The 70,504-nt window shown below is 49.6% G+C and overlaps 1 protein-coding gene across 1 annotated transcript; it reads right to left on the bottom strand.

Moving 5' to 3' along the window:
* Positions 1-52,386: 52,386 nt before the first annotated feature.
* LOC136370935 (uncharacterized) lies at positions 52,387-68,818 on the bottom strand. The gene is made up of 5 exons (XM_066334635.1): positions 68,719-68,818; positions 66,917-67,064; positions 65,015-65,102; positions 64,451-64,561; positions 52,387-53,107 (listed from the first exon to the last, which is right to left on the bottom strand). Exons 1-5 carry the CDS (start codon positions 68,816-68,818, stop codon positions 52,889-52,891), a joined length of 666 nt encoding a protein of 221 aa, XP_066190732.1. The 3' UTR covers positions 52,387-52,888.
* Between the last annotated feature and the right edge of the window lie 1,686 nt (positions 68,819-70,504).

The raw sequence follows: 70,504 nt of genomic DNA, 5'->3' as shown, positions 1-70,504 counted from the left end.
GAGGGGGATGATACAGGACCCTCGTTGGAGTCGGATTTGGGGCTGTACCCCGACTCTCAGAGCCCTCAATAAAGCACCTCATAATCGTCCCTGATTCTGTGTTTTCCTCGCTGACAGTGTGAGCTCTCACTCTGCCCATCCTCACCAGACATTCCCAGCCGGTTTTCCCTCTGCTGGGATTTGTGTGAAGTTGTGAGTCCCTTTCCCTGGGAGCAGGCACATCCCTGCCATGCTCCGCTGCTGCAGCAGAGTTGGCAGACATCAGGAGCAATCAGCTTCTCTCCTGCTGCCTGACACTGTCGGATTTTCTTACATCTCCCGATAAGAACTAACCTAGCATTTTACAACTGTATATCTGAAATTAGTAGCGGCTTAATCTCCCTCTGCTGGATCACTCAGAGGTGTAATTGTGCAGAAAAAAGGGTATTAAAATGCAAAACACTCTCTTATACTTCTTCCTGTTAAATCTCTTCTTCCTTCTATTCTTTTTTCATTTTTTTTTCATTTTACAAGAGGGGTTTTTCTACTTTTTGCCTTCCCCCTCATGTGTGTGTCTGTGTGTCTTCATAAAGAGAATGAGCTGGGCACGCAGAGAGAATAATTTCTATTTCTACATAAATCTCAGGAATGAATACTCAAATTCAAGCAAAAAATACATTCTTACACCTTTAATTTCCTCTCTATGAAGTATAATGAAAAAGCCTGATTATTTTTAATTCTTCCCTTTAATAATTCAGCAGCGGAGTGATTTAAAGCTGGGGACGATAATTACCTTTTCACTTTCCTGGTAAATGGAGTTTTAATAGAAATGGAAGCTCAAATGCTGGAATTAATTCCAACAGGTCAGCATCAGGTCATCCATAGCATCTTCAGTATAAATCATTTATCTGAAAAATGGCCTGCTTCTCGTTTTCCCAGGAATCCCTACCCAGAGGCTACGTTTAAACAGAAGACTCAATGTTTATATCTTGTAAAGCATGAAGGGGGGGAAAAAAAAAAAAAGTGCAATCCACATCATCTTGGAAGGATTTTTTATTTTTTATTTTTTTTTAATGTAAATGAAACTGCTGTTTGAAGGACAGGGAAGCAGGAGCTTGTCTAGATTAGGGAAATTCAGCTGTAGCTACAATGATGGTTGGCTGTGGAAGCTTTCACAGATCCCATTATCTGAGCAGTTTGTGCTGCTCAGTCTATTTATCTTCATGCTACACCTGCTACATCTGTTTTAGAGGTGAGGGATGGAGGTGAGCAGTGTCATCTCCAGCTGAGAGCAGACCCCTGAAGTAAGGAATGGGCTCGGTGAGCCAAGGAGGTCTGTCAGGGAGAGAGGAAAATAAAGAAAATTATCTCATCAGCCCCATCCGTGGAGATGTGTTTTATAAAAACGAGGGGAAAGGAAAAAAAAAAAGAAACCCACCAAGGCAGGTTTAGCCAAAGCTGCTCCTGCCCTGGGGTGGATGGTGACACACCAGAGCTGATGGAGCGAGGATTTTCCCGGCACAGGGAGAAGGGGAAAGGCTTCGCTGAGATTCCCACACACTGCACCTTGCTCCTGCTCTGATGGATTCAACCCCAAACCATCCCCGTGGGGACTGAAAGTGCTGAAACGCCTCCCCTGAGCTGTTTCCAGCTGGGGTTGGTGTCCCCGGGCTGGGGTGAGCCCTGCACCTCGCTGAAGTGGAAGGGGCTGGGCCAGCAGCAGGATTTGGCTGGAAGCAGCCAAAGCATCCGGGGGGTTAAATTTTTCATGAGAGCTAAACATAAACTGCCTCTGTCTCTAATTAAGCACCGGGACATGGAACTTTAGAGCACTCCAGCTCTGATTCGCCACAAGTGTGTGGTAATGATTTCTTTTTCAAATGTCAAGCAGTTTTGTTTCTATTTCCTTTCATAAATAATTGGTGCTGAGCCGGTGGCAACACCAGCATCCAGCTGGCAGCAGGAGCCTCGTGATCCACTCCTTGCATCCAGCCAGGCGCAGGGGACAATTCCAGCAGATCCCAGGTGGGCAGAGAGGTTTTTCCTGCTCCCAGGGCAGGGAAGCCACCACAATTTCCTTGGGGTTTCTGAATTTATTAGCTGTTTGTGAATTTTTTTGTATCCTCTGTTTGGTCGCCGTTGAGATTACCCCAGCGTTCAGAGCGTGCTGGTGGCAGCGAAAGGTGGCTGAGAAGGTGGAGGGTGGCAAAAGAAACGCTGTGATTTTCTGCAGGAATAAAGGGGAAATTTAATGCTTGAAGGCCCAGAAAATCCCATCTGGGGAGTCCACAGCTAAAAAAGTGCATGGCCAGCTGTGCTGTTCTGCCTGAGGGATCCAGGTGAGCCCTCCCCTTCCTGCTCAGGTACAGCAGCACATCCTGGAGCCACCCCTGCCTCTTTTCTCTGCCAGTTATTCTCCACACCGATATTTCTCTCTCCATTCCTGTTTACAGGCAGGTTTTATCCGCCCCTGCCTGGGGAACTCAAGCAAATGATTGCATTGCTGGGATCCCCAGCCCTGTCAGTAAATACAAACACAGCTTCCAGCAATGACCCAGCTGTCAGCAATTCCAGGGGATCAAAACGATGGTTTTTTTGGGGGGGGTGCTGCTTAAAATGCTGCAGGAGTGCTGTATGTCATGAAAATGTTCATGGCAGGTCCATATTTACTGTCAGATGCCCTAATGAGAAGTTAAATAATATCCTTTTTGCTTCCCCTCCTCTCTGCTGTGTTGGCAGTGCTATAGGTGGGCGCAGTAAAAGAAAAAAGAAAAAAAAAGGTGTTTCAGAAATGTCTAAATGATCTCCTTGGAGAAAAGTGACCTGCTGAGGGACATCACTGCAGTGATGGAATTGATCTCCTGTCTGTCTTTCAAAGGAGCCTTTCCGATTTCCCAGACCCATCCGTCCAAGGAAGGCAGATGTTTAAACCCTGATTTTGCTCGCCTCTTGCTGCATTCCATATTTAGCCCCAGAAACATCTGAAGTGGTCATGCTGCCTATCTCAAGAGGGAAGGAAGAAAATAAATCAGACAAAATAGAAGCTGGGTTGTTTGCTCCAGGCATGTTAAAGAAGTGTGTGTGTGGCCTTCTGCCTCAGCTGCAGGGCAGTGCCAGGGCTGATCTCTGTTCCTGGCTCCCATGTGTCACAGGGCCTTGGGGACAGCCAGCGTGAACTGTCTGAGGTCACTGAGACAGAGACCTGTGTCACAGATGTGCTGTGTATAGATTTAAATAAAAAAAAATATATACTAGATATTATATATACACGATATAATTACTTATATATATATAATTACTTATATAGAGAGTATATATTATAATATATGCTATATATAATTGCTTATATATAGAATTACTTATATATATCATTTATATACTGTATATATATAATATATACATTATGTTTTATATACTAATTATCTATATATACACTAAATATCCATATACACTTATTTGTGAAGTCTCTGCATGCTCCTTTTTGCAGCTCTGTCTCTCCCCATCCCTTGTGCCTGTCCCATCCCCTCCACCCCTTCCTGATGGGAGCAATGTTCCCTTTTCCCAGAGCTTTTCCCTGTGCTCCGGGCTCCATCCTCCCTGGCTCCCTGCTGGTGGCTTTGCCCTGGCCCCTGGCACAAGCCGCCTCTCTCCCTCTCTCCCTCTCAGGGATGATGTTTATGGAGTCTCAATTCTCCTGCATTTTTCATGGAGCTGCTCTCTGGGGGCACTGCAGGCTGATAATCAAACGGCACCGAGCAGAGATTGCTGCAGCTCCCAGCTGGGGATCACCCTCTGTCCCTGCAGCCACCTCTGCCAGCTGCCACCCGCTTGGTCCCCAGGCTGAACTGTCCCCTGCTCTGGCTGTGGGGTCACAAAGGCTCTGAATGTCCCCCTGTGCCTGAGCAAAGGTGACACCGGGCTGTGTGCAGCACCCAGGGGTGTGCCTTGGCTGTGATCAACCAGAGCTGCTCCTCGTGCTCCATCCTCCTCTTCCTCTGGGCACCCCAGAGCCTGGATCTCCTACTGCTGGTCTCAGCTGGAGGTGGAGCGATCAGAAATACAAAACGAGCAATGGTGCCTCAGGGCTGATGGTGCAGAGCTGCTGTTCATTTCTTGGTGTGTTTTCCTGGGCCCAGGAACTTCTCACTTTCCCTCCAGAACCACCTGTCCCAGTCCTTGCTATATTCCAAGCACAAACTGACAAGGAGCATTCTCTGTGCCAGCAGAACTGCTCCTGGTTATAGGGCAGGAAAAGCTGCTTGAGCTCCTTCATTCCATGGGATCAGGAGCCTCTGGAATGCTGTGGGAGATCCCCAGGGCTGTGGGACTTGGTGGTGTGAGGAAGAGAGGAGCAGGCTGGGAGCCCTGGGAGAAACAAGAGCATCTGTTTTTCCCACCCCTTGCTAGAGAGCTCCCCTTCACTTTTTTACTTTATTTTTCACGATGAATTGAATTCTCTGGATGAGAAGAAATGAGTTCCATCTGATGGAAAAGTGTTGAAATCTGAAAAATTCATACTCTTGGTTCTCCTCCTGCCTGAAGAAGGGATGGACCTGCTCACCACAGGGCTCCTGGTCATATCCCATCTCCTCACCTGAAAAAAACCAGGCAGTGACAAAGAGAAGTAATTTATGAGCATTGAATAATTCAAGGGACTTCCATACCCTGCTCCTTTTTTTTTTGTTGTTATCCCTTGGGACAATCCATCCCTGCTACACACACAAGGCCTGGGAGAGAGAGAACCTCTCCTGGGACACACAAACACTGCACATTTTCCTTTCATCCATCCTTCCTTCCCCCTGGCCATCTCTCCCTCTGTACAAACATTTGCCTTCCCAGCCAGCCCTTTCCAGACTTTGTTTTCCCTGCCTTGCACACACACACCTCAGCCTCCCTGTGCCATCCTCCAGCCTCCCTCAAGAGCCCTCCATTTCAATAGGAGATGGGACCTGGGAATTTGGCTTTAATATTTCATCAGCTTCCTTCTAAAATGTAAAGCATATTTGTGTTATTTGCATCAACCGCCGAGAAAAATACTGCCTTGGATTTTGCAGGCAGATCCTAACCTGCTGCCCACTTTTCCAGGGCAGAGCATAAAAACCACAATTTATTCAAAAGAACCCTTTCTCCTATTTACATTTATATTGAATAATTTAAAACAACTTCCATAAATTCTTCCTTGTAGGATGGGGAGAACCTGTCCACGTCTAAGGAACGTGTTCCTAAAGAAACCTAACAGCACACAGAGATGTCTGCAAAGCTGATGGCATCTAAAGGATCGTGCTGGGCCAAAAATCTCTTTCCAAATTCTGTCCCTGCCTCTTCTGTCTGTCTGAAGACGGGGTAGAAAGAGATCAGCACAAGCTGATGGGGGAAACAAACCCAGTTTTAACAATTTTAAGGCTGGAAAAAGCTGGCAGGACTCTGCCTGAGGAGTGTTGGAGCTGAGCTCCTCCCAGCAGCATCCAGGGACACAACTCCTCAGTGGTGCCAATCTGTGATAATCAGGGAGTTCATTTAAACCCACTGAATGCCACTTCCCAGCTTTCATTTCCTCTCTCCTTGGGCATGTTTAGGGCTCTTTGTCTCTTATCTCTTTCTAATCTGGATATTTTCATCACTTTCCTTTCCACGGGGTTTATTTGGCAGCATTTCCTGAAGTTTGGTGGTTTTTGTGCTGGATCCAGAGTTGGTGTTGTTATTCTACACTAGTGTCCAGGTGCATTGGCCATCACTAAGGCATGACAGCAGGGAACTGAGCCAAAAAATGAATCAAACTCTCACACCCCAATGGATGAGTGAACATCCCTTGGAAGCCCAGACAGAAACAACCAGAGAGGAACATCTCCAGTGATCTCAGCATAGCAGTGAATCCAGATTAATTACCAACAGGGAGAGTGGAAGCTTAAATAATGTCTAATTTCCTAATTTCAAAACTGCTTCTATCACTCCCAGCGCTCAAAGTCCTTTCCCAGAACACAGAAAATGACTCAAATCTCACCGTGTGCTTGGGACAGCTGATTTTTTTTTTTCCCCCACCACATTTTCACAGATTTTTATTCTTATTTCTTTAATCTATACCAATCTATACCTCTCTGTGAGCAGACACAGAGCAGTGGCTGGACCTTCTGTGGCTGGAAAAAACCTCCTGGTGCTGAGTGGTGATTGTTGATTTGGGCAGAGGAAGCCAAAGGAGTGGAGGAGAGTGCCTGAATCAGACAAAAAAAAAGGGGTGGTAACTCAGCCATGCACAATCCACAGCTCCTCCGTGGCAGGAACCTGCAAGTTTGAGGCATATATTATACATATATTTCATATATATTCCATCATCCAAACAAACTGCAGGGAGTGCCGTCCTCAAATCGCTGGGAATTAGGAGCCGTTCAAACGCAGCCCAAAAGCACTCGTGAACTCTTTGGGTAAATACTCTTTTAATCTGGTGCTGACTCCATTAGAAACACAAGGACCTAATTTCTGCTTGCACTAAAACCAGAGCAAGTTGTTGGCAAATCAAAGCTGACGGAGTAACAGAAGTCTTCGTGTTTTAATTGAATGTGGAATAAATCCACCTGCATATAATACCTCCCCAGAACTTTCCCTCTCAAAAATAGCTTCCTGTTCTTTTTTTTTTTTCAGTCATTACTAGAATTTCAAGGTTAGAGATTAATTATAATGGTAATATTGCCGTTTATTTTAGTGCCAGCTGTAGTGGGAGAATAAATCTAGCCTGAAAATAAATTGTGAGCCCTGTGTCCACATTAAAAAGCTTGTGATTCTGCCTCAGTGTTAATGAAATATTATTGACTGATTCTATTGAATTTGGCAAAACCCCCCTTCCCTTGCTGCTTCTACTGCACCAAGGCACAAATCTTGGAAAAACAAGATCTTGTTTAAACAAGAGTTTTCAGCTCCTGGCATCTATCAAAGTGGAGCATCAGGAAAGAAAATGAACACCCCTTCCTTCCTTTATCTTAATCCAAAATAGTTCTGTTCTTCCTTTATTTTGGGGGGGTTTTTTGGGGGTGTTTTTTTGGGTTTTTTTGCTTTCTTTATTTCTCCGAAATCCACTGAATGCTGCAGGTTCCTCCTGGCTGTGTTTTATGTTTAAGGGCACAGATACCCATTTAATTAACTCCATAACTGTGTGGTTACTGCTGGCCTTGGGATTGCACAGTGAGCAGCAGAGATGGATTAAGGCAGTAATTTCATGGCTATTTCTGGCTTTCTCCACTTCTGGTCTCTTAGGGACAGATTTAGATGTCCTCTAGGAAGCTTAAAATTAGGGAAAACCTTTTTTTTTTAGGATCAAGGAGAGATCCATCACCAGTTCTCCTGATGGAGGCTGGTGCTCCCACAGGGATGGAGGGACATGACCACAGAAAGCTGGGAGAAAAATCCCCCAGCAAACCCAGGCCTAAGGGAAGGAAAAATAACCTCTTTATTCCCTGTCTTAGCACCTCTTTTGCTTCCTGCAGGATCCCTGCGTGCATAATTGCCTGCTCACTACAGCCTGGTGGAATTATCTTCATCTGAAGCCGTTCTCAGAACTAGAAAGGAACGTTTCCCATGAGCTGCTGGCGTTTGGAGCTGGGGTCTGCAGGCAAGCTCAGCCTTTCTGCAGTGAACAAATCCCACACAGAAGGGCTGCAGAGCGTGAAACTCTGGGCTTTATTCACTCCGACTGCTGACATGTGATGACCACAGAACAAATTGCCTATTAATCGGGTAAATTGTGCTGGGAAATGACCAGTTCTCCTCTCCCAGCTCTCCTGATCCACCTCAACTGCTGCACCAGGACCTGGCTTGAAGTTTGGGTGATGTCAGGACTCGAAATACAAGACAACACGTAGGAGCAGAATGAAAAACTGGGATCACTTTGGCCAACACTGCTCTTTGGATGAAGCTGGAGCAAACCCAGGATGAGATTCAAAGCTGAGACCCACTGGTGCTTTCCACTGGCTCTTCACTTGTGACAACATCTGGGATCCACGTGGCACCGGTGGCACTTGCCACAGCTCTGGATGTGCTGGAAATTCTGATTCAGGAACCAACATAAAAATCTTCTTTCTGGATACTCTTCTCAAAGACCCAAACTGTGATATCCTTCAAGCACCAAAGAGGGGCCCATTAGAGCGCTTGTGTTTGAGCGTTTGAAACAATTATTCATGTTCACCCAGCTCCAAACAGCTACCAAACACCATGTGTTTTTCCTCAGTGTTAATAAAATCCTAAATGATTCTTCATTAAGAAGCCCATTAAGACGACTGCAGTTTCCTCGAAGCTCATTAGAGGATATTCTCACCACTAAATTATCACGCTGGAGTTTTATGGGAGGCTGAGGAAAGATGCCCTATTGTGATTAATTCATGATAGATTTTCCTCTCCTCTGCTTGCAGTCCTCTCCCCAGGCTCAGCTTTGCTGGTTGCCCAACTTGGGGAGGATAAAACTGATCCTTCAGCTTGGCTTTGTGGGAGAGACAACCCAGAGCTGAGCCTGCCATCCCTATTTGTGGAATTTTCCTTCAGCTCCTGGCCTGTCCTCTGCACAGAGGGTTCCTGCCAGTCTGAGCTAGGATTGGGATCAAGGGCAGCCCTTGCAAGGCAAAAATCTGAGGGCAAAGTGGTCAAAACAACAGCAGAAAACAGAATCATTAATCCCACGCTGGCTGAGTGTTCTCCTGACTCCAGGTCCTCCTGAACCCAGTGGGAAGCTCCAAGAGCTGGGGATCACTCAAGTGTGGGAACAGAGGCCTCTGTGACAAAACAGAGCTGCTGGGATCTCCCACTGAGTATTAAAATCTCATTTTATGGTGCATTATACACTTGGCCTTTCGAACAATCCGTGGCCATAAATGGTGCTTGCATCCCGGAGCCAAATCTGGAGAAAGAACAAGAGATAATCCTTCTGGCTGGGGAGGATGGAGTGGGAAGGGCCAGCGCTGCACAATTATTTATGTCCACTCAGAGACACAGGGAAATGAAATGCATCGAGAGGGCTGCCAGGCCCTCCTCAGAATGGGGCTTTAAATGATATTGATGTGGTGCTAATGGGTGCACAGTTTGTCTTCTCTGTGTTACATCCCAGAGCTTGGAGCTGGCACTTGGAGAGGCAGCTCAGGCATGGCTGGTCTCTTTAGGAGGATTTATTTCTGGGGATTTGGAGTCTCAAAGAGGCTGCAGAACCCGTTTGACCCAACAAGAGGATCAAGGAGGTGTCAGGGGTACCCAGCCACAGTGCCACTGCTTTCACTCGTGCCTCATTCATCAGCCGAGGGTCAGGAAGCCTGAAATAGGGATTTTCCTCCCTGAATAGGAAATGAAGAATGAATCTGAATAATATCCCTGTCTGAGGATGACCCTTGGCAAGGGGCTTTGAGGCTGGCAGGGTGTCACACGCTGCCCCAGAATGTCACACGCTGCCCCAGAATGTCACACGCTGCCCCAGCAAAGCTTAAAATCCACAGGGTTTGGAGGCAGATTTCCTTTAAGAAGCCACATTTTTCAGGTGACAGAGGAAACTTTGTCCACTCCTCCAGCTTGTGTGGCTGCCTTGGAAATCTCTCCCACCTACAGATAAAAACTCCTCATATGTGGCCTATTCCTTTCAGCTTTAATCTCCTCCGGAATCAGCTATTAAATCGAGAGTGTGTGTGATTATCTTCGGAGGAAAAGGTGCAGGGGACGGGGTCTGAAGGCAGCAGCTGTTTATTCATTCCTCCTGCAGCTCCAGCAGGAACACTGATCCTGGCATGGAATTCAGGGAGGGCAGAGCTGCCATTTGTTGGCTTGATCTGACAGCCAATTTTCAGATCTGGATCGGAAAGTTATAAAGGAAGTTTTAAAAGTGCCTGCCTTTGGGTCTAGCTCTGTGGAGGAAGAGTGTTATTTTTCACTCTGCTTTTCAGAGAAGAGTTTTTAATGTGTCAAGGCGGTTTTTAAGGATTCAGTTCATCGTGGCACCAAGCAAAGCCAGCTGAGAGCACGGACAAGTGCTGTGCAAACACAGCCCTTCCCCAGAGGGCTCAGAGGTTCTGATTAATTATTAAGAATAACTGGGGAAAGCACAGAATCCCAGGATGAAAACCTGGCCTTGGACTCTCCCAGGGATGGGGCAGAGACAGTTTCTCAGGGTGACCTGTGCCAGGACCTCCCCACCCTCCCAGGGAGGAATTTCTTCCCCACATCTGATATAAATCTCTCCTCTTTTGGTTTAAAACTGCTCCCCCTTGTCCTATCACCGTCTGCCTGAGCGAGAAGTTGCTCTCCATCTCTTTTATATTAACCAGTGAGTAATGAATCACAGCAATGGATGTGCGGAATGCTGTTATTTTATTTCCTAATTAATTTCCCTCTGGTGCAAAGCCACCCCTGAGATCAGCTGAGGTGTCAGAGGAGTTGTTGAGCCCTGTCAGCCCAGTGGGTAAAGGAATTCACCCCACTTGTGCCTGGGGGAGTTTCCAACCTCTTTTTTTCTTCAGGGAAAACTTTCTCCAGGTGTCCTGGGCAAAACACAGCCGAGAATATTCGATGGCAGCTCAGAAGTGCAGGCAGGAGGTAGCCAGCCCATCTGGGCAATGCTGATGTGAGGGGTTTTTCCCCAATCCCTCTCTCCCCACGGGCAGACAGAATAATTCCTGTGGCTCCAAAATGAACATCCCTGGTAGGAGCTTTGCCTCTGATCACGAGGCAGCTGCAAAATCGCTTTCCAATGGTTCCACGGTTGGGTTTTGCTCGTGAACTCCTTGGTTGAGTAAGACATGGGAAAACCTTTGGGAAGGAGGGAGAGGAGAGGAGGCCAAAGGCTTGGGATTGGGGAGGATGAAGAGGTGAAGAGTGGGGTGAAATATCCTATTTTCAGCAGAAACTGGAGATGTTCAGGGGTCACAGCAAAGGGTATGGGTCCTTTGGCCCTGCAGAGTGAGAAGCAGAGTGTGGCACGTGGATGTGAAGCTCGACAGGGAGGCCAGAACCTTTTACATTTATGGTTAAAATAAGACATTTTTGGGGGTTTCACACGCAGCCTGGAGTCTTTCCTCCAGCAGTGAGAGCAAAAGAAGAATCACAGCCACCGTGCAAGTGTGGAACGGAGTAAGAAATGAAACCCCTCAGGTGAAATTGTGTCCTCTGAGAAGTGAAAAGTAATTTTTCTACTGACTGCGTCTGACCACAGCTCTACTCTCCCCCATCAGCTGCCAGGCCTTGGTTAACTCTGCCGCCAAGGTGCCTCCTTGCAGTGCAATAAAAATAAAATACTCTCTGCTCCAGCTTTCCTGATGGCAGTGACTTTGTTTAGGCAACTTTATAATGAACCTTCTCTCTCCTCCCAATAGGTGTCTTTGCTGTAATATCCTGGAGTAACAATGGGCTAAAATAAATCAGCTTTTACAAACTCATGAACACAAAGAAGGGAATGTAAACCAATTTCTGATCCAGTTGAGGTGCGCTGAGATTTCACAGAGTGGCATGAAGCTTGAGTGGATTCTGAAATTGCTCTTGAGCCTGAGAATTCATCTCTCCTCTGCCAGCAGAGATGTTGCTCTTAACCCCTTGAAGGCTGGCCTTGAAGTCACTTTTTTTTTAATTTTTTTTTGGTGTCTCTACCTGTCTACAATTCATTTGTATATTTTGTCTTGAGTCGTGGAGAATTCAAGGTGCTCAGAGCCCTTCACTGACCAAAAATTTCGCAGTTCTTGGGAGAAAGGGACAGAGACATTGTCACTGGTGTGAAACACCTCACCCATTAGGGACACCCAGGGCTGGGGACACTGCTGGTGGCACTAGAGCTTGGGGGAAAACCACTGGAAAATCGGAATTATTGAAAAAAAAAATCATAATTCTGGTGAAAACTGGTGGCACTGCCTGGAAAATTCTGCAGGTTCCTGAGCCCTGCTGGGAAAAAAAAAAAAAAAAAAAAAAAAAGAGACCCATCCTCACCATCCTCCCTTCAACAAATGCCCATCCAGTGTGTAATTAACCCAGTTAGCAGAGACACTGATGCATGCTAACTCCATGAAACCAGCTTATTATCTGCACTGCTAATTAGCCATGGGAAAACAGGCACAGGGTTTATGAATATCCCTTTGAGAAAGGGGAGGAGGAAAGGAAAACCTGTTGAAATGGATTTTTTTTTTAACCCTGTTATTCCTTTGCTTTTTAGAGAGGGTTGAAAGCAGGAACAAATTTAAATGCCTGAGTGGAGGAGGGATTGGTTTGGCAGCCAGGGCAGCGGTTTGGGGAGATCAGGGGGGAAAAGCTGTGGGGAAATGGGTTTTTACCAGCAATTCCTGTACACATTCGGGTCAGGGTGACCTCTCTGCCTGCCTGGCCACATGGAGCAGTTGTGATTGAGATTGTGGCCTCACCTGGCTGCAGCAGGGCTGGGAACAGCCCTGAGCAAGGACTGGGGCTTCAGAAAATATGCACCCAGTGCTGGCTCACCCAGCAGAGCTGTCCCTCTCCCAGGAAGCTCGTTGTGGCGTTTGCTGCTGCATTTGGTATTCGGGGAAGAGCCCAATTGGCTGATTGTGCTGATGGGATGTGAAAGGCAGGATGGAGTTTTATTGCAGAGCAGTTGACCTTGCTCCAGAGATATTACTGATACACAGCTGCTCTTCAACGTGGCGAAACACTGGAGTCATTACTTGAATCTGGCTGCTAAGAGAAGCAATTAGACTGCAGAGCTTTAGGATTTGCTTTGAAATAAAATAGAATAGAATAAAATAAAATAAAATAAAATAAAATAAAACAAAATAAAATTCAGGCTTGTTCAGGTGGGAGGGTGGGGCAGCTCCCTCTCTCTGTCTGTGGTGGGGTTGCTCTGGAGGAACCCTGTGCTGTCACTGAGGGTCCAAGCAAGGACCCTTCCCCATTTTAAAGTGAAGGCAGGTGGGAGTGTTTTTGTGTAGCTGCTGTGGGATTAGTGAGGCTTTTCTCGAAGGCTGTGAGGTACCACAGAATCACTGAGGTTGGAAAAACCCCTCCAGCATCACTGAGTCCCACTGCAAGCCACATCCCTAAACCTCCAGGCACTGGGACTCCAAACCCCTTTGGGCAGCTTTCCCACGAAGAAATTCCTCCTGATATCCAACCTGAGCCTCCTCCTGGTGCAGATTGAGGCTGTTTCCCCTCACTGAGGGCACAGGAGATATAAAACACAGGGCAGCCCAAGCGAGGGAGGGAGGCAGGGCAGGTTTCTGTGCTTGCTGCTGAGCCATAATTATGCTCAGAGCCTGTGTCAGCGATTACACTTGTTCCACTTGTACAGCACAGGGCTGGTGCCTTGTTTAACAATGCACAGCTCATTGTTCTCGCTGCAGCCCTCAACGCCACCAAATTGATATTGCTTTTCCACGGGCAGGCAGATAAGGCACGTGCCCAGCACACCGTGAGAGCCACGACAGCATCATCACCACGGGGGAGAGAGACCTCCACGTGCCAGCACAGCCCCTCTTCCTGCCTCAAAAAAACCCTTTTCCTGCCTCAAAAATCCCTTTTCCTTAAATCCCTTTTCCTGCCTCAAAAAATCCCTTTTCCTGCCTCAACACAGCCCCTCTTCCTTCCTCATCACAGCCTCTTTTCCTGCCTCAAAAAAAACCCTTTTCCTTTGTCAAAAAAACCCTTTTCCTGCCTCAGCACAGCCCCTTTTCCTTCCTCAACACAACCCTTTTTCCTTCCTCAGCACAACGCCTCTTCCTTACTCAACACAACCCCTTTTCCTTCCTCAACAAAGCCACTTTTCCTGCCCCAAAAATCCCTTTTCTTGCCTCAACACAGTCCCTCTTCCTGCCTCAAAAAACTCCTTTTCCTTCCTCCACACAGCCCCTTTTCCTGCCTCAGCAGCACAGGAATTCCCAGCTGGAATTCCCGAGAGGAGGGCAAGAGAGAGGGATGTGCCACTCTGGGGTGGAGAAGGGAGGAAATCCCTCTTGTTGGGATGGGAGATGAGGAAGAGCGATGGAAACACAACTGTGTGGCTCCTTGGGGAGGCTGAAATCACGCCTGGGGTGACCCTCAGTGTGTGTCAAAATACATCTCAGTGAGGTGAAAATTTAGGCTGGGCTTTTAAAACAACTGATGGTTTTAATGGCCCTTCCCATGCCCAAATACCCTGCCTTCAGCTGGGACACAGGGAAAGTTGTTTCTATGGCAGAGGGTGGGAATCTGTCCTAAATCTGTCCCAAATCTGTCCCAAATCTCTCCCGTGCTGGGAATGAGGGGAGATTAAGAAGCAGGAGAGAACTGGAAGGAGAATGGTGAGCATGAGATTGCCTCTGACAGGCAGACACAGTGGCAATTTTTTTTTTTTTCGCCCTGAGATGCATTTTTGTCCTTCGCTGAAAAGTGCTCATTTGTTGTAGCAGAACTATTGAAGATTTGGAAGCATTCACAAGGAATTTTCTGGGTTGGAAAAACATGGTTTGAAATTATCGAGGCATCCCAATCTCATGCAATCAGGACACAAGTCTGGGAAAGTCTGAGCTGAAATTTACCCTTTCGCTTGAAGTTTAAACTTGAATGCTTTAAAATACCCTAAAGCTTAAAATCAAAATGGAACAATCTGAAGTTACTGGAGGAAAAGAATGAGCCAATCTAAACTGTATTTCTACTGGTCATCTGGGGAAAATTGGCAACACATCGACTTTGTGCTTCAATTTCAGATAGATTTCTGTCAGTCAGGAAAAAAAATGTTTCCTGCCCCACTCTTTTTCCTCTCTTTTTGGGGCAATGTGAGCACGCTGAGGGATGTCTGCAGGACCTGGGACTGTGATCTCTGCACCCAAAACCTCTCAGGGGATTCTCCCCTTGAGCCAGGCTGGGCAGCAGCTCTGGCACTGTTCACCACAAAGAGAAGAAATGATCATTTTCTCTTGTCTCATCCCCAGAGGATATAAGTTTTCTCCTCTTTTGAATTAAATTAACTCATTTTTTTTGCACCTCAAGCTTTCCCCCCTAACCTGGAGAAGCTCTAGGTTGGGAAGGGGAATCTCCAGCATGGCAATGTTTAATACAAGGACAATTCCAGGGCTTTCCTCTCCTCAACCCAAGCCACATGGAGAAGACAAGCAGTTTTCCAGAGCTTCTGCTTCGTGCCAGTAACGACCCTCTGGAGTATTCCCATTTCCATAGATTTACTGGCTTAATGCTTTGTTAGAATGATAAAAGCCAGTTAATTATCCCTTATGAGATTCTGCCTCCCCACCTGCCTTCCTCGGCCCCCCCAGCCCGGCCTCCCCACGGCTGTGGATTTCTCTTTTGTTCCTCCGTTTGATTTGGAGGCGAATAAATTGGGAAAGCTGGAGTGATTCATGTAACTGTGGATTGCATATTGATCTGGCACACTCTCCTCCTTAAAGCCCCCATTAGTCACGCCGATCAATGGCTCCTTCTGGATGGGAATCCATGCTCGGGGAGCCAGCCCTGGAGGTTCTCTGCACTTCACAGCCCCTGCCCAGCCCCTTTTATTATTCTTTTTTTGCTGTTGTTCTTGCCAGAAATTCGGATGCTTCAAACTTCGCAGAGGCTCTGCTGCACTCCCAACCCTTAAGCGCCTTCCTGGAGCAGTTTGTGAACGCTTCCAGGAGCTGCTGGTGATTGTTTCTCCGCCACTGAGCTTTTTTTTCTGATGGGTATCAAAAGCCAGGAGGTGAAGGAACATGTTGTTTTGCAGGCTGCTGGAGAAATATTTCCTCCTACGTGGAGCAAGCGCAGGGTTTTCCATCAAGAACAGGGCGCTCTCAAAACTGTGTCGGCTCCACACGAGGCTGGCATTAGCTGATCTTCCAGCAGAGCTCATAAAACACTTTACTGAGGCACAGCAGCATCATCTTCCTCGGAATCAGACACAGCCAACAGCTCCACAGCTAAATGGGGCTGTTTAAACAGCCGCCAGAGAGCCATCAGCACCACCAAATCCACATCTCAGCCTCCTGACTCCCTGCTCCTTTCCTTTCCTTATTCGCTTTCATACGGGACTGGGAAATTCCACGCAGGAATGTGGATTCATGGGGCGTTTTCCCACCCCCTAATGAGATGGGAGCGGTTTTAGGGCCGCTGCTGAGGTGACAGACACCCCAAAATGTCACAGGTCAGTGGTTTTCAACCTGAACTTGGAAGAATTTTGGGGGTCAGCAGATTAAGGAGCTGCGAGAAGGGCCTCGGAAAAGCCAAGTTGTTGTCAGCGAAATTCTTCAGGGCTCAGGGAAACTATTCCTCCACGACAAACTTAAAGGCACCAGAAATAATAATAAAAAAAGGGGACAGAAAGCTGGGTGTATGTCTGGGGCTGAGCACTGAAAGATGAGGATAAGGCAGGAGGGTTTTTGGGGCTGTTTGATTTTTGATGGCTGTGCCATCCATCCCCGCCCAGGAGGAGGAATGCAGATGTTCTACCCAATTTCTGATCACTGCTGTTAGAACCCAGAGGCACGGTGCAAATCCAGCACCATTTTCCTCTGCTCCCCTGGTTTTGGATGCCTCCCCCAGTCCCCATCTGCACCCTCACCTGGTGAATCTCTGTGGACTTTTGGCTCTCTGCTCTCCCCAGCAGTGGCTGCTTTTCAGGGCAGCTGATCAATGGCAATGTTGTATAAAGTCTCAGCTGCCTTTTTTTTTTTTTTTTTTTTCCTCTCCTGTTCCTTTCTTTGTATATTTTTCACAATTTTGTCTTTCAGGAAAGCTCGTGTCAGTGAAATGCATCTCCTCTGTGAAATTTCATCAAGCTGAGGGTTTTCCCCGCCGAAAATATCCGAAACGGCGAGTGTTAGAGGTTTTGGTGCAAATCTGCCTTCATGAGACTCACCACTTGGAACGGATTCAAGATTTCCTTCATGGCCACATGATCTTTCACATAGGCTAGATTTGAAAACAAACTCGTTTGCGCTGCCAAAAGGGGAGGAATCCTTTCATGAAAAACAGGATGAGTTCCAATTCAGCAATGATCCACGTAAACACAAAAATATAGGGTGCCATCTCTCCTGAATCCTCGGCATTAAAAGATCAGCTAACAGAAAATGGCGTGATTGCTTTGAAACCCACATCGTTTGCGCTGCTGGATGGAAAAACACGGACATGGGAAATAAAACCAGCAGGACACAAATGTTAATTACTGGAGAAACAGTCCTTTCCTAAACTCTGTGTGTGCCTCGTGTGTCTCTCTCTGCCTCTCACTCTCCTCTGGCTGGAGGACTCCAGGTCAAGGTTTGGCCCCACAGGGATTGGGAAGAGGAGACACCACCCAAACTGCAGCTTCAGATGTTTTTTGTAGCCCCATCCTGCCTGTGAGCACCCCTGGGCTGTCTCTGGGGTTATTTGGGATCCCTCTCCCTGCCCACTGAGGAGAACATCCCCCATGACTGAGGAGAACATCCACCATGACCAGGAGATGGGTGTGAAATGAAACCCTGCGTGTTTCTCCAGCCTCAGCAGCGTTTTTGGCAGAAGAAGCTGGAGCAGGGCGTGTGGAGGGGCAGGGGAGGCAGCCTGTGATGTGGTTCTGTGCACCAGAGCTCAGCCCCAAACCCCTGCAGCCTGGAGAGCCTTTTGTCAGCAAGGAGAACATCCCTGCTGTCCCCTCCCTTCCTGCTCAGGGGACAGCACTGACCTTTCCCTGTCCCCATCTCCCCTAACCCCACCTGCAGCACCCAAAATCCCTCCAGAACCCGGCCCATGAACATTTTTATAGCTGCAGCCAGGCTCTGAGAGGTTCCGTGGCCTGATGCTTCCATCCATTTGCTTTTCTAAGAGTCATATCGGCAATATTGTGAGCGCCCAGAGCCACAGAGAAATTAAAACCCCGCTTTTGTGCGTTCCTTTTCACTCAGGTCCTTCCTGTGGCACAAAGCTCCCACCTGGCTCAGGGACTCACCATCCCCCAGGAAAATCCCTTAGGGACAAAGCCTGTTGCTTTAATCTCTGCATGAAGCTTTTCCTCCACTGTTTTTCCCGCTCCATACACATTTTATTACAGTGCAAATGAAAATGTCTGTTCACTCCCCACTCGGCTGTCAGGTGCTGGAATTGGTGGAAGGGGAGAGGACAGAAAAATCGTGTTTGAAAAGGAAAAAAGGGAGAAAGAAAGGGAGAGAAGGAGGAAGGAAGGAAGGAAGGAAGGAAGGAAGGAAGGAAGGAAGGAAGGAAGGAAGGAAGGAAGGAAGGAAGGAAGGAAGGAAGGAAGGAAGGAAGGAAGGAAGGAAGGAAGGAAGGAAGGAAGGAAGGAAGGAAAGCTTTAAAAGCTTTAATCCCACCTCTGCGTGTACTGGCTCTGCATGAACACCTTCCCTTTCTCCATGGTCTCATTTACCAACTTACTTAACCTCCTCTGGTGAAAATAGCTCGGGAGAGATGAGAGCAGAGGGACAAAGAAATAAGGTTACACATTTACCAGCCTGTTAATATTTATAAGGGCTGTGCACCAGATTAATCTCCATGCACCGTTTCACCTGCAATGCTTCCCTTCCATATTTATGTGAGGGGGAAAGAAAGAAATAAACAAAAAGAAATCCAAATATCTACCTGCTTTTAAGCAGTGCGTGAGCCACCTGTCTTTCAAACAGGATAAAAGAGTTTTCCTCTGCGTCTTTTTTTGGGCAGTGGGATAATTTTCCAAGTTTCAGGCTGAGGGATGGGGTCACTGCTCTGCAGGAGTTCAGGATTTGCCTGGGGTTTGGGGTCTGGGGAGTGGGGCTGTGCAGGTGTGTGGGGTGTTCAGGAATGGGAGGGAATTCACAAAAATACCCAAAGCAGGGCTGGAGCCAGTGCAGAGACAGAGCCTGTGCTCATTCACTGCCTCAGCCTAAAGCCAGGTGCCTCCAGGTGTGTTATTCCCAACCCCAAGTGCTGCTGTTTGGGTTCTCCCCATGCCCCAGGGAAACATCTCTGCCTTGTCTGCAGGAGAAACACAGTCAATCTGTTTATGAAACTAGTTATGGCGATGAATTAACATTTAAAGCCCTGCACAGTTCGCATTTCCATTTATAAATTCTCCAGTTAGGATTATTTGATAATGCAAATTCTCATCTACTGTCTTAATAGACCCTTCAGTGCTGGGGTGGGTTTGGATTTCAATTGCCTTTCTTTTTTTTTTTATTTTTTCTCCTCCTAGTAATAGGATCTGCCTCACATGTGACAGATTTGTCAGCGAAATTTTAACAAATAATATTAAATGAACTTTAAATGCCATTTGTATCATCAGTTTTTAATTTCAAAAGTGTCATCCCATTGCAGTTGGGGAATATGTAAATGAACAGTTCACCTACTAAATTTTATGGCAGCCCAACGTGTCTGGAATACTTTCTGCTGATATTTCTGTTTATTTAATCCTTGCAATATAAGGGAAAGATTAGCTCTGTGTATTTTCTGTGTTTGTTTTATAATGACTTGTGGTTTTGTTTTTTTTTCTTTTTCATTAATGAAATGATTTAGAGTGATGCCAAACACGGTACAAATTATATTGGAAGTTGGCTATGAAATAAACAATTCTAGGGGGGGAAAACCCACGGATTAAGGAAAAAGAAGGATAGTCCTGTGCCTCTGCATGTGATGAAAATATTTAAATCCCCTGTGTTCACCTGGATTTACAAAGAGATATGATAGAAAAAAGAAATGTTACACCTGAAGTGGAGGCAGGAGCTAATTTGGGCACTCAGACTCTGCTCCACTGCAGAGCTTTAAATCCTGGCCAGCCACTGCTCCTCCTTGAGAAGGGGAAATTCTCACATGGCCAATGCTCAGCTGACTTTTTATAAGTGTTTGAGGACATCAAAACGATGTCATAGAGATTAAACCCTCTTTTGGGTGGAAAATGACTTTTTTTTTTTGGGTTTAGAATTAGGAAAAGGGGATGGGAAGGAAGGTCCTTTCAGGTGACAGGAATGACACGGGACCTCAACAGGGCTCTGAAGGTGGAGGTGAGGAGAGGATGGAAGATTTTCTGTGGTCTGAGAAGCAGAGTTTGATGCTGGTCTCATACAGCAGGACAAATAAGTCCCTCTGGATCTTCTCCCTGCACCATTTCACACTGAGGGGACCCAGGTGCTAATTGCAATCCCTTCATTATGAAAAGCAGATCAGCAGCCTGGTGTCCTGTGCTGTCACCTCGTGCCCAGGGATGTGGCAGGGGCAGCTCTGAGCTCCTGTTATCCCTGGGGTTGGTGGCTCTGGCTGGGTCAGTGTTTGTGGTGGAGAACAAAACACTCTCCTGCAAAACCCCCCTTTGCTGCTCTGCTGCTCCTTCACCAAATCCCGTTTTCCTCCTCTCCTGCCTCCTGAGCCATAAATTCCTCCTCACTGCCCTGAGGTGCTGCCCACTGCCGCCCTTAGGAGTTCTCAGCACCAAACTGGACCAAGTCTTAAAATCCCAGGATGGTTTGGGTGGGGAGGGACCTGAAATTCCTCCCCTCCATCCCCTGCCATGGGCAGGGACACGTCCCACTGTCCCGGGGTGTTCCAGCCTGGCCTTGGACATTTCCAGGGATCCAGGGGCAGCCACAGCTGCCCTGTGCCAGGGCCTCCCCATCCTCACAGGGAAGAATTAATTCTGGATATCCAAATATCCTAAATTCCTCCTTCTGGGTGACCTCCTCTGACCTCACAAAGCAGAATTTTGGGTGGAGAAGCCCCAGGGTCCATTCTCACTTGAATTCTTCTCCACACAGGTACTCCTCATGGCTGAAGATTGTCGAGAAGAGCCACACCAAGGCTGCTGCTGCTGCACAAACACCCATTTTTTGGCTCGGTGTTTATTTTCTGTTGTTGTTGTTTATCTCCAAAGAACCGCAGGGTTTATTCGAGTAGAAACACACGGGTGGGATGAATTACACTTGTCTGTGGTGTTTTCCCACCCCAGCCCTGCTTTCTGGTGGGGGTGGCATTCCCAGGAGGATGATTTGACTCCTGTAGGCAGCTTTTGATGTGTTGTGCTGGAAGGAGGAGGAGGAGGAGGAGGAGGATGGAGCCCAAGCAGCCGCCTGTGACTGAGGGGAGCTCGGGCTGCGCTCTGCACTGCTGAGCTCATTCATTCTCAGCGAACACGGGGCCCTGGGAGTGACACCGATATTAAGTAAGCAAAGTGCTCTGCTTAATCACAGCCTGTGTGTGCTCCTGAGAGAGATGGAGCCAGCAGAATTCCCCCTCACACTCCGTGCAGAGCATCCAGGGCAAGGAAACTCCGTCAGGACCCTGGTCACGGCTCGTCTGAAGAGGACAAGGAGAGGACTTGCTCTGAGAACTGCCCTAAAACGTGGGTAAATTTTGAAGAGAACATCTCTTGTTAACACAAAACAACCTCTTCCAGCCCCTTGTCCCTGGGTGACTCAGCTGAGCCCTCTGTGGTCCCTGCTGTCACCTCTCATGAGGAATTGCCACTGCAAGAGCACTCGGAGAGAAAATAATACAGATTATTTCTCCCGAGAGATGCCCCTCTCTCACATATTAGGCAGAAAGGTGCTCACGGGAGTTCTCTGGGGCTCAGCCAGAAGCTCTGGTCCAAACTCTTGCTGTGGCACAGTGTCAAGTGTCAGAATTGCCGGGGAAGTGGCAGGCCCAGCTCAGCAAGGCTGCATTTCAGTGCTCTCCTCATCCCTCACCTCTCCAGAACTGGTGGCATCCCAGAGAGCGCCAATTCCTTCCCTCCCTTGGCCCAAGCTCATCTCCCTGCTCCTTTCCACCTGCATCTCTGTGTCTCTCCTTCCCTCCAAACCTCCCTCGTGCTTTATCCCTAAATCCTCCGTGGCAGCAGTTGGGTTGTGGGAGCCTCCAATTTCCTATTCAGTTCATCACGGAGCAGCAATTTTCTGCACTTCCATAATTAGGGGAATTTGGAGCAAACTACCCTGTGGATGATTACGAGCCGGATTCAATCTCGGTTGCTTTGATCACCCAGAGGATGAAGACACCCCTGGAATATTTGGTGCTGTGCTCGTGCCTGAAGAACCTTGTGCCAGCTGCTTCCTCTCTGCTTCTCCCTCTCTGCCAACCCAGGTTTTGTCTTTGCAGCTCAAAGGGGAAGAAATAAATGCCCCTTCCTGGGAGATGAATAAAAATCAGTTTTCCCACTGAAGAAGCAGCGTGGGCTGATTGTCGTGTAAGGAAGGCAGAGCCAGGGAATTAAATTTCCAGGTCTGTTTCCTCATCTGTAAAAGGACGGAATAAGGGGCAGGGCAGTAATTTGCTGGTTTGCTTCGTAAAAGCTCCTGTTAGTGACATTCCAAGGGCAAATGGGGTTCCTTGGATCTCCCAGGGTGGTTTGGGAAGATCTGTGATAGACTCCGGGGTTGGTTTGGGTGGGAAGGAACTTTAGAATTCCTCCAGTCCCACTCCCAGCCGTGGGCAGGGACACCTTCCACTATCCCGGGCTGCTCCAAGGCCCCGGGACACTCCCTGGCCTTGGAAATCCCGGTGCCTTTGAAGCAATAATTGGTTTTTCCAGCTCTTATCGGCTTTAACACCCAGCACTGAACACAAGACCTTTCACCATCACCTTTTTGCTTCGGCTGTGCTTTAGCTATCTCCTTGGTTATCTCCTTCGTGCCCCAGGGCTGGGAATCCATCATCCAGCCAGGAGGGAAGGGACCATCATCCCAGCCTTTAATCCCTTGTGGCTCCGGAGAGGGGACAGTGACAGGGCAGGGCTGAGGACACCCTGAGCCCGCAGGAATCTCTGCTGGAGGCACTGGGAGGTGAATTTTAGGATTGGACAGAACAAAGGTTTGGGTTGTTGGGGAAGATGAATCAGGGAAACCTTATAAATAAATATGATTGCTTAACAAAATGTTCTGAAAATATGAAACCTATAATGGGGATAGAAATGAAAGCTGACTTTGAATTGTAGGATACTGAGTCTTAGTTACTCTATAACCTGAAAACAATGGTCTAGCTGAAGGAGAATCCCTTTGGATTGAGCAATCCCTTTCTGCTGGCTGAGGGATTCAAAGATCAATGTAGCAAAACAGAAAAGTCTTAAAGAGTAGTTTTCAGAGTTTAAAATATAACCCAGTATGGTAATGTAGTAGTTCCTACAGGCTATGTGTAGATTCTGTAGGATTTTGTGTCTTGTGTTTGTTGGCCACTGTAAATTAGAATATTCATCACAAAAGGAGATATAATGTATTGTAACAAGGACAATAATGAGTGTAACTTGCTTTTCTCCCTACTCTCGCTCTCTCCTGCTCTCTCCCCTGCCCTTTGCTCTCTCACTCCTCTCTCTCAGCTCTCACCCTGCTGTTCTCTCTCCCTCTCTCTTTGGGATCCCCTCCAGCTCAGGCTGGGGGCTGAAGGCAAGGCCCTTTTACCCACGGCCCTGCAATAAACCCACGTGTTCTAGAATATCTCAGCTCAGCAGAATTCCTTGTCCCTGCCATCCTCGAGTGTCCCTACATTGGGTGATCAGCAGAAGGGCCTTTACTCTGATTTATCCAAGGCTGTGGCAGGAGCTGTCCCAGCAGAGGGAAAGAGCAGGATTCACCTGCCCCAGGAATCTCTGCTCGATGGGAGCTCACGGGAGGAGGTTCCTGCTCCCAAATGTGAGCATGATGGGCTGTCAGCCCCGGTGTATTAATAGACTATTAATGCTTCCAAGTTTCCTGAGCCACGTGCGTGGGGTTTCGATAGGTTAATTAGGCCATATTTCAGCATAATTACAGCTGTATATTTCTACACTAATTAAGTGGCTTTAAAACATACCCACAATGTGGCTCAGTGAATCATAATTAAACTTCCTCTGCCTCCTGCTATACACTATGGAACTAATACCCATAAAAGACCCGAGCGCTGCTCCTTGCCAGCAGCAAATTGGAGCTCGCAAAAAAAAAAAAAAATAAAAAAAAAAATCTTATGGAATGTCTGCCTTTTTTTTTTCTTTTCTTTTTTTAAATAGAATCATGTACAAACTAATTCGAAATGAATATTACATGAGTCATCAAGATGCTGCAGCTTCCCTCTTTTTATTTATATTTATCCTCCCACGTGAACTGTCACCTGGAGGAGCCGGCGGCGCTCCGGGCTGAGGGGAGAGTGATTCATTCCTGCCTCAGAGAAAGGCTTTGCTTTCCCTCCCTTCCAGCTGGGCAAGGCCTAAAACCCAGAGAATGATGTTGGAACCTCCCACTTCTGAAAATCTCTGGCTGGTGGGGAAAAGGAGACGATTCCTGGCTGCTGCCTGCCTGTCACTGCCCCCTCCTTGGTCCTCTTTAGCTGGAGGGCTGAAATTCCTTCTTCCTCTGCTTTTTCTTCCTCCTTTTTCCCTTGCTCTTTTGGCATCTGACACCCTTTCAGTCTCCCCTTGACAAAAATACCAGTGCCTTGTCTCGTAATTTTGTCATAATTTGTCATTTTCCCTGAATGATCCCAGGAATCCTTTCCCTGCACAGGTTCCTTGCATCCTTTTCACGGTGATCCATCCCTTTGTATTATCTCACCTCCTCCCTCCTGAACTGAACTGTTCCATTCTTTTCCCTGGCTGCTTCCAGGCTTTATGTCCTGGCTTTTGTCTGGGGGCTCAGAAATTCTCCCACGACAAAAATATTCACTAAACTCTTCTCCTTTCCATCAGATTTTGTCATTTCTGGTGGATTTTTTTTTTCTGAGCGACCCTTAAGTGCCCATTTATTTTCATCCCTGTGTCTGCCAGCCCTTCCTGGATGTGTGAATGCTGTTCAACAGTTTAAAAAGGCTTGGAAAACTGGGATTAAGTCTAGGGAAATTCAGACTGTATCTGGTTTTATGCATTTTTCCAATTGATTTACCCCAGTTGCGTCCCCACGCTTTTGCTGGGAGCTTGCAGCAATCATCCCAGTGGAGGAATTAGTAATTAGATGCAGCAGTGATGGGTGCTGTGGAAAGAAAATGACACAGATGGACACAGAGATAGATCAGTCTGCCTGAGAGGAGCGAGCCTTGAGCCATGTTTTAGCACATTTATGGAAATCCAGTGTGATATTCACCCAGGAAACTCATTGCAGGGGTTGAGTTCAGCTGCTCAGGAGGCAGCCAGAGCCGTGTGAGCAGCATAACCAACACCAACCAGCTCTCCTTTCCCTGCTGGAACTTCCCCAGCTCATTCCTGATGCAAAGCAAAGCAAATTCTAAACTTCCCACTCGGAGCAGGGCTTCGCACCCGGGGTCCCTGTGCCATTGTGATGAGTTACCTCACCTAACGAACGGATTCTGGGAGAGACAGAGCTCCCAGACAGGCAGGGAAGCCAAATTTGGAGGATTATTGATGAATTATTCAGCCCTCTCTGCCTGTAACACTGACATGTGAGCAGGAGCTTAATGCCCTGAGGCACCATTTCATTGTGAGAGGACAGAGCCAGGTTTATAATCAACATTTTGCATAAAAGCCCCTTATTTACACGTACAAAACAATTCCTCCTGGGTCTCAGGTCTTAATCTCAAGTGTCTCCTGTTTGGGAACAAAAAAGTTAACTTCTGGGTGAGGCTCATTTTCTGTGGACCATGTCAAAAGCTCCTATGGAGCAAGAGAAGCAGGAGAACCGCTTGGTTCATCACTTATTTATTTCTAATGAGGAGGAGAGGAGAAACGCGGCCCCACAATCCAGGTGAAGTGTAAGGGAGAGGTTTTTAATGAGAGGAGTGAGGATCGAGTTATCCAGGAGGAGTCACTGAATCCCCTCCCTCGGAGGCTTGCAGGAGGAGTTGGATCTCTGCTCCTCTGCTCCAGAGAAAGGCAGAGCCCTGCAACTGCACAGGCCTAAGACAGAGAGGGAGAAAATGGAATTACAGGTCAGCTGAGGCAGGTTGTGATGAAGACATTCCAGAGGCGTCACCCAGCGTGGGAGCCTTGGCAATGTGCAGATTCCCCAGGATGGATAAAAGCTGATTTAATTCCAGCCACAGGCACCTTGAGCTGCCCCAGCCGTCGGTGCTGAAGGTGACTTTTCTGCTGAAAAGCAGCAGGGAGAAAAGAGGAGGGAGTTTTAGATCTTGGGAGGTTTTGGTCTCTCTGCTGTCCTTGGAGTTTGAGTTGCAGGTCCAGGAATTGGTTTAGGGGTTTCTTCTCTTCTCAGCTTTATTAAATCTGCCCCAAGTCTTCCCCAAAGCCTCCAGGAATAATAACAGCAATGCCTTAGAAAAACAAAACCCAAAAAAAAACCTACAAAAAAACTCCCCAAAAACCCAACCAACCAACCAACAAAACACCCAAACATGCAAACAATAAAAAACCCCACAAAAAACAAGAAAATAAACAACCCCAAAACCCCAAAACAAACAACGACAAAAAAACCACAAAAAACCCAACCAACCAACCAAAAAACCACCCAACCCCCCCAACAAACAAACAAACAATAAAAAAACCCTAAAAAACAAACAAAAAAACCCCCCAAACCCCAAAAAACCAAAACCCCAAAACAAACAACAAAAAAACCCCCAAAAAACCCAAAAAACCCAACCAATCAAAAAACCACCCAAACCCCCAAACAAACAAACAATAAAAAACCCCAACAAAACCCCCACAAAAAAAAAACCCCAAACCCCCCCCCCCCCCAAAAAAAAAAAAAAAAAAAAAACCAAAAAACCAAGCTAAAGCACTGAATTTATGTCACTTTTAGACCTGCAAGTGAGGATTTTAAAGCTGTTTGAAGAGTTCAGCAGGAAGAGAATCAACCTTCCCCTCTGCTTTGCCCTCCCAGGCCCTGGACCAAGCTCCCCACTAACCCAGCTCACGTTACCCAGGAGACTTTTCCCGTCTCTGGAGGGACCCAGGGGCTGTGTTTTGATGCAGCCCTCAACACTTGGGCTGCAAAGCTCTGTATAAACCCTTCACCAGTGGCATTAATCACTCTGCTGTGCTGCTGCTGACTTCAGTGTGGCAGCCTGGAACAAGCTGCTGCCTCTGGAAAAAACAAAAAAAAACCCCAAAAAATAAACCCAAATATCCTTGTACAGGAAAAATCTCCCTGAGCTGGAAGGCAGAGCAGGGGAAAATCAGGATCTGCAGCTGAGAGGGGTGAAGGGAGATGCTTTGGCAGAGGGAAGGGGAGAGTCAAGGCTGGAGGAGCCCTTGGGAAGCACCAGGCAGTGCTGCCAGAGCAGGATTTGCTGCAATAACTCCATCCCTGAGTGCAAACACGGGAGGCTTGGGTTCTGAATACCCATGGCTGTGTGGGCAAGCTGAAAACCAGCCCCACCTTCACCTGCAGAGGTCACCTGAGGCCCCAGCAGGCACCACAGGCACCTGGGGTGATGTCCAGGTAAATTCTGGGCAGGCAGGTGTGGGATATTCGGGTTCGAGGGCTGAAGGAATGGTGCCACAGGGCAGGAGAGGGGACAGAAGGGACAGGAGCGGGGCAGTGGGTGAAGAAATGAGGGGCAAGGACCCTTTGGGGTGCAGAAGGCAGAGGGTCCCTGCCAGGCAGGCTGAGACAGACCTCCAGGGAATCCCTACACGCTCCCAAAGAGCTCTTCAGGATGCAGGTGAGCTGAACAAATGGAAACTGAGTGTGTTCATGGCTGAGGAGAGTGTGACAGCCACAGCAGCTTTTGGGGACAGCCCTTGCGGTGGCAGGCAGCTCCTGTGAGCTGCACAGCACGGGACACTGCCCTGGCTGCATCCCTGGGCTCCCACCTCCTGAGGAAAAAAAGGACATGACCCCCCCCAAAAAACCCCCACAGCCACTCGCGTTTGTCCTGCCTGCAGAGCTGGAAACAGATTAAAGGATTTGTTCGAGGAGAAACCCTCTCACCCCTGGCAGTTTTAATAAACCAATAATCAAATAAAAGAGCGACTACAATAAATTAACATCCTTTACCAGGAGCCGGGCAAGACTATCCTTTTAAAGCCATTGTCAGAGCTGTAACCAGTGAGACGATGGAAGGGAGGGGAGAAGAAGAAGCAGCAGAGGGGAAAAAAAAAAAAAAATAAGGGGGGAAAAAAAGCGTTTAACCCCGGTTGTTAGACATGCGAATCCCACGTCTAATTTCCAGCGGCCTTACAGCGTGTGTGAGGGCTGATAAGGCCCTGTGTGAAATTGGCAGCTCGGGCCGAGGCGTGGATGTGCCATAAACCATTTCTTTATTGAGCAGATAAAGGAGCGAGGCCGGCTGAGCATGACTGAGCCATTAAACTCTCCAGCCGAGCGGGAGGGGAGCAGAAAGACACCCGTTCCTATTAGGAACGCCATTAGTTAATGAGAATTTGTGAGTGTGTGTGTGATCGGAGAGGGGTTTCACACACACACACCTGGCCCCAGGTTCTGGGTGGGTGGAGCAGGAGAGGTGAGGGGGACACCTGGGAGAGGTGTGCAAAGGACTGAGGGTGAGGAGCAGGAAAACGGGGAGAAATCCAGGTGGAAAACACACCCCAGAGCAGGTAAATGGGGAGAAATCCGGGTGAAAACACATCCCAGAGCAGGTAAATGGGGAGAAATCCGGGTGAAAACACATCCCAGGGCAGGTAAATGGGGAGAAATCCCCCCTGGGCCATGCAGCGCCTGGTGGAGTGTCCAGTTGGGCTGTTCCTTGGGTGCTAAAATTCTTTTCAGCTTTGCTGGGTGTTTTCCCACTCCTGCTGTGCCTCCTGCCTGTGTTATCCCTGCACTTTTGATCACGGAGTTGTAGAATCGTGGCATAAATTTGGATTGGATTGGAAGGGACCTTAAAGCCCATCTCCTCCCACCCTCTGGGGCAGCTTCCACTATCCCAGGCTGCTCCAAGCCCCATCCAACCTGGCCTTGGACGCTTCCAGGGATGAGGCAATGCCTGACCACCCTCACAATAAAGAATTTCCCCCTAAATCACATCTAACCCTGCTCTGTCTCAGTTTGATGCTGCTTTACATGCCGCTCTACCCCTGGTGCTCTCACTGGCCATCAGCAGGGCGAGGAGAGGACAGAGATGTGCAGCCCTCGGGCTCTTCCAGCTGTGGATTCCCATCCTTTCCCCGGCCAGGGAAGGTCCCATCCCAGCTGCTGGCAGTGTCTGAGGTGGCAGACGAGCTCCTGGCCCTGTCCTCAGCGCGAATGGGAACAGCACACGGGGGAGAGCGGGGAATGAGCAGCCCCAGGGCTCGGGAAGGCTGGGGCTGGAGCAGACCAGTGGAATCAGAGCAGATGGCCACATTAGCCCTGCAAAAGAGCAGCCTCTCCCTCTCCCTGCTCATCAGCCTTTCCCCATCCAGCCTCAGCCTTTCCAATTTGCTCCGCGAGCCTTCGGCAGCTGCTCCAGGGGAAATTGTGCTGCCGGGGCGAGAGGAGAGAAACCTTCAGCTCCTTCTCATTACCCACGAGCACCAACTCCCTTTGTCTTCCCAGGCAATTTCATAGCCGGTGCACAAACACGGAGCCATCAAAGGAGCCTTTCAGGGGGCTGGCACGGGAGACAATGGGAAGCAGATACACCTCCATCAACAAAGGGCTGCATTTCCATTTTGATAACAAACGTGCTGGCTCCCTGTCGAACACTCGCCTCTTGTTTTTCCCTCTGTTTTCCCCTCTCCTTCCCCCGGCCAGCCCCAGGATGGGGTGTACAATAGCATTTCCCTTCCCTCCCCTGGCTGCTTGTGCTGGCAGATCTGATAGTCCTGCCTGTCTTTCCTTCCAAACAGCAGGGACAGGGAGCAGCAGCCTTGTTTTCCTGCCTTCCAGTGTTATCTCCCCATTTCATGCCCTCATCACGATGCCACCGCAGTGATGGGGCAGCGGAGGTTTAGGAGTTGCCAGAAGGGTGTGTGTCCTCCTCCTGGAGCATTCCCAGGCTTGCACCAGGCCTGAGTTGATATTTTAGCAGGATGCAAAGAGGGGAGGAAGGAGAGGGCTGAGCTGACACGGGGCTCCCAACCAGCTGACACCTGCCAGTGCAGGGATCCTTCAGATCCTTAAACACGGCCCTAACAAAAAAAATCATAATTAGAGCACTCCACCCATTTCTAAATTATTCACCCGTTTTACCTCTTCTCTAAACCGATTATCTCGGGCAGGTCCCAGCCGTGTTGGGAAGATGAACAATGCTGGTTCCTCTTGCTTTGTGAAGGCTGAGAGGACCAGGCACTGAGTTCCCACCCCACCCTGCCCTGTTCCTGCCCTGTGGCTGAGGACCAGCACCTTGTGCCTGTCTGTGCTGGCGATGAGGTGCTGGATGTTGTGTTAGAGGGGAATGAGCAGCCTCTGGGTCCCTGCTGGCTCCCAACCCTGAAATATTCATGTCCCCATGGCCAGGGGAGCTGTGAGCATCTTCCCCTGGGAGCAGCTCCCAGCTGGGCTCTCCTGGCAGAGGAATCCATCAGAGACAATCTCAAAGCCAGTGAGGACAGGAGGAGGAGAAGTGGGAGGAATTCTGCTCCCAGCACTCGGGTTCCCAACCAGCCCTGCCCTGGTGCGGCTGTGGAGCTGCCCAGTGGATCCCAGCCCCTGGAGATCCCGGGAAAGGCAGGAGAGGAACAGAGAGCTCCAGCTCCGTGTCCTCTGGAGCCCTCTGTGACAAAGCCCTGGGCTGGAGAGGACCCTGCAGAGATGTGACACAGCTCCCTCCCTTTGCTGCTATCCTGTGGCAATCCAGGGAAGGGCTGCAGCGCCAGGAGCTGTCCAGAGCCCCGGGTCTCCCTCTCCTTTGTCTCAGTCTGCTGTTACAAATCCAAGCAGTAACAACTCCCTCTTGTGCTGGTGAGCACCACAGGCACTCGCTGCTGGTCCTCAGACCCGGCTGGGCTTTGCTCCCCGGAGGTTTTTAGGGTCATCATTTCATTTGTCACCCACTGATAAAATTTTCAGCCTCAGCAGAGGAGCAGTTTCCTTCTCAGGCTGATCCTGGGAGGATGAAGAGATGCCTGGATTGCAGGAGCTCCTGGTGCCAGGGCACGGAGCAGGGGCTGGGAGAGGAGCAGAGATGAGAGCTGAGGCTGATCTGGAACAAAATAAAAAAAAAGAGAGAGAGAGAAAAGGTGAAAGACAACCCAAGGAAACACAGAGTGGGGTGTGAAGAGGGTGAGGAAATACACAGGAGACCTTTTTAAAGGAACGGGAAGCAGAAAAGGAAAGAAGCCTTGCACACAGCAGATTGTTCACCCAGACCAAAATGCCAACTAAATTAGGATATTATAGGTCACCGAGCAGGGATTGCACAATGGCCGAGTCTCTAACAAAGGTTAAAACACGGAACAAAGACAAATAATGACAGAACCCAGAGCCAGTGACCAGAAACTCCAAACAAAAACGAGGGCGGTGCACAGGATGCGAGAGCAGAAGAAATCGTTGTTTGCAATCAGTGCTCAGTGGGTCAGGCTGAAAATAAAAAATGGCTTTGCAGAGGCAGAATCCTAGATGAATCCTAGATGGGGAACACAGAGGCAGCTTTGACAAGGCCTTTCAATAAAATTAATACACTTCAAACGCTTGGTAGGAATGAGAAGCTGACATCAGCTCGCAGACAGACAGGAACATGTTTAAAATGTGTAATACTTGAATGTCAGAATGAAGGAAAGAAGCCCTGGTTTCTCTGAGCTGCTCTGTACAGCTGTCTGGGGATTTTTCTGTGAAATCTTTGGTTGGAAAATCACTATTTAGCTAAATTGTAGCTATTTGCATTGAAAAGGGCAGTTTTGCTAAACTTCTGGGTTTGAAAACATTCACAGAAAGGCACTGAAATGGTTGGAGTGTGCCAGTTCTTGCCCGATTTTCTGAAGGAGATGGAGGTGTGGGATCACACCACATATGGCATCAGCCAGAAAAGGCTTTTCTGTCCCCTCCTACAACTCCTGAACCCTCTGAGAGATTTCATTCAACTGTGACAAAGGGCCAGGGGCTCTCAGTGTCACCAAACTCTGCATTAGAGGGACTCATGAAGGAGAGATGTTGGGGAAGCTGCTGGGTTGTGACAGGAAACACCAGCACCCGTTTTTGGAGCTGCTTCCTCTCTCCTGTCCCCCACTTTGTCCTGCTTTGGTCCCTGGGCTCTCCCACCCTCCAGCTGGGCCCAGAATCCCAAAAATCCCAGGGATCCTGACTTCTCCCTGAGCTCATACAGAACCCAGCCCTGCTCTCCCAGACAGGCAGCCCTCTAGGTGACTTTTGGGGTTGCTATGGCAGCAAAAATGATAACTCCCATCTCCAAAGGCAATTCGGTGTTGCAGAGGATGATCAGCAGCATCCATCACGCCCATGGCCCGTAGCTGCTGGGGTAAATGACCACCACAGCTGCCCAGATGTGTTTTTTCACGAGTCCTCGTGGCTCTGTGCTGTCACTTGGGCCATCCCAGCCTGAGGGAAGTGAGTGAAAGACACAACATCCTTCCTCTGCCACAGATGTTTTATTTTCCCTCGGATAACTCTAGGATGAAGGTGGCTGCTGCCCTTTTGGGGATGCTTTGGGTGCTCTGATAGATGCTCCCTCAGCTCCGTATCTTGCTCTGCTGTGAGGCTGAGATAGCAAAGCCTTTGCCAGATTTCTTTAAGGGTCCTCTTTTTAATACCTCAGATCTGCCAGGCAGCCGGGGAGGTTGCGCAAACGGGAGGGATGTGGGGATGCAGAGGATGGAAAAGGGCTCCTCGTGCTCTGTGACATCAAACCAGTCTGTTATCTCTGCCTGCAGACTGAGGGCAGAGCTGGGAGTAATCCATCCGTCCCACAGCTGGCTCCAGATCTGAACCTGACACCTCTCCCTGCTCCTGCAGGGACACAGAATTTGTCCCCTCAGGCTGTTCCTTGTCCCCCTGGCCCTTCCCACAGCCCCGGAGCTGGGAGCCAAAGGTATGAGGACGTAAAGCTGAGAGCACAGCCTGGCTGTGAAAGCTCCTGGCTCCAAGGAATTCAGGTGACAACAGCACCCTGTTACTGCTCCACACATCTCACCACATCCCACCTTGCTTTTAGACACGGTCACGTCCCTGTGAAATTACGTTCAAATGCTCATTTCTGACAATAATGTTCAGAGCAAAGGCTGCTCCTCTCCCCTCTGAAATCCCAAAAGGCAAAAGGACAATGATGAGATCCTCGCACTGCAGCACTTAATAAACGCTGCCATTTTTGCAGGGAGCACCAAGTGTTTTGTTGGTGTTAACACGATCTGCACAGAGTTAACAGGACCCCCAAAATCCCTCCCTCACCAAATAAAGGCAGATTTGCTCCTGCTTTTTGTTTTATTATTAATTTTACCTCTCTTTTTCTTTAACCCTGAGATTTACAACAGAGAAGGCAGCCCTCTGCAGCCCCCCAGACCTGGGGAGCCCCTGTCCCCCTCCCTGACACCAAGGCAATCACAGCAGTCACTGCTCTCCCTCCATTTCCCTTTTGACCTGGTTTTTTTTTTTTTCCTTTTCCCCCCCCCCCCCCCTTTTCAGGCTGTTTCTCAGAGCTCTCTGAGCCTCACATTTCCTCAGCTTTGATTGTAGTGGCAGAGGTAGCAATAGCAAGTGCAATTTTCCAGCTGTGTTTCATGGATGGTTTAGAATAAAACCCTGCATTAGCCTGAGCAGGCTCCAGAATGGTCTCAAAGCCACAGCTTGTCACACACACCGCGCCCTTCCTCCTGTCCCCTGCTCACAGGGGTGACACCATCAGCAGCGCCGGCCCTGGGCTGCTGCTTCCCACCCCCATCATCTTCCTCAGTGACAAAACAATTGATTTGTTGCTCCGGTGATGGAGATGAAGGCTCCTGCTCCCTGGTGCTCCATCCCACGTGGGTGTCACACCCCCAGGTCCCTTGTGCCAGGTGTTATAGAGCCCCTCCAGGGAAGGCACGAGCTCTAAACCATCATTTACCGCCCTGAGGATTTTCCAGCCTGCACTCAGCCCTCCTTTCTGATGGATAAATCACCAGGACAAGCCCCGGGATGTTAAAGGCAGCCTCTCCTTCCCTCCCAGGACTCATCCCTGCAGCTGCTGTCACCTTGCCTGCGTTAATCCCCTGGCAGCCCAGCACTGGGAAATCTCTCCCTGGCTCCCAGCTGTTCCAGTCCTGGTTGGAGCAGCTGGGATTTGCAGCTCCATGAAAGTCTCTGAGCAGCCCCAGGGCCCTGAGCCACCTTCATGAATCCCAGTATGGGAATGATGCGGGCAGGGGAGCGGGCACAGCCCCTGGGATGTCACCGGTGTCACCTCACTGCTGAGGGCACCTCGTGCCTGGCTGTCCCTGTCACCCTCACCGGGGATCCCCATGGGAAAGCTGCACCCAGCCCATGGGGATGAGGGTGACAAGTGGCCAGGCACAGCCGAGGTGCAGAGGGAAGGGATAACACAGCCCCCAGGATAACTCCCTCCATTCCTGCCTGCCCACAGCCAGGCACAGCCCCGAGATTCCCCCTGCCACTCTCCCGCTGTTCCCAACACATCCAGCACGGCTAATGCTGCTCCCGGTGACTCACTGCCAAATTATCTGGTAAATACATAAAAAAAACCCCTTTTCTGTACCCTAAGCCTTGGGGAAAGCTCTGGGACACAGCAGGTTCTGTCCATTCCTTCCCAAGTGTCCTCACTTCAGCAGCTCAGCTCTGCTCAGGGTGAGCAGGGAAAGGTTTAGCCAAGGGAAGGGACCTTATCAAAGCTGGAATCAGGGGAGCAGTGAGCTCTGGCCCTCGTTACGTGGAGTTGGGAGGTGTGATGGTGCTGCTGGTGGTCTGCAGAAGGAAAAGTCTTGGGAGCAGAGGGAGAAGAGCTTTATATCGAGGAGTAGCAACAAAAGAGAGAAAGAGCGAGGCTGGCTCTGTCCACGGCCTCTAAAGATCTCTGTGAAATTGGGACAGCTGGGAGACCTCAGTCCCAAAGCCACGGAGGGCTGCTCCCAGTATCAGAATGGTTTATCCAGGACCTCTGCCCACCTCGGGATCAGCCTGACATTCCCTGGCCCCAGGGCTCCCCGTGCAGCACCCCGGCACCACACCTGGGTCCTGGGACAGCAGCACAGGCTCCTGTCGGGGCCACCAGGTCACACATTTTGGCCCCCATTTTGGTGTGCAAAAGGGGAGCAGCTGGCGAGGGCCTTTGGGGCCAGATGGTGGCCGGGATTAGGGGTTTGTCGGGATGAATCAGAAACCTCGATGATCTAATATTGCTCCAGATGTGAAATGCCTTAATCCACAGGGAGGAGGTATATTATTTTTTTGGTTGGAGGAGGAAGGGACAGGCTCTGCCAAATCCTTTCCTGGAAAGGAATTCTCTTGCCTGGCAGGGGGTGGTGGTCTGGGAGTGTATTAAAAGATGACAGAACGTGGCTGGCTCCCCACTCTTCTCTGGTAAGCCAAACAGAGACCCTCCCTGCACAGCAGCTCCCACAGCCCTGCACGCAGCCATTCGGGCTGAGGGACTTCGGGAGAAATGCCTTTATTACAGGGATGATTATCCTAAGTAGGTTAAACCATCACTGACAATGCCAGCTACTCTGAGGAGAAAAAAAAAAAAAAATATCAGTGACTTGGAGGCTGGTGATTTCAAGCAGCTGCCCACCTCCCCTCCCAGCCCCACTCTGACTGGGATGCAGTCAAAAGCAGATGCCTTTTGGCTGTGATCTCCAACGCACAAAAAAATAAAAAAATAAAAAAAAAATAAAAAAGCCTTATAAATAACCACCATTGTCCCGAGATTGTCATCTCTGCCTCTCCTTTGTGGCCCTCTCCCCCAGGCAGAGTCGGAGGCTCCCATTTGTGCCGAGGAGAAGAAGAAGCAGGGCTGCTCTGAGCTCTCTTCTCTGCTCTGAGCTCTTCTCCCTATTCCCTGTTCCCTATTTCTATCCCTATGAGGTTTTTCTGCAGCACAGGCACGGAGCTGTGCCCACCTCCTGCTCCCCAAGTGAAAAGAGAGAGCACAGATTTGAGGATCTTCACCTCTCTGCTGCGTGAATTGGCCCCTTTAATTTTTTCCATTAATTAATTTTCATTTTCATTTTCATTTTGTGTGTTGATTTCACGCCTGGGTTGGGCTCGTCTCCGTGCTCCTGAACACTCTCCAAGCCAAAGGAGGATTTTTACCCTTCAGGAAAACACGTGCCCGAGCAGGTTTGCAAATAAGGACCGAGAGCCTCAGCTCCACTTTGGGCTCCCAGCTGGACTCCCAGAGGTTTAAAACCTCTGGCACATCAGGCACACACATCTGCCCCCTGCGCCTGATGTGTCCCTGCAGACCTTCGTGTCCCCTTTCGGGACAAAGTGCAGTGAAACACCAACCCCAAACGATGGATGTTGAGAGAAACTGAATGTAAAATTCTGTTCCTGAGCAAGGGAACAGCCAAACCTGTCCCTCCTAGATTATTTGTGAGACATTAAGCTGGGACAACATCCCTGATGTAGAGATTTTCCTCTCTTGGATTATTCACCCCAGCCATGAGTTATTCCAAATTCACCTCATCCCTTCTGGCCTGAGGGGTTTTACACAGATGGAGCCCCTGATTTCTCTCTGCTCCCCCCTGGACCCCCAGGAGCTGGGAGGGAGGATGGAGCTGGATTCTCCCCTGGGAGTTTCTCCCAGCCTTTGGGGAAACACCGATGCCAGAGGGTATTTCCCAAGAGCAGATAAGGGAAGCAGAGCGTTTCCCGGAGCTGGTTTATGGTAGTTTTCACACTTACCAGCTGTTTGCACATGAAATTGTTTCACACGATTAGGCAGGTAACAGCACCTCTAAGCCCTGTGTCAAATATTATTACGCAATAAAATAAAAACCCTGAGGGAAATCGTCTTGACACACACCCTGATTTACACCCCGCACCGTGAAGATAATTACATTTCAGTGTGGTATATAAAAGGCAGCAGAGGAAGCTGCTGGGGAAGGTGCAGCTCTCTGCAGTACCTGCTCAGTCAGAAGTGTCTTGTTAATCATTGTTTTACAGGAATCAAAGAAGCCACTGGAAGCAAGAGGGACTAAGAGGCCTGATCCCTGTGGCTGTGAGGAGGGCTGGGATTAGGGCTGCCTGGGGGAGACAGCTCTTGCTGAACAGGTAACAGGGAAGGGGGAAACCGTGACATTTTCCTGCCTCTTCATTTCCTAAACAAGTGCAGAACTCTTATTGCTGCAGTCTTCTCATCCTTGTTCCCAACAGGAGCAAAAACATGGCTGAGGGTGGAGCTGTAAATATATTTGGAGATGTATGGAGCTGCTAGAGACAGAGGCCTGGAAGGATGGATTTGGGAGGGAGTTTAATATGAATGAAAAAGGAATGCATCCCTATTCCTTATTCTCTATTCCCTATTCCTTATTCGTATCCCTATTCCTTATTCCTGTTCTCTGTTCCCTATTCCTTATTCCTGTTCCCTATTCCCTATTCCCTGTTCCCTGTTCCCTATTTCTATCCCTATTCCCTGTTCCCAGGACAAGGCCACTGGGCTGTCTGGAAGCTTTGTTCTCCCTGTACATGGGAAGAAATTTTGGATTCAGTGGTCACCAGACCTTACCTGCAGTGCATCTCCACCTCACCTGAGTGCAGACAGGTTTTCCTTCTTTCCCAGTTTTTTCCATGGGGAAATCCCAGGAGGAGTGAGGTTGAACCTGTCTCAGTGCCAAAGTGATCATGCCGTGAGTTCAGGAATTTTAACTTCTTTCTTTTCCTTCTCTTTCTTGGAGGTTGCTGAGACCAATCCTTTCCCTGGTAAGGGAAACTGTGGCCTGAAAGTTCAGCTCTGAAGGTCTGTGGAATTCCCAGGTGAAGCCTGGGATGGGGAGACAGTGGATAAGCTGAGGGGAGCAGGCTAAAAACTGGGATTTACTGGACTTGGCAGCGTTGAATTGAGTTCTGACCCACCCTCACATCTTTGCCTTTTTTTCTTGTCTGAGCAGAGGTGGAATCAACACTCGGTGATTAAAAAAAAAAAAAAGAAGAGAAGAGAAAGAAATTAATTACTCCTAACAAACTTTTAAGATCATGGGTTCTGCCTTCTGAAAAGTCTCCAAATCCCCCTGAAAAGCCAGGTCTGTGCAGCGCACTTTGCATGGCGAGCAGAGTCTAATTCCCTGCCTGATAAAAGCAGAAGGAAAGATAAAAAAGCCGGCGGGCAAATAGGATTAATTGTGTGTCAGAGGTGCCTAATTAGAAAGAATGATGGACTGGAAGGCAACACACAGGAGGCACGAGCCAGCCCATGCTGCTCTCAGTGGCCTCTTCTGCTTCCAGGAGCAGCAGCTCTGGGCAGTGTAAATGCTCCAGCATCAGCAAGTCCCTTTTTTCCCATCTGTCCCCTCCATCAGGGGTCTGGGAAGCTTTTCCCTGGCACCTCTCCTGTGCCAGCCTGACCTTGGGACAATTTCATCCATCCACAGGTTGATTTATTTACTCCATCTCCCTTTCCCCTGAAAAAATCAACGTGTTCAGCAACCCGTGTTCCTTCTGCCCTCTCCATTTCAGGGCCTGTCCTTCTGAGCCTTCTCTCCTGCAAGGATCTCGAGCATCTGGAATATTTGAGGCAAATGTTTCTCCTCACTTCCAGCCTCAGGGAGCCTCGGAGTCCCTGGACACAGAATTGGCTTGGTCAGGATTTCTCTGTGCCCAGAGATGGGTTGCCATGCTAAAAGGAAATAAATGGCCAGCAGTGTTGCACTGGAATTTTCCGTGGAGAGGAGCAGCTGGAGGGGATCTGGTTATTACACGTGATGGGAGGATGCCAGTCTCCTCTCCTGCTTGGAGGCTCAGAGAGCGTGAGTGGGACTAATTTCATTTCACCTAAAGCATTCAGCGAATCCTTTTCACCATGTAAAATCCATTGCAGTTTTCTCATTAATCCTCCAAAGTACAGACACTTACTCCAGGCCTAATCCCACTCTGCTATTGTGTTTCTCTACTGCAGCCTTCCTTCATCAGCTTAACAAATTCCCTGATTTCAATAGAAGATCCAAAGCTGAACATGCTGGGCATTAAACTGAAACCTTCTCCCAAGGGCTGCTGCACCTTCCTCATTCCCCAGCCTGAGCAGGGAGGAATCCTGAGAGAAGGCAGCAGAGGTGGAGGTCATGAGCTGCGACATTTAAAAATTGCTTCTCCCAGCCCGTGGCAGGTGAGACAAAAAAACTGTAACGTGTCCCAGGCAAATTAGAATTGATCAGGTTCGGGGGCCAGGTTCTCCTCTTCCCTTTGTGTCTCTTCTGGGAATGATCCCAATTCACGCGGGGAAATAGATGGAGAGCCCGTGCTGGTGATAAGGGCGCTGGATGTAATTAACAGCTTTGTCAAAGGGCTTTGTTTCAGAGGCTGGCTCTGCTGGCAGCATCCCCCATCCATCACTGCTGAGCAGCCCTATCTATGCACAGAGAGCGCTGAGGATGCTGGAGCCCAACCCTTCTGCTGGACCCCCTCGGACAGAGCTGCTCTTCCTCCAAAGGCTTGGATTTCTTCTCACTTTTGTGCCTTTCTCTACTCTGTGTTAGTTTTCCTCTCCGCACTGACTCCTGGCCCTCCTTTCCCTTTGCTGTTGGTTCAGGATCTTCCCTCTGTGCATTGCTTTGCCACCTCTAAGACGGGGAATGCTGACCCTTCCATCTGCTTGGGGCTCCTGAAGGAGAGGCTGAGAGATGGTTATAATAATATTTTCCTCTCCAACTGCTCGGCTTTGCTCACCCGTGTCACTTGAGCAGCTGTTTCCTTAATTTACACCATGAAATTCCTGCTGTTTTCTCCCAGTCCGGGCTGGGGGTCTCCTCTCCAAGTGTCAGTTGTAGCAGAGAAATGTTGCTTGATCTGCTGGGTGATTCCTTGGCTGAGGTGGGGTCACAAAGGATTTCCAGCCAGGAAAGGCTCAAAATCTCCCTGCTCTGGGTGTCTGTCGAGTTTTAGGCTGTTTATCTACAGACAAATGACTACAAATAAATACCTGCTATTCCCACAAACCTGACCTTTGCCTGCCACTCACCCCCTCACAGCCCATTCCCCATTCCCTGGGGGTCTCAGGTGACCTCCACAGCTTTTTCCTCCTCCTCCTGGCCCTGATTTTGCTCTCAGGATGCACCTAACACCTAAATATGTTCCTAGGACACATCTGCCCTCAGACCCCCTTGACACTAATCCAAGGTTGATGCCATTTGCTCTGCTCCCATTTATAAGGTCTGATTCCCATGTAAATATTTCATTTGCTTCCGAAATTACTTTGATCTCTTCTGAATTTTTTATCTCTCTTTATTGCATCCTGGGATCGTAATCCTGCTTTATGTCCTGCTATCTTTTGGCGAGGCCAAATGCCTGAGCTGCGTTTGTTTTTCAGTCTGGCATTTTCACCGTGCAGTTGGCTCCACGAGCACACTTCTAAAGGGAGAGATTCACAGTGGAAATTAAGCATAAAAGACTAAATGCTCCTGTTGAGCTGCGAGCTGTTGTGTTGCTTTGTTAAATTTTTAAGAGTATTTGGTTGGAAATGGTCCCTCCTTTTTTTTTTTTGGTTTGGTTTTTACAAATCTCCTCTGAGAAACCATAGCAGCCTTCTGGAATACGCCGGGAAGACTTGTCTGTTTTAATAAAAGTGAGAAGGGGAATCAAAATAAACCCAGAAACAGTGATAGATCCTCTAAAATTAGCAGCCTCGCAGGCATCCTAGGAGAACTAACTTGGGAATGATGGTGTGACATGCACAGAAACGGGGGGAGAGGCTTTTGGATCTCCTCAGCCAAGCTCTGAGCATGATGTTGGGTGGAAAAGCAACGTTCTGGCTCGAGTTAAAGATAATCTCCTTGGGGCACAACCTGAGGAGCTCATGAACTTTGGGGGAAATGGGCACTGCTGGCACAGAGAAGAAATACAGGGAGCAAGAGGGGTGGGAGGGGGCTGTGGGTGAAAAACAGGCTTGGAGGGGATGAGCAGGGTGCAGAAGGGAGGTTTTCCTGTGGGAGAAACAAGGCTCTCCATCTTCAGCACATTCTGGTTTGTCAAGTGAGCTCACCCGGCTTCTGAGCCAAAGGAAAACAGCAAGACCTGTCCATGAAGTCTGAATTTCCCAGCAGGAATTTGCTGGTGCCTCACAGTTTCACGCAGGAATCTCCTGTGGTTTGTTCTCTGCCATCAGTGAGCCCTTTCTGCTGCCCTGGGTGCTTCCACCTGCCCGCCATCCCTGTGGGAGCTGAATTTCCACATCCAGCCCTTCATCAGCCTGGAAATCCATCCCTGAATTTCCACATCCAGCCCCTCATCAGCCTGGAAATCCATCCCTGAATTTCCACACCCAGCCCCTCATCAGCCTGGAAATCCATCCCTGAATTTCCTCATCAGCCTGGAAATCCATCCCTGAATTTCCACACCCAGCCCCTCATCAGCCGGCCCCGAGGCACTCCTGGAGCACAAAGCCCAAGCCAGGCCTGGAGGATCCTAAAAACAAAACCCTGGCTTGATCAAACCCTGTTCCACTTCAATCCTGGCCGCCTGCAGCTCTCCCAAAACAAAGTGCAGCCAACAAGACAATCATGGCCCGAGTCAGATGAGGCTGTCCCTGAACAAAGAGTTGGATGCTGATGCAACATTTAAAGGGAAATCACTTTTGCTCAGCCCCAGCTGGATAAAAAATCCACTGGCAGATGGGACTTGGGTCAACTCCTTTTTTCCCTTCACCCCTCCTAACCACTGCAGCAAGTGAGGTGTTTTCACAGTGAGTCCCAGAGTTATGGCTGTTATTAAGTTGGAATATTTTTATAGACTTCTCCACTTAGAATATACAGGCGTGTTTACACACACAGCCCCTTTGCTTTAATTTAGTCCTCTCCTTTCCCTGCACCCCATCAAGTGACTTCTAATAAATGACCGAATAAATGCATTCAGATGGTGCTGTAATGGAGAAAAATCCAGTGTCTAATGAAGAGATTGTTCCTACCCCAGGACTGTAAAGATGAATGATGGTGACTGGGGTTTGAAAACTCCTTTTAGTTTAAAATATTACTCCTTCGTAAGGAAAGGAAAAAAAAAAAAAAAAAAAAAAAAAAGAGAGAGAGAAAGCACAAAGGGGAAAAAAAAATAAGGCAAAACAATTCTGTATAGTTTTTACCAGTCAGGATCTGCTTGCACACAAAACAGAAACTGTCGCAGCCAAAATTGCTTCATATATCATAGCCCAGCACCAGGCAGATAATGGCAAAGGCAGCTCTGATCAGGGAGTGATTATTGCTCTACGCTCTGAGCACTGATGTGCAGACAACTGACTGCAGCTTGATTTCCCTCAACTGGATTGATCTTTCCGGGCTGAAATTAAGAATGTGATCGCCCTGACGAGGTGTTGACCTGAAGGAACATTCCTAAAAGGAACCAGTCCTTCCTCTCTTGGCGCGTGAATTTTCTGTTTGCAGTAAGATTGTGTCTTTTCTGTAGCTCTGGGTGCTTAAAGGGAGGAAAAAGAGGCTTTTTGTCTTCCTGACCAGTTACTGACAGACATCAAATTATCTCGAGATCATCTTGGACCTGACAGAAATCAGACCAGTTACCAGATTGCAGAAATAGGAGGCAGAACAGAGGGAATTGGGATGAGATCATTGAGTTTGGTGTCACTTTGCTCTCCCCCAGCTCATCCAACGTGATCCTGGAGCACCCACACTTTGCCAGGCTGTGTGTGTGTCTGTTGGCTGATCCCACAGAATGTCCCTTTTCCCAGCTATTTTTTTTTTTTTTTTGGCATCAGGAGTTTCAAAACAGGGACATTTCCCACTGGTACAGCACCAGCCAGACAGGATCTGCAGGGGAAAAAAAAAATCACAGCACAAACAGTGATGAGAACAACAATTAAATTCTGTCCACTACAAGACTGTGGCCACCTCTCCTCCTTGTTTATTTTAGACTCTCAGAAAGGACAGAAAATTGGGAGAACCCCACATTTGGCAATTCCCAGGAGCCTGATTTTAATGTTTCACTGCTGCAGAACAAGCCCCTAGCCGGGAAAGGCATCCAGTGGCCAAAGGATCAGAGGAGAAAGCAAATAACAGGAGGAGAAACAAATAGCACAAGGAGAAAAGCCGAGCACTGATGAATCCCCTGCTGCTAAGACAACAACAAGTCAAACTTGCACCTTTCATGGCTAAAGCAGCACATTAAAATTAATTGAATCAGCCTCAACTTCCATGAAAAGGATGTTCTGTGTCTGTTCGTCTGAATCCTTGCTTCCCTCAGAGATGCCTTTATTTATTTTATATTTTTTTCAATTATTTTTTTTTTTTTCTTTTTGGTGTCATTAATCCAAATTCAGGCTGTAAATTCTCCTCGTTGTAAAAGCCCAGTGAGACACAGAGGCCCGGGATCTGCCAGAGTTTGTTATTGAGTTTGTAATATGCAATTGTGGCGATGATTATAATATCAGCAACTGGATTTCATCTGTCCCCACACATCGAGACGGGCGAGCTGAAATGAGCAGTGACAGGAAAATGGTCTTGTTTGCACATAAATCCTTTAATAACCGGCAATTTCAGAAAGAGAATAGCAGCAGAGAAAAAGAAGTTGAAGGACAAAGAACTCACATATTAAATCCTACACTGAAGTTAAGTCGTAAAAAACGTGTCATTAAGGCTTTCAACGTGCCTTGAAGAGTGGTAAAAGCAACCAAAAAGGGTTAATTCTCCTCTAAATCTCTCATCCAGGCCACTATTTGCATGCCTTTTAAGGCAGCCAGGAAATTACATTAATTTCTCTAATGTGTGCAGTGCCATAAGTTCTTTTTTTAATTACAATGATCAAAATATTGCTTAAAATTAAAGGCAGCTGCATTTGTTTCTGACGGATATCATAATTGCAATTGTAAATTGGGAAATGTAATGTTTCCTGGTGCTGCTGTGAGTAATGGCTCTGAAATCATTACAGATAGGTAGATATAAATAAACCAGGAGATCTGTGAAAATAGAGAAAAAAGCAAGCTAAAAGGGTAATTAGCTGAGCGAATGGGAACAGAGGAATCCGGTGCTCAAACAACAAAAAAAATAATCCAAATATTCCGAGGAGCTCTGTGACTGTATTCATAACACGTTGGGAAAAAAAAGAGATATCCAAAAAGGGAGGGAAAAAATAAAAAAAAAAAAAAAAGAAAAAGAATTAATTTGAACTCTGGAGGGATTTTTTGTTTGGTTTGGTTTGGGTTTTGTTTTTTTTTTCCATCTTTATAAATTCCTCCCCGCGAGTGAGGACGGCACAGAACCTGATTCCTGTGGGAATTCCTTTTTCCTGCCCTTGGGCTTGGCTGGGAGCATTGCTCACATCTTGTGCTGATCCCTGAGGATCAGCAGGTGAGGAAGTGGCTGGTCCTGGTGATGAGAGGCCAAATCACATCTTTAAACCAGCCCAGGGGAGGATCAGCTCCCTCTTTTTGGGAGAATTCGAGGCCATTTTTGGGCTCCTCGCCCCAGGGTTATCCCAACCCTCAGGGAGAGGGATGGAGCTGTGGAAGAGCCAAAAACACTCAGAAAAAACCCTGGAGCAGCCAGCAAGGTGCAGCTGAGCCCTTTTTGTGTGCCTGAAACCCCTCCCAGAACAGAATCCAATTCAGGGTGGGTGTGAATCCGGAGGAATGCGCTGTCCATCCTTTTAAGTTGTTTTAGGGAACAGAAAAAATGAAGTTTTCTGGATCTGAGGCTCGGGCAGCTGGGAAATGGCCAGCTCAGCAGCCACATTTATCAGCAGGCCCTGAGATATAACAAGCAATCACACTCCAGCTGGTTTCCCATCAATAAGCAGGGCTGGAATATTAGTAACAATTCCGTGGGATTCGGAAGGCAAACACTGAAATAAAAAAAAAAAAATTAAAAAAGGAAAGAAAAGGGGAAAAAATAAAAAAAAGAGCAGTTGCAAAGTGAAGAGCTCAGCTTGGATTCCCTGCTCTGAAAAACTCCCTTCTCCAACAGCTCCAGGTGGTGCTGCCATGCTGGGAATGGTGGGATGGACAGATGAGGCAGGGAGGAGAGAAACAGATGGGAAAAGGGAGCAGTCGAGAGCTGTACAAACCCCTGGAACATCCCCAGATGGAGCAGCTGACCACGGGGCTGGAATTGTTCCTAGCACAGGCAGGACACAGACATCCAACACTGGCTTGAGGATACTTCCTGGAAATAAAATTAGAGGCACAGGAAACAGAAGAGAAAGAATTATAAAAAAAAAATAAAATTATTAATAATAATAAAAATGATGCGGAGCTCTGGTGCTGTGGGACAGCCCGAACTTGGCTTTCAGTGTCGTGCCCACAAAATCTGCAAGCACAAGTAGAGCTGGAATCATTGAACACCTGCTGAAGAAATGCGTGTCCTCTCATGTGTGAGAAGGCACTCTGAGCTGAATTGGAGCTGAACCAAGCACCAGAATTTGACTATCCAGGCAAAATTCTGAGAAAAAGCCAGTCCATCCCATAAAATTAACCAAGAAACTCTTTCCTTCTGCTCTGGGTGAGATCAGACGCCTGGAGATTTCTCAGGCTTCATTAAAGACATGGGGGATCATTAAAGACATGGGGGATTATTAATTTTCCTCCTTGGGATCACCTCCTGAAAGGCTCTTTTGGCAGCCAGGAGTGAACCTAAGGAGGACAGTGAGCGATGGGAGGGCCCTTTGTGGGCTCCATAAACACTATTGATTTTCACATTCTCGGAGAAATGAATCCGATGGACTGAGACTCTGCCTCCTGCACGGTGAGAGCAGAGCTGCAGGACTGGGTGCCCCCGAGGGAAGAAGAGGTTGGGGAGGGATTGAGAAGGTTGTCTGCAGTTTAGTCCCTTGCTCTGGTCAGCCAGCTCCTCAGGAAAGGCACTTCCCAGAGAATTGGGCTGATGGGAACTCATGAGGAAATGAGGTTTGGATCCATGATTGTACCTGCTCACTGCCTAATCTCAGCATTCCTTCCTAAAGGGCACCAGAAGAGAGAGAAAATGGTGGGTGCTGAGTGAATGAAGCGAACCTCTCTGCTCCTCAGGACTCTGCTCTTGCACAAATCCAGCTGCATGTTTGTACCCTCCTGCCTGACAGATGATAAAACAGACACGCAGGCGTCATCTCTGTGCCTGTCACAAGGAGCTCACCATTCCAGGGCTTCAAATCTGCTGTTCCAGGCAGTCCTGCACCTCTGGGAGCTGCAGGGACACGGAGGGGCCAGGCAGTGACAGGATGCTGTGACCTCAGAGCCGTGACAAATGTGTCCCCGAGCTCTGCCTCCTACTCTAACCCATCATCACCACGATGGAGGAGCGCTCAGAGCCTGGAGATGGGCTTGGTTTAATCTTCCGCGGGGCTGTAACCGCTCTGAACTCCATGTCTAACATCACTCAGCATGTGACTGCTTAATTACAGCCATCGGGGAGTGTGGTAGGGACCTGTGCAGGGTGACAAGGAGGGATTGCACCCAGGAAATGGATCCCCTGCGGGTCAGCTCCATTGGAAGGGATCCTGTTGGGAAAGGAGAGAGGATCCTGCCCATCCAGCAGCTCCGGGGTCAGGGCTGGCACTGGGGAACCTGAGGCAGGACATGAGCAGCTTCCCCTTTTTCCTCCTTCCCTCCCATTCCCAGCTCGGGTTTTACTCTCCAAAATCAGTGGAAGATTACTCCTGGCTGCTCTTCAGGAGCAGGGCAGGCGCTGGTTAGTTGGAGAGGTGTCCCTGGGAGGGGAGGAGGTGACACTGTCACCCCCAGGAGGGTGGCAGTGCTGCTCACCTCCAGGGCTCAGGGAGTGCAGGACATCCCTCGGCTGGATCAGCATTCCAGCCTGCCACAGGCACGTGGGGAGCTGGCACAGAGCCCTGCTGTCACCCCAAAGCCATGGCCAGGGTGGCCTTTCCACTCGCAGGGAGTGGTTGGACACCCTCAGTTTCTCTCTGGAGAACATCTCCCTGTTATTTCAGCCCCCTGAGCTTAGCTCAGGCAGAAAATCCTCCGTGTCCTGTACAGGGAGAAACTTCCAGAGGCTCAGGGCAGCTCTGCAGCAGACTGGAGCTGGATCTCCTGGTGAACAAACCTTTCCCCACACCACCAGGCACATCCTGCTGCATCACCCTGCCTCCAGAGCTCTACCTGGGCTCTGCTGCTCACACCTGCTGTCCCCTGAGCTGGAACAAACCACATTTCACAGCAGTGAAATGTGTGCTGACCTTTCCAGTCCTCCCGGGGCTCAGGGCCACCCCTCCTGCCTGCTGTGACACCCCCGAGGTGGCACACACGACTTTGGTCACACTTTAGGAGGCTTTTTTAAAGGGAGAGACAAGGATTAGAACCTGCCCCCAGCCAGGACAGAAATAATCCTGACCCCACAACGCTGCGCCGAGGAAGAACCCTGGCTCTGACTTAATGAACCGTAAATTCCAGCTTAATGAGTTTTATGCTGAGGAGTATAATTAATGTAATTAGTACTGATACGAAAATGAGGCTGGGGGTGGGAGGAGGCTTGGAGAAATTCATCCCATCTCTGGTTGCTGCTCCTCCAGAGGAGCAGGGCTGGATGCATTCTTGGCAGCCTTTAAAACCTCACCTCCCATCTGCCATGAAGGGGAAGAAATTAGAGCATGACAGTAGAGGAAAAAAAATTAAAATTAATTAAATAATAATAATAATAAAAAGAGCTCCGGCAGCCCTGTTGGCAGCAGGGATGGGAAATCTTCAGTGCAGCCCTTTCCTGTGCTGGCCCTGAACTTGCAGCTCCCCCTGCCCCACTCTGAACATCCTCCACCCTCCATGGGGCCTGTTTCTTAGTTCTAGGAGAAAATATCTTTATAAAGGTGATTAGACGGTAAAACAACAGCTTTTCACCTTACACTACCTAAGTATCAATTTACTTATCCTGTGTCAGTGTTTTGATAGGTTTGAGATGTTTAATGCAGCCCAAGAGCTGTATTTTAATTTTATACATCTGAATAAATTGCATAAAATTCTACACAGCCGTAAAATGACCCAGCAGGAAATTTTCTGTTCTGACCACAGCACTGATCAGACATTCAGCAGTGGAGAAAGGGGTCACAAAACTCAGTGCTGACCCTGACAGCCACGAGGAAATAAAAAGGGAGCTGGAAAGGATGTGTTTCCCAGCACCTCTGTTGGAGCAGGCAGCTTTTGCCTGGGCAAGGTGTTTCTGATGCCACACTGGGTGTCTGTGTGATTTTCAGCTCAGATGGACCACGTTTAGACTGGTGGCAATCCGTGGGCAAATGTTTTGAAAACTGCCATGCAGGAGGTAAATCCCGATTTTTTTTTTTTTTTTCCCTCTTTCTGGGAAGTAAAGGCAGTCCTGGGGGGAGATGCCAGGATCCAGAAGTACAGGATGAACCTGTCTTTGTGCAGGCTGAGGAGAGCACTGCCAGCACTCTGCTCCCACCCTCCTGTGTGATATCCTGGCCCTGAGGAGAATTGTTTCTCTCCTCCATGGTTCTGAGGAACAGCCCAGAGCAACCCTGGGGTTCTCAGCAGAATTGTGTCAGCTCCTCTCCCACAACGCAATAAACCCTTCCCAGGAATAACCACCTTTGGCTGCTGGTTCAGGCTGTGTTCAGACCCTCCATGAACCCCTGCCCCATCCCTCTGCCCCAAATCCGTGGCTAAATTGTCCCAAAATCCTTTATGCAGAAGCAGAGGCTCCATCCTGGCACGATTTTCCCTGTTAAAGGAATATCCCGGGGCTTTTTCATTCTCAGAGTTCAAAACTGCCACCAATAAATGGTTTATTGATCAGTTGTGTCTGATAGTGAACCTCCTGAGGAGGCTCTGAGCTCTCAGCTGGGTTGGGCTCACCCCTTGCTCCTCCAGCAGTGCAGGTTCAGTGTCTCCCTGCCTCTGGAGCCAGGATTGAGTGTCTGCACAAGGAAATCAGGCCACTGGCACAAGGAGTGGGCGAGAGAGGAGGAGGAGGAACCCCCCTTTTCTTTCCCTAAATAGCTGCTGGCCCCGAGGACCGGCTGTTTGTGACTGCTTCTGTCCCACCCACGTGCAGGGGGAGGCTGGAGGAGGAGGATGCCCAAACGAAATGAAGTGAGATTGGCATCTCCCGAGCTCCGTAACTGCTCCGGGGGCAGGAAAGTGCAGCAGACATCGCCCTGGAGGTCACTGAACTCGGCTTACCTTCGAGTCCTGCGTCCCCTGTGCTGCAGGCAGGGAGGGGTGCACCAGGAAAATGGGATGCTGCAGTCCTGAGGAGCCTCTGGAAGAGGCAGAGACTCCTGGGAGGAGGCAGGAGTGCGTGTGGGTGAGTTTTGGGGGGTGCAGTGCGAGGGGTGAGGGATGTGGAGGACAACTCAGCAAGAAGGCAGCCCTGGGAGCAGGGCAGACATCAAACACCCCACACAGGTCCCCAACAGGCAGGACAGAAGTTGCTGTAACTCTTCAGCTCACTTTTATTTAAGTTCTGTGATCGGTCTTTTCCATCTGCAAAGAGCTCTGGCGTCAGTGCCACCAACACACGGAACAGAACCCGTGACATTTCACCCTGGGAACAGGAAGAACAGCTCCATCTCAGGGGTCTTTTCACCCTAAATGACTCCCTATCCTACAACACCAGCTCCTCCCGTGCACTGCCAGCCCACTGGATCCCACTCCAGCAGTTTCCAGTTGGACTTGTTCAGCAATCCATGCCCAGCAACGCAGCTGGATGGCTCAGCCTCCAGAGCAGGGACCTCTGAAAGTCAATTGGCACCGTGTCAGAGGGAGAACACCTCCCCTTGGCCCGGATTTCAGCACCTGCAAGCTCCCTCCAGGCACGGGCAGCCTCATCCTGGAGCAGAGGGAGGATTAAGCCCACAGCAGCAGGTGCAGGGGAGTTTGGAAAGAGCCATTGGGCAACCGCTGTGTGACAGGAGGGAAAGGGAGTGAGGAACCAGAGCCCTGAATCAGAACCATTGCCAAGCACAGATCTGTAAAACCAAAACGGTGGACTCACTGTTTCTTACTTCAGGGTTTTCCATCAGGGTTTTCCCCCTTTTCCTGGGGTGCAAGGGAATTTGGTGGCGTGTGCTGAGTCCCTTTTGCCATTTTTTTGAGATCAGCCCAGCTCTTCAGGGGAGGCAGAGAGAGCCAAGACATTCCTAGACTAAATACCTGTGCTGGCATCAGTCAAACTACTGCTTTGAACTGAGGCTTCTCCTGCCTTTTTACCTTTTCAAGGAGGATTGAAATCCTTTTGCTTTGCTGCAAGCCCAGTAAAACCCTTTGTGGCAGACTTCTGTGGGCAGCTCGGATTCAAAGCCGCACGAGGCGAGCAGAATTTTTCTGTAATGCTGCAGTTTGTATCCCTGCCTTCCCCTGCCTCATCAAAGGATCTTCGTCCCAGACATGGGCAGCAGAGAAAACCACCTGCAACGTGTTCTGTGCCTCCTCTGGCAAGAAATCATTTTGTCTGGCTTCTCTCCTCTGGTATCTGAAGGCCTGAACATATTCCACTTCTCATTTAAATTCCTGGATCTGTCTGAAACCACATCAGGTGAAGGCTCCAAATCAAACCACGGTACAGGCAGCGCTCTGCTATTCCAGCCATGCAGGTAGGGAGGTCTGGGATGGATTTTTGCTTGCATTTTCCTCATGGTCAGTGGTGCTGGGTTGAGTCCAGGATGACAGAGACCTGAGAGGGCTTCCAGCACCTCCTCACTTTTCCAAAGAGAGGGAGCAAAGGCAGATTTGGCAGATTCAGCGTGGGGTGGATGTGGTGGATGTGCCTTCAGTTCAGAGCACACCCACTTTCCAGCTCTGTGATAACCAGAAAGCGCCCAAGGTGTGTTGGGCAGAGAACCAGAGAGAAAAGTGCATTTTTCTGAATTGAGACATGGAGCACTGGAGTCCTTGGGCATGAGGGGACAACCAGCTGGATCCTCTGGACACTGGCAAAGGAAAAGTGAACACAAACGGTTCCAGAAAGGTTTACATCGGTCAGGGCTGGCAGGCTGGGGTTGAAAAGCCATTTTGGGTGCTCCAAGGCTGTGTCCTGATGATGCTCCCCTGATCCTTTGGGAATGAGGGTGCTCCATGCACATGGCAGAGCTGCTGCTGCCCATTTCCAGCTTGGCCAAAAAAAGCATCCAAAATTCCCCTTCTCTGCTCAGCCAGACGGGCACCCACCTGGCATTTAGTGTGAGGTCACCTCCCGGCTGGAAAACACCTCTCCAGGTGCAGCAATTCCCCCCACAAACCTTGTCCTGGTGACCAGCCACCATCCTGTCTGGAGCACAAAGTGGCAGTGTGCCCTGGGGAAGGGGTGGGAAGAGCTGGGGGTGGGTTTTTTTGCCATTCAGGGCCCGGGGGATCCATGCACGTGGTGTCATCCCCCAAAGGGCTGTGCTGCCCGGCTGAGCAGGGGATAAACTCCTCTGCCACATGCCGAGGTGTTTGTCAGCCTGCAGGGAAAGGCAGAGTGACACAGCAGCGGGGAGGAGGAGGAGGGACAGGCTCGAGGTGATGGGGACACAGAGAGAACAAGCAGAGCTGCTGGGATGCAGAGAGACAAAAATAAACCTCAGTGCACGGCAGGAGCTGGGCTGGGCCATCAGCGTGGTCACACCTCCTCTGACAGGAGCTGTCACCTGCTGGGGGTTTCGTTGCTCACCTGCACGAGCAGCACTGGCAGGTTTGGGGTGCCTGAGCAGCAGGATCAGGGGGTGGTGCCCACCTCTCCCTCCCTCACCTTTTCCAGAGGGGTTTTAGTGTCTGCAGAGTGCCAAATTCCCAGCCTGAGACAAAGGAAATGCCCTTCTGGCCACAAAGCTTTTTATCCCCTTGTTCAGAACCATCACCTCTTCCATGCCATGGGTGAAACAGGTGGGAGTTATCCCTTACACCAAGCTCTTGGGCAGGGTGTTCATTCCTTGTCCTCCTCTTCCTCTTATTTGCTTTTATATACATTGAAGTGTATATCGATATTTTGTTTGTTGTTGTTTTCTCTAATACAAGTGAACACAAATGTGATGTGGGGATAAATTCCCTTCTCTAAAACACTTTGTGGTCACAGGAATGCACACGTTTGGATTTACACACCCACACACATTCCAATATCAAAAAAAAAACAAAACAAACAAACAAAACAACAAAAGGTGTAGTCCCAAAACTAAGATGCTTTTATAAAAGTTAAAAGGCCAAATTTCTCTATTGGCTTTTATCCTTCATTAAGAGCAAGGAGATTACCTGAAATCCTGATTTATTCTTCATATTCTGCCTGAGTTAATTTTAAAATTCCAATCAACAGATGCGAGGAAGAGAGAGGGGAAAGCTCGTGGGGGGCCACGTCAGGCTTTGAAAGGAAAATTAGAGAGAATGTTTCCCTTCGTAATTATTTTCTCCTTTGGGTTTCAGGTTACCAGACCTGTTATTTAAAGGATGCTTTCTCCAAATGTGTTGACTCCAAAATATGTCCCCTTTAAAAGAGTAAATCCAAGAGATTGGGAGTGGGAGCAGAAGGGAAAAAGGACAGAAACAAACCGCCTAAACCGAGTCCTGATCTCTATTTTTGGGTTGGTTTTGAGCATCTTTCATTATAAGCATCTTATGATTTGGTTCAGCGATCTTGGCTGTTTAGCTCTTCACAAACGGGGATTTGCTATCCTCACTTCTGAGGGGGGAAAGGAGCAAGGGGAAAAATGAAAATAAAAATAATAATAAAAAAAGAAATAAAAAGCCACAGGCTCAGCTTTGAGCACTGGCTGTGCTGTAAAACCTCACAGAAGCTGCAGCGAGGGCTGTGGATGATCCACACCTGGCTGCAAAGAGTGCAGGAACTGACAGAGGGGAAAAGCCACGGACACTGGACTGGGCTGGGCACATCCCATCCACCACAGGGCAGCTGTCACCCACAGACACATGCACACACAGAGGCAGGAGGAGGAGAAAAGAAAGATGCAGGTGGCTGCAGAGGACGTGGGAGAAGGCAGAGTGTTCCCTTGAGCGTTAGCAAGCCAGGCAGACACTTGGAACTAATCATGGCAATTGCGCCCGGGGGGTTTGAAAATCAATCCATAAAACGAGCGATGGCAAAGGGAGAGGTGGAGGGCTGAAAGGCCTTGGTTGTTGAGCGACAGGAGAGGTGAAAACCATGAGTTTCTTCCTTTTTTTTTTTTTTAGTTTTTTGGGTTTTTTTTTTTTTTGCAGTGTCGACACTTTAAACATACTGTTCCTTAGGACAGATGTAAGGAGCCCGGGAGCCGGGAGGTGGGCAGCAGAAGGAGATGTCGGAATGGTGAGGATAAAGCTCTTGTGGGAGGTCTGACAAGGGGGCATAGACATGAGGGATCTTCTCCAGATATCGATCTTCATGTGAGTAACAGCGGGTCAGGTAATCACTCGCATTCGATATCTCTGAGTGACACTTTCCAAAGTTCTGCAAAGTAGAGACAAAAGGCAACGGGTGAAAACTCCGGGATGGCCGGCCAGAAAATAAAAACCACACACAGCTCCTTGCTGACACACACACGGAGAGCAAGCAAGGCTGGAATGTTAACCAGTTCACCAAGCTCTCTGCTTCAGGAAAATGGAGAGCCAGGTGATAAATCCCTCACGCTGCAGGGTTTTAGCCCAACGCCCTGAAATACCCATGGATTGTTGATGAATACGGATGGTTTGGGCACGGTTTGTCCCTTGTCTGTAAATACTCTGCTCTCTGGGCAAAACAAGCAGCCAACAAAGGAAGGGCGGTTTATTTTCACTCTTTCTAACTCTTTGCATGCCTGAATTTTGGTTGAAGGCGTCATTAATCTAAGCCAGGCCCGTGTTCTTCCATTTAAAGGGCTCAGGTGTCCTATGAGGAGCTTGGGATGCAAAATCTGCTGATCCTCATATGGGAGACAGAAATACTGGGCTTCTCCTGTGTGAACAGCTCCTCGAGAACCTCGGGGGTTTGGGAGTCAAATCAACTACAGAGGACATAAAACCACTCTAGAACCCGTCCCGTGTTTTCCCTCTGCCGGTGTTTGTGTCTTTTCTCTCCCGGGTTTGGGGCAGCATCTCTCCCACAGCCCAGGGCTGCGGTTCCCCAGAGGGTGGCAGCAGATGGGAAGGATTCCTCCCCTCTCCCAGACCCTTCCCTGCTTTGGAATCCCTGCAGGATGACCCAGGCAGGACGGAGGATGGTTTTTAAAACCGACCTGCACTCAGGGGATGCTCGCCAGGAGATAATTTCTTCTCCAAAAGGGAGCAAACAGCGCTGGAAAACGCTTTGATGCTTGTGGTTTGAGCGGGGGCTGTTTGAAGGGAACAACTTGCCCTTGAGTCCTTCCTTGTTCCCTTTCAAAACCTTGGGAACAGTTTAATGGAAAGGACAAGGGTTTGACCCTCAGGAGAAAACGCCTGGAGGAACAGAACAATCCACTCGGCTCATCTGCTGTCAGCTCCTGGATGAATATTTCACCAGGATGCTCTAAAAAAACACAAACAAAACAAACCAAAAAAACCCCAAAACAAAACAACCCTCCCGCCCCCCAAAAAAAAAAACCCCAAAAACCAAAAAATAAAAATAAAAATAAAACCCTACAGAAAACAAGGTGTTGACAATAATTTATTGATGGCTCAGACCGCTGGGAGAGGCACAGAGGCAATTTTGGGAACAGCCTGGCTGAGCCCAGGGAGAGAAAGTTTCCCTGAGCCCCAGGAAAACAGCAGCAATGCTGAGGCCAAGCTCATTCTCATTTCCCTTCCACTGGCAAAACTGTTTAACCCACAGACTGAGCTTTTAAAAGTGAAATTGCTCTGCTGGGATCCTAAATTCGGGTGGGCCATTCCCACAGTTTTTGCCCCCTTTAGCCTTTTAATTGCCAAGTGAAAATGTGGGCAAGGGCAGCATCAGAGCTCTTTAACCGGAGGAACCCAAGCCAGGGGCCAGGAAAAAGCCTCACTAACTTCACCTTAACCTTAAATAAATGTTTGCTGTTCTTCTGATGGCCCCAGCTGATAAAAAGACATAAAAAGGGGCTCACAGATGAAAAAAAATGGGATGTGCAAAGTCCTGTCCCTGTGCAATCTACTCTCAAGAGCCGTGACACTCAACAGAACCCCTTTTCACACCTGGAAGGGGGAAAAAAAAATCTATTTAGCCACGTTGTCCTCCTGCTTTATAGAGATCATTAATTTTCTGGGTTAAGCTAACCTGAAAGGGAAGTTGTCTTAATTACAGAAATTTAGTAAGACAAAGCACGCGAGGGGGTTTCTTGTAATTTGCCGTCAATTAAGTGGGAGGGGAAGTCAGTGAGCTTTTTGAGGAAGGCAGAGGATTTGCTGTGTGCAGCTCTGATGGACAGAAAGGTCTCCTAGGAGAGAGCCTCAGCTGGCAGAAGTGGGAGCCGAGCTGGGTGTGATCAGCTGGCAGCAAAAGTAAGACACTCCTTTGTGGGTTGTGACAATAGACGGGGTCAGAAGAGCGTTTTTCTTCTGCTTATCTCCCAGTAAATGTGGCCATCAGACGAAGCCTGGCCAAAGACGCCAAGTGCAGTCCTCTCAGCACTTCTGTTTGCACAAATCCTGAGTGCAAACAAACCCTTTCTTTCCGTGCTGGCCCCTGCTTTGTGCTCCCTCCTCACAGGTGAGGGCAGGGCAGGGCAGCTGGAGGATGTCAGGGCCCGAGGAAGACAATTCCCTGTGTCCCTTTACCTTTCCTCAGCACCTGAACCAGGAGTCGCTTTGTTCCCTGAACTCATTTCCAGAGTGGCAAAAAGGAGGAGAACAAAGCCAGCCTGGTGTTTTTAACATATTTAGCAGCCGGTGCCCTTTGACTTCCTTCCCCAGTCCCACTGTGACTTTTCCCCAATCTAATTTATCTTTGACGAAGTTTGAAATTAAATTAGGGCTAATGAACTAATTAAATTGAACTGGCACACGATTCTAGCACCTTCCCCCACCTGACTTCTCCCACTTGCCTTTGTCTCCAGCATGGCTCCATGCAATTCTTCATTATCTGGGTTACATCCTCCCCTCTCAGTTTTATTTCCAAGAGCTTGATTAAGGGGGGAAGTCAGCAATCTCTCCATTTCAGACAGCCTGGCAGATTACCTTTAAACAGGCTTTGTTTGATTGAATTAGGGAGCTTTCATTTCTGCCATGACTTTAACTCAACCCTTCTCCATCCCTCCACACCCGATTCCATCTTTCCTTCTATTTGCAGAGCATCTCTTTGGGTAGCAGGAGGTGTGAGGCAGCTGACCACGTCCTGTACTTTTAATCATCTCGGAATAATGAGTTCTTCCTGGTCTGAAAGTGAAAAACTCCTTCTCAGTGACCTGAGGGTTTCTCTGCTGTGGTTCTTGGGAAATCTGAAGATTTCACAGGTGAGGGTTGAGGTAATGGTTTTGTCTGCTTGGCCAAGCTCATGGCAAACACCTTTCTGCACTTGTGCAATGTGTTCAGCTGCGTTTTTCCTGGCTGGGAAAAGCCCCTGCTGCTCAAAACTCCTGAAATTTTGGTTCTGCTACTGAACCCTGACCCTCCTCATCTGTGGGTCATGAATTTGGGGCTGCAGCACAGGCTGATGGCCAGGAAGAAGCAGCTCTGTTGAGTGATGACATGACAAAGCTACTGACACACTGTGGACCAGCCAGTGCAGAGGCTGTGGGTGTTGGGGGACGGGAAATACACTGGGAACTAGAAAAAAAAAAAAAAAAAAAGTATTTCCTCCCGATGTTGGGAGCCTCTTTCCTCCCCCAGGTCTGAACTCCCTGTTTAGAGAATTTAGGCTGTTTTTCTACTTCCAAGTATGGCCATGATTTTAGGGATCTCTGGGCAGGTTCCTGCTCTGTTTGAGGCTTTATCTGTGAGGGAGTTCTTGGGTAATCCTTGTCCTGAGTGAAGAACAAGCCTCGATGTGTCAGGGATGGGCAGGAACCAGTGATCCTGAGCTTGGGCTTCTGTGAGGACAAAACCGACGTGGGGCAGAGGGATTCACCCCCTGGTTCAGGAAATAAAAGGGTTGAGCAGAAATTCCCAAAATACAGAGCAAGGACCTGTGGTGATGGATGCATTCAGACACATGCAAGTATTAATAATGCAGAAAAAACTCGCTCAGGATGTTGCATTCCTTCTCACAGCATGCTCTTCCCTTCCCCTGCTGCCTCTGGTACGTACCTGCTCCGTGTTCCTACAGCACCTCACACCACCAAATCATCCCAAACATTTCCCTCCTCGCTGTTTCTCTCCCAAATCCTCCTCTCCACCCTTTTGGAGTCGAGTCAGGCTGATCTCCTCATTTAAAAATGGGAGACTAATAAGGAGCCACACTCTTTGCTTTGTTTCTCCTGCAATTTGGAAATGGGAATCTGAGCCCTGGTCACTGATTTGTTGTGTTCTTGGTCCAAGTTTGATGGTTTCCAGCTATTCTTGCTGCAACAGGGACGAGAAATTCCCAGGCAAAACCGAGAGCTGGAGTGTGGGGAGGTGAAGGGGGAGGAAAATTAAAAAAGCATAGAAAAAAAAAATCAAATTGCCCTGATCTGTGGTGTGCCTTAGCAGGGAGATTACACCTTCAAAGCACCATATGACTGGCTTTATTTTTACTTCAGAGAGACTGGGAGGATTTCCAAATTTGGATTTGGAGGATTACTGTCCTTTTGCTGACAATAAAATTCCCCACCCTGGGGAGAACGAGGCGAGACCTCCCAAGATGGATTAGGGAGCTCTTGCCTTGTTTGGAACAGTGGGAGCAGCCCGAGAATCTGCTGGGAATGGGAGGTGAAGAGAGAGCGGCTGGTTTCAACCACCCTTTCCTCAGGGCTGGAATTCTCATCCCAGGGAGGATGAGGGAGGTTGGAAGTGCCTGAGAGTCCAATGACAAAGTGACTAAAAAAACCTGTATTTAACCATGCTCTCCTCCTGCTTTATAGAGATCATTAATTTCCTGGGTTAAGCTAACCTGAAAGGGAACTTGTCTTAATTACAGAAGTTTCTTGAGCCCCCCCAACAAATGGAGAAAAGGTAAAAAAAATAATAAAATAAAAGCAAACCCATCCAAAACTTACTGTCCACTCTCGCTCGTTACGTCTACGAAGACCTTGATCCTCATTCTGGGAGCAGGAGTGGGTGAGACACCGCAAGAGAGAGAGGTTATGGATCTGCTCCGGCTCGGGGCTGCTGCAGACACTCACCTAGGAGGGCTTTTGCTACTGCAGGGGAGCTACAGGGCTGCTTCCAGCACGGGAAAACCAGGGAGCACAGGGAGAGAGGCGGACTGGAGCAGCCCCCTGCATGCCTCACATCCAGGTGTGTGTGCTGCACCCTCACCCGCAGAGTTCCTCCTCTCAGGGAGCACTGGGTGGTCCAGGAGGCTTGATAAAAATGTCATTTTCCTCCTGGTTATCCTCCTTTCTTTCCTTCCTTCCCAAGGAGCCAACGTCCTTTATCTCCTCCAAGCTGTCCCTTATCTTCTCCAGTCTGTCCCTTTCTGTCCCCAAGCTGCTGCTGCTTCTCTGGAGCCTCCTCTGATCCACCTGAGGTGACCAGGAGGGGTTCAAGGACCTGCAAAGCACCTCTCCATTTTCTGTCTGTCTTTTCTCCTCTCCCTTCCCTTCCTCTAAACCCACAGATCCTTCCTGCTGCTGGAAAGGCAGCAAAATAAAAGGGAAGGAGCAAGGCAGAACCTGGAGTCACCACAGCCTCAGGAGTACACAGGAGCCAAGGAGAGGGGCACCAGTGGCATTTCCTTGGCCAAAAACTCTTGGAATCATCCAGCAGAGGTGGGAAAGGAGAGATCTCTCCCTTCCAGGGATGTGGTGGCTTCAACACCTGAGAAAAAGCTGTGATTATGGGATGAAGTCATAGGAAGAGTTGAAGGCACCCGATTTTAGTGGTTTTCTATCCAAAAAATCATCATTCAAAGGGTTACTGGAGATGATCCAGAACAACCGAGTCCTAATCACCCCCTGCCACAGGACCTTGAAGCCTGAAAGAGTTTGGTGACACTTGAACAAGTCAGGAGAACAGGGCTCAGTCTGTGTCTGGTTTTAAGGAGAGCACCAAGGGAAATAATCTCTCCCTCTCTCCCAAGCAATCCAAACGTGCCACCTGCACCAAGGTCACGCCACGCCAGCGCTGTCACTGTCACATGCACAGTCCCTCTGTGCCTGTCTCCTATCCATGGAGTCTTTCAGCTTCAGGAACCTTTAGGTGTTCCCATATTCTCTCACATCCTCTCCCACCTTGTTCTTTCACACATGCACATATGCTCCATCTTCTCTGGAGTTCCTTCCACATGCACACAAACCCTTCTTCTTTTTTACTTTCCTTTTTTTTTTAGATTTTCCTTTCAATCTTTCCCTTTTCCTTCATCCTGGCCTGGAGAAAAAGACTCTCTTAGCATCTCTGAGTTGCAGAAATTCCCTGAACCAGAGCAAGGACTTCAAACCCACCTGGAGCCAGGGGGAGGCAAACCCCTGCTCTGCCAGGAGCCCTGTCGCCCTCTCCCACATGCCTGGCTGCAGGAAGCAAAGGGAAAACACAGCAAAAAATAATAAAAAAGAACATGCAGAGAGGCAAGGCAAAGGCATTCTGGGCAGCACCCCCAAAAAACCAGGGCAGCAGAGAGACAGAGAGACAGAGAGCAGGCAAGGAGGGACAGACGGGACGCAGAGGGAGCGCTCCAGAGGGAAGGAGAGATCCAAGGAGAGGGGAGAGGTGATTTGGAGGGGTGCAGTGAGGGAGGCAGAGTGCCGTGTGTACCTTGAGGCCAGAACCTGAGGGGAAAGGGCCTAGAGTGACATGCGCTAGCGTAAGTTGGGCTGGATGGTTGCATACTCGACTAGGTCTCCGCCAGCATGGATGGAGGTCCGAGGGCTGGGTGACGCGGCCAGAGCCGACGTGTCCAGCTCTGCATACTGGACATCACAGTCCTTGTTGCCAGGGTTCTGGAGAGAAGAGAGCAGCAAGGCGGTGAGGGGGGGACATGAGGGAAGGGCAGGGAGGAGGTGTGGGGAGTGAGGACACAGGGTCCGTGCAGATGGTTGAGGGGTGAAGACAAGACACGGGGTGAGGTGAGGGGGAGTGAAGGGGAAGAAAGAAAAGAAAGGGTGAGGAGGGAGAGGAGGAGGAGGAGGAAGAAAAAACCAGTTAAAAAAGAGGGAGGTAGGGAGGTGATGAATAATCAGTCAGGTAAAATCCCAAATCAAAGCAGAAATCCCAAAGGCGCTGCTCCCCGGAATGCAGGGCTGAGTGACCCAGCACTGCCCGTTCCCTGGGGCTGCTCCCCAGCACCATCCCACTGCTCTGATCTTCCCCTGGAGCCCTCTGGGATCAGCATTTCCCTTCGCTGGGGTTGGATCAGCGAATTCAAACCTTGTCACGCACCTGAGCTCTCTGTTTTAACCCAGGAATTTGGGAGTCCGTTGCGAACTCAGGTTTGGGGAAGATGAGTGAAAATCGCTGGTTTGAAGTTTGGATTTTGGGAAGCAGAGAACCCGGAGGGAACGGCTTGAAAGCCAAAACTCCAAAGGGATGGCCACAGGGGAGTGGCACCGCTTGGCCAGCGCTGTTCTGCCCCGAAGTGGGGACTGCTGAGCTCTGAAGTGCCTCGTTGAACCCGAGGCTTGGCCGCACAGCTTGGCACTGCAGATTAACTCCACAGCACGCCTTTGTCATTGTAACGCGGCCTAAGAGATGCTAAAAGCATCCCCCTTCGGCATGGAAATATTTATGGGTGTTCCTCCGCTAAGCAGGCTTATCAGCAAGGGCTGCATGAATGGAATAACATCCAATTTGTCTGATCATGCCGGTAATAACTGGAGAAGCCTGGGAGGCAGGATGGATGGCTCAGAGAGCTCGTGGAATTCCCTGGGGAATTTGGATCACCAGGAGGAACCTTGGGGCATGCAACCACCCTGCAAGGGGCATCCTGGCTTCTTGCCCCGTGGAGTTTCTTTATCCCTCACTTTTGGGGCTGGTTTCAGCATCAGCCAGGCATCTGCTGAACCTCTCTGAGAGGAGAGAGTTGTCTCATCCAAACAAAACAGCTTCCCAGCCTCTCTCTCTCTCCCTTTCCAGAATGGCTGCCCCGCATGGCAGTGATGCACAAGGTGTTTAATTTGAAAGTGTTCCTCTCCTCTCCGTTTGGAAGGGTCCTCAGCCACCTACCAGCTGTGGCTGAGCCGGTTTTAGACGTTTATGGCCCTGCAATGAGCTGGTTCAGTGCCTGTTGCTGGAAGGGGCTGTTCCGCTCTGTGATTGTCTCTGCCTGCTGCTCTGGCCCGTGCCAGGGCTTGGCTCCCTGCTCCTGCCCCTGGGCCACGGGGATGAGGGGAATGATGGGGAACGGGGCTGCAGCAGCATCTCCAGTGCTCAGCAAAGCTGCGGGAGCAGAGGGCTGGAGGTCACCTCTGTCCTGCCCTTGGTGGCCAGATGGCAGCGGCGCGTTGTTGGCATGAACGCTGCATGTCCTGTGGAAACTCTCTGCTCCGTGTCTGGACCCGGAGTTTGGGCATTTAGGAAAATTAGCAATTCTAACTCCAGTCTCAGACCTAAATCCAGGCTTTTCAGAGCTCTTTCCCCCTGAATTTTGTCTCCCAGTACCTCCCTGACTCCTGGAGGAAGGCAGACTAAGTTTTACCTCCTCATTCCTACTCTGTCTACTTTGCCTCGCTCCTCTCCTGCTTCCTTCCCACAGGAGGTGTTTTCCCCATGGATTTCCCTTGCTTTCTCCTGCTCCTGGCTGCCTGTTTGGAGCAGAATTTATTACAATATCAATAATGTGCCGTGTATACAAGGCCCAGCAGTGCCTCACGCAAGCGCCGGGTGTAAATCATCACCACGGGCACCCCGGTAATTGCCCTGCAAACCCAGAGGAATTATTTTGCTGTCTGCAGCAATGAAACTTCCCCTTCTACCTGTGCAAATGGGCCCTGCTGACACGGGCACTAATCACAGCTCTGCTCCTACACTCGCTGGTGCCCCCACCTCCCTTTGGCTCCTGCTGCCCCTCACATACACATGGAGCATCCACCTGGCACAAAAACACTGCCAGAGCGCACCTGCCCTCACCCACACACCTGAAGCACACTCTCCAGCCCCTTCCTGCTTCGATGTCTTTGTTGTCACCCCAAAATTGCCCAGAGGAAAGGCTGCAGGCAGCCCCCACACCCCGACACCCACCCCTGCAGCCTCAAGTGTCCACAGCGCCGGCCTTTTGGGGCTGTCAGCTCTGTGTTGGCTTTCCCACAGCCTGCAACACCTAAAAATACATATTCATTCCTGGTCCTGCTCCCTCCTGCAGGTCTCCTGACCCTGCAGACGTGCCCCAGCCTCTCCCCTTGTCCTGGGCTCCTGCCAGCTCACGTCCCCACACATGTCCCTGCACACCCTGCTGCAGGTTCCTCCTCCACCTGCCTCTTTTATTCTCTCCTGGCACCTCTCCCATGCCCCCCTCCCTCACGCTTTGCCATCTCTAATCACTCCCATTCTAGCGCTGTGAAATCTCAACCCCAGGCAGTGGCTTTTTGTGCCGCCTGGTGATAAATCTGGTTCGTCCCAAATTACGAGGTTTTTTGCACGATTCATTGAAGGCTGAGTGCATCCCGCCCCATTTTCCTGCAGAATCGGCTCCCTTCCACTCTCATCTTCTTCACTCCCCTCCCAGGCCAAATCTGCAGATGAGGTACAGGCAGAACAAGAATATCCTGCCTTTCTGCTGCGCCTTTCCCTCCCGAGGATCCCAGAACCACGGACACCCCGGAGCAGGAGCAGGGCTGGAGCTGCTCGGGGTGTGCTTCCCTCCTCATCCTCCGGCTGACCCAGCCCTCAGGTGAAGGACTGGGCAGGTCTTGCTCCATCCTGTTGTTCCCTGGGGGTTCCCACCCCTCACAATCCCGCTGTGACATGGAATGGAGGCTTCTGCAGTGCATTCAGGGTGAAAAAAAAAGCGATGCAAGCCACTTTTTTTCCCTGCAGGGAGGAAGGCAAAGCTCATTCCTTTGCAAAGCATGACCCACCCCTGGCCTGGCTGTGGCAGCACGTCCTGCCCGTGTGATCCGGGAAGAATCCAGCAAAATCAGCACTCCTTGGCAGCCAAGGACATCCTTCCCTGCCTTGCCAGCCCCAAACTCGACCAGCCAGCTGCCTGCCCAAGGGATTTAGGGAGGAATGGGAGCAGGCTGCATCCTGCTGCTGGGGCAGAGAGCCAGAGCACGGCACAGGTACGTGCTGGGTGAGCCAGGGGAGCTGGCCAGGGACAGGGCTCACCCACAGCTGGGCCAGGCCCGTGCCAAGAGCTGTGGCAGCAGCTGGAGCTGCCCAGACACCACGTCCTTGCTGCAGAGCCAGCTCTTCGTGGGCCAAGTGAAAGGAAAGCTCCTACAGGCCGTCACCTCCTGGCTGAATCCAGGGGTGAGGAGCAGTGCCAGGCTGGGTGGGATGTGGAAATGCATCTTCTCCGGCCAGCAGCGAGAGCAGCAAACTCTGTTCCCATGGTTACGGAGCAGCAACCCATCAGGCCCCATCTCACATCACTAACTCTGCCACTTAATTAACTGACTGCTCGTTATTTCCCAAAATGAGCTCCTCCGTCCTCCCGCTTGCCTGAAATTCAGCTTTCAGATGCTATCCAAGCAGTGGGCTCGCTCCAGCATCCTGTGTTTCATTTAAAACTCAGCAAGGATTAGAAAGAGCTGGGGAGCAGCCCCAGGACTGAGGCAGGGCTCCATGGGGAAGTTTTCCTTTAGGGATGAAGTCAATAGGATCACATCCACCCTGCTCAGTGCAGAAATGTTCTTTTTGATTTCCAACGCCCCGGGCGTCTGCCTCGCTTCAGACTTGTGCCAGCTTAAGGTCACCGGGCCCTGTCCCTGCATTATCTGCACAGGAACACACATGGCAGGGTCACACCGGGCTGGGCTGGGTTATAATTAGTGGTGTTCATGAAAAATGACTCCAGTCTGGGTTGATATTTATACCTTTCTCCAGCCAGGGAGTTCATTGTGCTGGAGCACGGGGCTGGGTGTGCAGTGCTCTGAACTCCTCGTGAGGAGGAGGCTGGGAGACACCTGAAGGGTTTTCATTGGGATATCTCATCTCCTATAGGTAAAAACCCCACAGCATCCCCATGCCATGGGGTGAGGGAGGGAAAGGATGCCGTCCAAGGGCTGGGAGGAGGATGGTTTTCTGTTTTCTCATTAAAAAAACACCCTCTAATCTTACCTCTTTTCTGTTCCCCACGCCTTTGCAGCTAACATTTCCTCACTCCTTGCAAACCAGCCTTTCCCATGTGACTGCCAGCATCTCCTCCTGACCCTTAATCTCTCCCCGCTGCTGCTGCCTCACATTAACATCTCCCCATCTGAGGCTGAACAAATCCACACTCCAGAAAAAAATAAAAAAACAAGAAAAAAAAGGGTTTAAAGAACTTGTTGTTGTCAAGTGAGAGTCAAACGCTGGCACGCTCTGCCCTGCAGATAATTGCTTTGTGAAGCTCTCACTGCTGCTTCCCTCAGCTGCAAACTCCACCAGGGGCTCCTTGCAGGAGGTGAGGAGTGGCCAGGGTGGGCTGCAGGTAAAGGATTTGAGGTGGGCAGGGCGTTCTACCCATAAAGGCACAGCCCTGGGACCTCTGGAATTGGGCTGGGCTGAGAGCAGAGTGTGGAGGCTGCTCTCCTCCAGGCTGGGATAATCCTGGCCTGTGGATGGTGGGGATGTAGTTTTTTTGGGGTGAGAGGTGCCGTGTGCCAGGTGAGGCTGGGCAGTGCCACTGTCCCCCTGTGCTCCTTACCAGTTTGTCACTGTAGGGAGAGGGCTCGGGGGCTGCCATGTCATAGTAGGGGGTCTGCAGAGGGAACTTCTGGATCTCCTCCTCATGTTTCATGTTGTCCAAGTGAACAACCTGGAGCAGAGCGGGGAGAAGAGGGATGAGAAGAGCAAGGGTTATCCTCTGGCACAGCTTGGGGCAAGCTCTGCTTCAGGTGACACCACAACCAAACTCCTCCAGGCCTCAATATCCACCAAAGGGACAGAGCAGGATCCAAATTACTGCTTTTAATTAGTGCCAGACTCTGGGGATCTTGGGGGGACAAGCCACAGAGTCATAGTGTCATAGAGTCACAGAACAGTTTGTGTTGGAAGGGACCTTAAAGATGATTTAGTCCAAACCTCCCACTAGACTAAGTTTCACAGTGCCCCATCCAACCTGCCCTTGAAAAATCCTTGTTTTCTGTCCCTCAAACCCAAGCCAAGAACTTTTTTGCTCTTGCAGCCCCCATTTCCCAGAATCCAGGCACTGTGGACTCTGCTTGGAGTCAGTTTTCCACGCCAGAGGTGGGAATTTGCAGGTTTTTACCTGGATGTCTTCTGGAGTCAGGTGGCTTTTCATGTCCTGTTTCCTCTTTGGTGGAGGGGCAGGTTTGTGGGACGGAGGAAGGTCAATCCTGCAGGGCAAGAAGAAGCTGCTGAGTAGAAGGCAGGAGGAAAGGTTCTGCTGCTTTGATGTGCCCAAGGACTTGATTGTGTTTGTCACCAAACTGCCAATACCATCACATAGATTATCCTCAGGAACTCCCCCTCGTGCCCTTTGTCTCACCTCAATTAGAATTGTTAATGGAAATAAACTCCCTCCAAGCGTTCTGTCCCTATTGCAGGCAAATCCTGGTGTCAGTTTGCAGATCCCAAGGGATACCTGCAAACCACCCCTTGGGAGGAGCTCTGAGAGGTACCAGCAGGTGATAACAGGGTGATGCCAGCCCCAGTTGGGCAGTTCCTCCGGGCTGGTGGCCCTGGCACGGCTCCCCAGGAGGAATTTGAATCCTCCTCATGGACATGCCCTGCCAGGCGGGGACATTCATCCCCGACCCTCGCCGAGGATCAGCTTTTACCCCAGAGCGTCGGGATTGGCAGCCACGCTAATCCCAGCCTAGAGACTGTCTCTGCACATTCTGTTCACATGCACAGATGTGTCTAATCCTTTTACAAAACTTATTAAAACTCTGATCCACTAATTAGCCGGCTCCCCCCCTCCCTTCTGTCCGTGCAGACTCTGCTGGATCTGATGGAGATGGGCTCCTTCCCTTGGATTCCAGCGTGGGACCGGAATGTGCTGGTGGCAGCGAGGGCAGAACAGGTCCCCGGGGCTCTGTAAAACATTGACTCCATGGCTCCATAGAGAAGAAATGCTATTACCTCCGGGATCAGCCTCCACAATAGAGGCAGCACCTCCGCGGAGCTGGGCACTCGGCTGTGTTTCTATTCTCAGCTAAAGTGGCTCTTCCCTGAGCCTGGTGGAGGGCCATTGTGGGAAGTGGATTGTCAGGATGCATCTCCATCACAGGCCCCGCTGCTGTTGATGCAATTTCACCTCGTGGAGCTGGGTTTTGTTGTTTGTGTGCCTTTCTGCCTCTCCTGCCGCTTCCCCCCGCTCCTCTCCCCGCTATCCTCCAGTGCCCTCTCTCAAACGGGATTTAATGGAGCACAAAATGTGCCCAAGGTGTAACAACAATGAGGTGGGGGAACATAAAAGCGACCTCTGGGTGCTGGGCTGTCTGTGGGAGGAGGTGAAGAGCCGGTGACAGGATCGAGCTGTTCAGCAGAGCCCAGGGTAAATGCTCCTGGAGACCTTCCTGCTGCATAAAGTGACCTCCACACCACTCAGTTCCCTGCCTGGGATCTCTGCCGACCTGTGCCGGGCACAGCAAAGCAAGTCCTGCCCAAGGGGAGCCCCTGTGGTGGCCTCTGTCCCTGCTGCTGGCAGAGTTTATGTCACCCGAGGGTCCAAAACCGCAGCGCTGGTGGATGTGGACCCTTTCCAGACTCTTTGGGATGCACCCAGGGGTGCTCAGGGTCTGTCAGAAACGCCTCTCTGACGGCAGGATGTGACTCAGTCTCATTCAGGAGCCTGAAGCCACTGAGAAAGGAGGAATAGGATCGTCCTCTACCGAAAGAGAGGGACAGTGACACCGAGCCTCTGCCCCAAGGACCAAACCCAGCTCCTGGGGGAGCATCCCTGTGCTCCTGCAATGAGTGGAGCATCCCTGCACTCCAGGCCGGTGCTCAGAGCTCAGAAACAGGAGAGAGAGGGATGACAAGCACCAGGAAGGAAGGGAAAGCTGATCAGAGGAACGAGTCACAAACAGCAGGAAAACATTTTCCCGCCGAGTTTTCCCGCAGGACAGGTAGAGGAAGGGACAGAGGTGCTGTCCCCCGTGCCCACAGCAGCTCCAGCTCGGTGGGCAGTGCCTCTGCTACTCACAGGTCGTGGTCGGTGTGGGAGCGGCTCTTCTGCTGCCGCCGGTAGACGATGATGACGGTGACGGCCACGCCGATGATGAAGACGGCGGCGATGACGCCTCCCACGATGCCAATGATGCCTCCCGGGGCACTCTGAGGTAGTGGCTTGTCTGCAACACACAGGAAAGCACAGGGGAGAGGGTTACGACACAAAAAAACGCAGCTGGGGTTGGCACTGGTACCCCCAGGGGTTCCAGGAGTGAAGGTGGGGATGGATCCCAAAAGTGAGGATGGATCCCAAAAGCTTTCCCGAGTGTCCCTGCCTAGCAGCTCCATGGAGGGAGCCACATTCTATTGATGCTATTGAAACACACTGCTCAGAGCTCCAGAGGGGACAGGAATTGTGGCTACAACCGTGTCTCCAAGAGTTAAACACTTCCTCGCTGCGCTCTGCAAATTCATCCTCAGGTGTTTATTCCTGGATCCGCTTCTCTGCCTTTGTTCAGGCCTCAAAGGAAGAAGGGTTTGGGGAATAAAGGTGCTCCCAAGCATTCATGTGCACCTGCTGCTTGATACTGTTGAAGGATTCTGAAAGCCTTCTGCTGGGCTTTGTCACAGCGTCCTCGCTGAATTCCTGGTGCTGCTGGAATGTTCCGAACGCCAGCTAAGGAGCAGCGCTCAGCTGATTGGGGTGGAGCAGAGGTTTGTGCACCCCAAATCATTCCACAAAACCAAAGGGATCCTGAGTGCAGGATTTAGGGGCAGGAGGGAGATGGAGCCAATCTTGTATTTCATCCCCTGCTCTGTGACCTGGGCCAGCTCCTTGGTGACAAACACGGGCCTCATCCAAAGGAAACTCATCCCGATGGGAAAGCGCTTTGAAACCTGCGATAAAAGGATTTAATTTGCTCTACCTTCCAACCTAATTAAACTTGAAAACTAGCTAATTGGTACTTTGTACTTACAACTCCGGCAGTGATGAAAGGAGGAGATAATTGGGGTGGAGGAAGGAGGAGGAGGAGGAGGAGGAGGAGGAGGAAAAGATATTCAGGGGAGGGGAGCAAGACAGGGATGAGGGAACAAGGGGCTTTGTAGAACTTGGCTGTCACATCTAATTTTTGTACTTTTCTTAATGCCCTGGCTACTGGCTGCTCTCAGAGTCCAGATTGGGCTAATGGACCTTATTCTGCAGCAATTTTGGCTTTGGGTACCAGAATCTCCCCTAAACTACCCATCCCCAAGGCCTCGGAATTAGGCCCACTTTCCATGTGCAAAGCAATAAAACGAAATGTATGTGGCTATAAAACATCTGCGCACATCCCCAAGCCACACAGGACGATGAATCCAGGACTTTTGAGGGTGAAAAACCTGCCTTTTTCTCCCACTTCACCTCCATGGGTCCAGCCCTTGTTTATCCTGAAACCCCACGTGCCAGGCGTGGTCTCAAAAGGATCATTTCCAAGAGAGAATTCCCAGGTCTGCCCTCGCAGCCAGCCTTCCCAGATTTGCTGCTGTCATCTGGGAGTGAACTCAGGTGTGCAAACATTTCCCTGGGAATCAAACAGCTCCCCCCTGCTGCTCTGCTCCATCCCAAACTGCACAAAGCACTTGAGCTCCCAGCCCCACGCTGAGGAATTCAGCTGGGAATCGCTCTGACACTGATCCTCCGTTCCCTATCCCACAAATTCCTGCTTTTCTCATGCCAAATTTTGACACCCTGGAGCACCCATGGCTCAGCATCCCACCGTGCCCCTGCCTTCCTCTGCTCCTTAATGAAGAGCTCCGAGCTCTGTGTTGGTGACAGGATGCTGGAGCCATCAGAACCCGCCCTGGCAGCCACTTTTCTCCCTCCTCCCTCCTGCACAAGCCACAGCACCTTGTAAATAACATCAATGCCTCCAGACAGCTCTCTCACCGCTGACATGTCGCCATCCAAACCTCCCCCTCAGCCCAGCACCGGGGATTGTGGCTGTAAAGAATGTCCCAGTCACTTTGGCTGGGGCATTTCCCGTGATGGATTGGCCCCTGGTGGCTCTGGGGATGGCAGGGAACATCAGCCTCCTGCTGCCGCTGTAAATCAGGTCTGTGTGTGGAGGGGAAAGAGGGTGGAAGGAGAGTGAGGGAGAGGAAAGAAGTAAATAAAATGGATCTCCAGGAGCTCAGGTGAGGCTGGGCAATGTCAGGAAAAGGACTGAGAAAATTTAGAGATGGGGGAAGTGCAGCAGAAGAGGGAGAGATGAGTACAGGGCAGTGGGTGAAGTCAGTAAGGGGAAGAGGTGATGCCTTCAGTTTTATCTTTGGTGTTTTTCATGTTCTGTGGTGCCCAGGGAGCAGCTCTGAGCTCACAGTCAGTGTCACTCAGCTCTGCACACAGCAGGGACACAAAACAAATCCTTCTCCTGCTGCACACCAAGGACAACTTTCAGCCCCAAAGCACAAACAAGGGTGGGCTGGAGGGAGGGACAGGGATGGGACCTCACAGCCTGGGGCTGGAATGGGACAATTCAACCCCAATGTGCAAATGGACCAAAACTTACAAAAATGTGAGACCTCATGACCTGTGGTCCATTTTGTGTCCATTTTCTGTCCATTTTGGGTCCATTTTATGACCATTTTATGTCCATTTTGTGACCATTTTGGGTCCACCTTGGGTGCAGCCCCGGCCAGGCTCTTGTCCTGCCCAAGGTGCACCCTAAAAGCCTTTCAATAAATCTCTGTTTTATTCTCCAGCCCTGTCCAGTCTCTATTTCAGGTCAGGCATCAGAGGAGAGTGAAAGAACGAAGGAGCCCAAGGAAAACTGCAGATATTTGGGGTGTTTATGAGAGTCCCTCCTCCTCTCCAAGTCTCTGTATGAACACCCCGGTGTCACAGCCTGTCCCAGGGCTGGGTGGCCTTGTAGGGACAAGCACCAGGCCATGGCACAGCCCTGTGACAGCAAACCCTGCCCCTACATGTCTGAGCCACTCAAAAACTGGTCAGGGCTTTGCAGGGGTCCAGGCAGGGAGATGGCAGAGGGACAGTGCTAATTGCTGGCAAAACGAGGAAACCCCGGGAGGTGAGGAAGATAAATGAGAGAAGATCCTGAAAGAGCAGGAAAGTGCCCAGCATAGAAGAAAATGAGAATTAGAGAGAAACTTTCCTTTTATGCTTGCTCTTCCCTCTTACCTTTTTTTATTTTCCCTTTCAAACCTATTTTTTTCATCTCTCTCCACTGTTTATTTCCCCCTGGGGAAGTTGGTACACTTTGGAGAGCACCACCAGGGCTTTTTTGGAGGGGAGGGTGCAAAAAGGGTCTTTTCAAGTCAAAGAGAACACCAGGAAAGCCTCGGGAGATGCCCAGAAGTGCCAGATTGAGGATTCAGTTCCACTGACGGGGATTTTGGGCAGCCCTGAGAAGATGTTTGCAAGGCTCGTGAATCAGGATCAGAATAAATTGGCAGGACAGCCCAGGAGCCTCCAGACGGGAGTGGGAAAAGGCTTTTGCCAATTAAGAATGCAAACCCCCGTGCTCTGTGTCACGCTTGAGCAACTTAAAACTCTCCAAAATAAAATTAAAAAAAAAAAAAAAAAAAAAAGAAAAAGAAAAAATAAAAAGTTTGCGTGAAGCAG

The sequence above is a fragment of the Sylvia atricapilla genome, chromosome 23 (genome assembly GCF_009819655.1).
Source record: "Sylvia atricapilla isolate bSylAtr1 chromosome 23, bSylAtr1.pri, whole genome shotgun sequence".
Classification (NCBI taxonomy): Eukaryota; Metazoa; Chordata; class Aves; order Passeriformes; family Sylviidae; genus Sylvia; species Sylvia atricapilla.
Note: the sequence above shows the minus strand (reverse complement) of the source record. Positions and strands in the feature narration are given on the sequence as shown.

Excerpts from the sequence above, each read along its gene's own strand:
- LOC136370935 (XM_066334635.1), bottom strand. The coding sequence starts at position 68,818 with ATGTCAGCGGTGAGAGAGCTGTCTGGAGGCATTGATGTTATTTACAAG. Across the intron at positions 67,065-68,718 it reads AAAAGTGGCTGCCAGGGCGG|ACAAGCCACTACCTCAGAGT; the intron begins GTTCTGATGGCT and ends TGTGTGTTGCAG. Across the intron at positions 64,562-65,014 it reads TGACTCCAGAAGACATCCAG|GTTGTTCACTTGGACAACAT; the intron begins GTAAAAACCTGC and ends GCTCTGCTCCAG.